The sequence below is a fragment of the Aethalodelphis obliquidens genome, unplaced genomic scaffold, assembly GCF_003676395.1.
Source record: "Aethalodelphis obliquidens isolate GAN/ISIS:26980383/991018 unplaced genomic scaffold, ASM367639v1 scaffold2, whole genome shotgun sequence".
Lineage (NCBI taxonomy): Eukaryota > Metazoa > Chordata > Mammalia > Artiodactyla > Delphinidae > Aethalodelphis > Aethalodelphis obliquidens.
The window spans coordinates 31,962,723-32,034,811 of record NW_020837946.1 but is presented as its reverse complement, the minus strand read 5'-3'; the positions used below and the strand labels follow the sequence as shown (position 1 = coordinate 32,034,811).

At 40.5% G+C, this 72,089-nt stretch overlaps 1 protein-coding gene, 1 non-coding gene and 1 pseudogene across 8 annotated transcripts in view; all 3 read right to left on the bottom strand.

The window, feature by feature from the left end:
• RAPH1 (Ras association (RalGDS/AF-6) and pleckstrin homology domains 1) overlaps nucleotides 1–10,503 on the bottom strand; it is a 119,722-nt gene extending 109,219 nt beyond the window's left edge. For 2 of the 7 annotated variants that reach the window (XM_027123519.1, XM_027123525.1), the window contains exon 1: nucleotides 10,152–10,502. The gene's annotated coding sequence lies outside the window, so the exon portion shown is untranslated. Of the gene's footprint in view, nucleotides 1–10,151 lie in introns of all 7 variants that reach the window. The other 5 variants (XM_027123561.1, XM_027123554.1, XM_027123516.1 and 2 more) reach the window with 4 other exon arrangements.
• A 36,676-nt stretch (nucleotides 10,504–47,179) lies between these two features.
• On the bottom strand, nucleotides 47,180–47,944 carry LOC113629204 (60S ribosomal protein L17 pseudogene; annotated as a pseudogene).
• Nucleotides 47,841–47,906, bottom strand: LOC113605248 (small nucleolar RNA SNORD58). Its single transcript, XR_003427124.1, has one exon. It is a non-coding gene; the product is annotated as a small nucleolar RNA SNORD58 (small nucleolar RNA).
• Nucleotides 47,945–72,089: the final 24,145 nt, after the last annotated feature.

The following is a 72,089-nucleotide window of genomic DNA, read 5'->3' as shown; positions in this document are numbered from 1 at the left end:
CATACATCAAATTCTAGAAAATTCAAACTAATCTACAGTGACAGGTTGCATGGAGACAGAGGTGGAGGGGAGCATGACTGGCAAAGGGATGTGAAGAAACTGGGGGATGATGAATATGTTCCCTACCTTGTTTGCAGTGATAGCTTAACAGGTGTATGAAAACTTATCAAACAGTATCCTTTAATGCGTGCAGTTTATTATGTGGAAATTATACCTCAATAAATTAGAAAAAAAATTTAAAGAAACAAGCAAACCAAAAGACTTTACAGCAAAATTAGAGTAAGGAGTCAAGGCAGTGGCTACCCATGACAGGGCAGTCGTATAGAAAAGCAAATATGAGGAGGGTTTCTGGCACACTGGTAATTTTCTTTTTCATCTATGTTCTGGTTACACAGGAGTATTCAGGTTGTAGAAGTGTACGTTTATGATACATGTGTATATTGTTCTTCAAATACAAGTCTTTAAAAAGAGGAACATCTACGTATGACCTAGCAATTCCACTCCTTTATCCAAGAGAAATGAAACATTTGTCCACAAAAACACTTGTACAAAAATATTCATGGCAGTTTTCTTCACAGTAGTCCCAAATTGGAAACAGTCCAGGTGCCCACCAAAAGGAAACTGGATAAACAAATCTATGGTACATTCAATATTCGTACAATTGCATATATTACTCCACAATAAAAAGAAACAAACTACTGATACAAGCAATAACATGGATGGATCTAAAAACATCATGCTGAGGGCAAGAAGTCAGAGACAAAGGAACACATACATATGATTCAACTAATACAAAATTCTAGAACAGGCAAAATGTATCTGTGATGAAGCAACTGTGGCTGCAGTTGCAGAAGTAGAGAAGAAAGGGAAAGATAAAGGGTAGAGTCATGGAAACGTTTTCTATCTTGCTAGAGATTCAAGGAAAAAAATGCTCACTATGGGCATGGAAAAATTATGTCTATCAACACTACTGAATTACTAAATTAAATTTTAAATGGGTACTTTTAATTCACCCTAATTCCTGAAAGCATAATGTAAAATCCAAACTGAAGATTCTAAAATAAGCTAATAACTTCAATTGTGGTAAAGAATAAATTTTATTGGGCTTCCCGATGGCGCAGTGGTTAAGAATCCGCCTGCCAATGCAGGGGACACGAGTTAGAGCCCTGGTCCGGGAAGATCCCACATGAGGCGGAGCAACTAAGCCCCTGCGCCACAACTACTGAGCCTGCATTCTAGAGCCCACGTGCCACAACTACTGAAGCCTGCGTGCCTGCTCGCCTAGAGCCCGTGCTCCACAACATGAGAAGCCACCGCAATGAGAAGCCCGCGCACGGCAACGAAGAGTAGCCCCCGCTCGCCGCAACTAGAGAAAGCCCGTGCACAGCAGTGAAGACCCAACACAGCCATAAATAAATAAATAAATAAATAAATAAAATTTTTTTTAAAGAATAAATTTTATTAAGGTCTCACTTTGTTGAAATTTATCTATTTTTCTTCCACAAACATTTCTTTCTAATTAGTAAGAAAATCAGAATGTCCTGTCCCAAGTGCTTTATTTTTAAGATGGCTTCATACAAGTATATTATACACTATGAAATGGAACTTGATATAAAAGGTTCATTATTATCAACATACTTCAATAAGCTTGTATAGCGATTTCCAAAATGGAGGTGATTATAACCCAGGAAGTATGAGTGATGATCCATTAGGGTATAAGAACAACATATTAGGAGTTCTATTTAATCTTTATCTTAATACACATATGTATTTTAAGTACCATATAATGTAATACAATATAATACATGTGTATCCTTATCATAGAAAACGACACTGGCCTCTTCATTATGGCCACCTGTCAGACAGTCACACATCATATATATAAAGTAGTCTAAGTATTCTGGTACTAAATGATTCTAAATATTTGGAGGGAAGAGTGATAGTATTTGCTGGAATCTTTTTCAAAAATGAAATAAAGGGGCTTCCCTGGTGGCACAGTGGTTGAGAGTCCGCCTGCCGATGCAGGGGACACAGGTTCGTGTCCCGGTCCGGGAAGATCCCACATGCCGCGGAGCGGCTGGGCCCGTGAGCCATGGCCGCTGAGCCTGTGCGTCCGGAGCCTGCGCTGCGCAACGGGAGAGGCCACAACAGTGAGAGGCCCGCGTACCGCAAAAAAAAAAAAAAAAAAAAAAAAAAAAATGAAATAAAGAACGCACCTTTTTGCAAATTGCTACAAGAGACTGGTGTTCCAGGGAAGACATATTCTTACAGTAAATGATTTCCTTTATAGAAACAATATTTTGTGGAAAAACTGTATTATCTAATCCTTCATGAAGCAGCTGCTTTGACCTCAACAAAAGAAAGTTGGGGCAGGGGAAGTAAGGTTTAACCTCAAATGCAACTACTGCCGCAAAAGACAAGCTGAAGCAGAAACAGCACCAAGTGTTACAGAATGTTGCTGATGTAGTTGAGGAGTGACCAGTTAAATATTTTATACCAAACAGGTTTACTGGTTGTCTCATGGCAAAGTATTTTAAAAGAGTTGTCAAATTTAAAGATGAGTTAAGCATTTATTTTTCACACATACACACACAAAGTCTAAATTTGCTGACTTTCTGTGATCAGTGACAGCAGTACGCTACCTAGCAGTTGTTTTTAAAAACAAAAACATAGTTAATCTACGTGTACCTTAAAGGTAAATGAAGCATTTTTTTAGTAAGAAAATAACTGTATTTCAAAAGAAGTCAATGTGTGTCATCTTGAATACTCATACCTGCACACTCTAAACACAGAGAAACCATTTTCTAATTCTTTAAATGCCTTCCATACGTAGTTTCTCTGGATTTTGAATACATTTATTAAAAACATATAAATGGAAATCCTCACATTGGTTTGTATAGAAAGGGCAAACTCTGCTAGCCAATTCTGCATAATTGATGGACAGAAATTCAACAATGAGTATCTCCATTTAGAAAGTATAGCCAAAGAGGCAGTTATTCTTTTGGGGTACGTGTCCCTGCATGAGCTGCCTTTTAGCTAAGACAAGCATTAAAACCAAGTACCAAAATAAACAAATTTAAGATCCAGACTTTGGAATTTCTGTATTACTAAGCAGTACAACCAAGATTTTTCAAACATAATGCACTGTATTCATTACGCTTGCTTTAAAAAACAAATATTTATTTAAAAAACTTAGGGTAAACAAAAAGGTTTTTGAGCCATTACTAACATTTATAAAGAACTCTATTCACAGATAAAGAGGATCACTGATTCCCTTCACAAGTCTCTAAAGTCATTTGTTACATTATAAAATAAACCAAATAAGGCGAGAAAGAATTGTTCTTTATAAATAAAATAAACATTATTAGATTTTTATGGATTCTTTCAGGAGATGTAACACCAACCATAAAGAATTCTTCAAATGATGGCTTTCATTAAAACCTTTATTTATTTATTTATTTAGGGCTGTGTTGGGGCTTCGTTGCTGCATGCGGGCTTTCTCTAGTTGCAGCGAGCGAGGGCTACTCTTTGTTGCGGTGTGCAGGCTTCTCATTGTGGTGGCTTCTCTTGTTGCGGAGCGTGGGCTCTAGGCACACGGGCTTTTCAGTAGTTGTGGCACGCGGGCTCAGTAGTTGTGGCTCCTGGGCTCCAGAGCGCAGGCTCAGTAGTTGTGGCACACGGGCTTAGTTGCTCCGCGGCACGTGGGATCTTCCCGGACCAGGGCTTGAACCTGTGTCCCGTGCATTGGCAGGCGGATTCTTAACCACTGCGCCACCACGGAAGTCCTCGTTAAAACCGTTTTTATTGCACTTCTATTATATTTAAGGGACTGAGAGACTTCAGATGAGTAAAACTAGATCCAATACTCCAGAATCGGGGATTTAAGACAGTATACAATTATTTACAATATAGGGAAAATCAAGTAAGGTCTAGAGGAATGAAGAGGAAGGCAATGAATTCTACTTAGTATCAAACAGCTTCACAAAGGTGTGTGGCAATGGAACTGGGACTCAAAGGATGAGTAGAATTTTGACTAGAAAAATTAGGGAAAATAAACTATGCTTGGAACCATGGATAGAGGCACGTACAGTCTGGGATACATAAAGAATATATTGTATTTTCAAGTCACACTGCTAGTTATTTTGCTGTACTGACTTAGCTAACACTCTTCTTCAAACATATCAAACTTAGTAAGATCATTCTAAAAGTGATTTCCAAAAAAGCATTCAATTTTCAAGTACAATTTAAAAACTGTACTTACTATTGTAATTCTACAATATTTGGGCCTATTCAATATGTTCACAGTTCTAATTTTCTCCAGATTTCACCATTCTTCACCAGGGGGCTTACATTTTTAGAGCTACACAAATGACAAGACATCAATTATGGGCCACGCAATCTTGCTTTTCTTCTCATGTAAAGGGATGACTTGTCCCTTCTTTTCCAAGTCTAACAAACACCAGTCTCTTCTGTTTCTTTTTACACTCTGCTCCCTTAAATTACATTCTCTACTGATTCCTTGTATCCTGCACTTAAACTAGTATCCTCTCTATTTTGGAGGGGAGATATACCTATTTCTTTGATTTCTCCATTATGCGTAGCTCTGCCTAAAGCAGAGTAACAATATATATTTTATGAATAGCAGAACATATGCTTTTTAAAAGGTCAATTTATAAGTTATGAGTGATGTTTTTGTTTTGATTTGTTTTTTTGCGGTACGCGGGCCTCTCACTGTTGCGGAGCGCAGGCTCCGGACGCGCAGGCTCCGGACGCGCAGGCTCCGGACGCGCAGGCTCAGCGGCCATGGCTCACGGGCCCAGCCACTCTGCGGCATGTGGGATCTTCCCAGACAGGGGCACAAACCCGTGTCCCCTGCATCGGCAGGCGGACTCTCAACCACTGCGCCACCAGGGAAGCCCTGAGTGATGTATTTTAAGACATCTGCCCCAAAGTGTGGTAAATACTATATCTTAAAATGACAGTGATTAAGAGCACAGGATGAAGTGTAGACATCATATAATCTGAGGGGTTTCTAATATTTCACAACAAAACTTTTCCAGAAGAAATCTTACGCAGCATGGCAAATATATATAACTGCAAAAGCACTGCTAATACCATTTTATGTTCAAATATAATTTATTAAAAACTCAAAGAGACAAATGAGGGTTAGAGATGTTAGTCTTGACACCTAAACAACCCATTTATTTCTGTAAAGTTTTGTTTTTATTTCACTTAGATAAGTAGTTGCAAGTAGGTAGCAGCACTTGCTTTGTTTTCTTAGTAGCTTTTAATGGTTTCTTTTGCAGTCTCAGGATATGTTTCAATTAAATTGATTTGAGAAATTTTTTAAATAAGAATTTTCTTTTCAAAATGAGTTAGTAACAATATCTAAAAACTGCTTACAAGGCAAACAAGAAAAACCTAAAACTTGCAATGAGCTATAAAACATCTATACTGTAACATGATATCAGGACTTAGTGTTACATGTTCATTTGTTACTAAACAAATTGACTTACACAGGATGAGTATACCCCCAAAGGAATGGGCTTGAGTCTTGCCTGTCATTTAACCAAATGCAGTTTATATGCCATAGTAAGGTACTGTTTAGACAATTCTATATGAATAGACATGCACAGGACTGAATTTTTAAAAAACTTACTGCAAACTACAACTTTCCTTACCCATTTAAAATTCACAAATAATCAGAGATAGTAAAAGAAGCTTCATTCTAAGGAATGCTTCCCCCCCCCAATTAAGCAAGTGTAACCAATGCAGCACTACTGTTTTCAATGTGAGAAAATTTTATATATATGTACAAGAGGGTGCCAAGACCATTCAATGTGGAAAGGACAGTTCTTTCAAAAATGGTGCTGGAAAAACTGGATATCCACAACCAAAAGGATGAAGTTGTACCCTTACCTAAAACCATATGCAAGTATTAACTCAAAATGGATCAAAGAGCTAAATATAATAGCGAAAACTATAAAGCTCTTCGAAGAAAATACAGGGGAAAAGCTTCATGACGTTGGATTTGGCAATGATTTCCTGGACACCAAAAGCACAGGCAACAAAAGAAAAAATAGATCAAGTGGACATCATTAAAATGAAAAACTTTTATACATCAAAGGACACTATCAACAGAGTAAAAAGGCAACCCACAGAATAAGAGAAAATATTTGTAAATCATGGATCTGAGATTAATATCTAGAGTATATAAAGAATTGCCACAACTCAACAACAGCAAAACAACCCGATCTTTTAAATTGGCAAAGGACTTGGATAGACATTTCTACAAAGAAGATACACAAATGGCCAACAAGTACATGAAAAGATGCTCCACATCCCTAATCATTAGAAAAATACAAATCAAAACCACAATGAGATACCACTTCACACTCATTAGGATGGCTATTATCAAAAACACAGAAAATGACAAGTGTTGAGGTGAGGATGTGGAGAAACTGAAACCCTTGTGCTGGCTGCAGCTGCAAATGTGTAAAATGCTGCAGCTGCTGTAGAAAACGGTGTGGCAGTTCCTCAAAAATCCAACACAGAATTACCATATGATCCAGCAATTCCACTTCTGGGTATATACCCAAATGAAGTGAAAGCAGGGACCTGAGTAGATATGTGTACATCAATGTTCAGAGCAGTATTACAACAGCTAAGAGGTGGAAACAACCAAATGTCCATCTACAGATGAATAAACAAAATGTGGTATATACACATACAATGAAATATTACTCAGCCTTAAAAAGTAATGAAACTCTGATTCATGCTGCAACATGGATGAATCTTAAAGATACTGTGCTACAGGGAGATCAGCTCAGTGCTTTGTGACCACCTAGAGGGGTGGGATAGGGAGAGTGGGAGGGAGATGCAAGAGGGAGGGGATATGGGGATATATGTATATGTATAACTGATTCACTTTGTTATAAAGCAGAAACTAACACACCATTGTAAAGCAATTATACGCCAATAAAGATGTTAAGAAAAATAATAAAATAAAAGGTTTAATTATGCCCCCCCAAAATAAAAATAAATTTGATATTCAAAAGAAAGATACTGTGCTAAGTGAAATAAGCCAGATAAAAAGCAAAAACAAATATTGCATGATCCCATTTATATGAAGTATCTAGAGTAGTCAAAATCACAGAGACAAAGTAGAAAAGTGGTTACCAGGGGCCAGAGGGAAAGGGGGTGGGAAGTTAATGTTTAATGGGTAGTTTCAGTTTGAGAGGATGAAAAAGTTCTAGAGATGGATAGTGATGATGGCTGCACAACTATGTGAATGTACTTAATACCACTGAACTGTACAATTAAAAATGGTTAAAATGGTAAATTTTATGTTGTATATTTTACCACAATAAAAAAAAATTGCGTGTTATTTATTATGGTGGCCAATATAGGAATGTAGTTAAGAACACAAGCTTAAGAGTTATGCTGCCTGCTTTCAAACCCAGCTCTGCCACTTTATAGCTCTGTAGTCTGTGCCTGTTTTTTCACATATTAACAGAACCTACATCACAGGATTATAGCAAGGATGAAATAAGTCAATACATGTAAAGCACTTAAAATAGTGCATCTCAAAAAGTAGTTGCTTTTTATTATTCTGGGTTTAAAACACAATTTTAATGCAATTAAACTCAAAACACCTGGAGAACCTCTGAAAGTCCTCTTCAGAGTTCTAGAGTTCAGTAAAACACAGATTGAAAACCAGTGATTTAACCCAAATTTCTCACTTTATAGGTAAAGGAATTGAGAGTCCAAGAAAAGTGATTTGCTTGAGGTCATATATCTTGTTTTGCTAATATTAATTTTCCTAAAATAAGTGTTTGAGATCAACAATACTAATGTTGACATTCAACTACTTCAGAACCAAGGCAAAGTCATGAGATTTTATAATGTGTGTCCAAGTATCTGTGAATGATATTGTGATAGCCATCCACCATGCTCATCTAATAAATAATTATGCATGGGATGGGAACCAAAAGGTAGCAAAACCAAAAGAAAAGCCATTTTAATTCTTTTCAAAGACAAGACAATGGTTAAAAACACCTCTTCTGAAAATTAAGTGTTAAAATATTTGTGAAAACAAACAATACTGATCAAGAGTTTGAGACACACCCAATATGTGCCCACTACTCCATATCTTTCAGCCAGTTACTCACTATATAATCTTAGTAAGACCTCTGACTGACAATATCAGCGGCTTTTTCTGCCAAATAGAACTATTATTCATCACAAGGAACTAGCTACAAATAATTCTTTATTAAATTCAAACAGGAGAGAGAAGCAGTCCAAATACCACAAAATGTCTTATCCAAAAAATCATGTATTGAGCTTTGTAGACATTTCTGTACTTACTTGAATATACTAAATCTGGTTTCTGGTAAATTCACAACACAGAAAGCAAAATAACAGAGACAATCTTTGAAGGTCAGACTCAACAAGAGCTAAAAAGCCTTTGAGTGTCTCTAATTTTGCCCTTCCCCCATTGCTGTTCCTCAATTCCTCCACCTCTACTAGGAATGTCCTCATCCTGCCCATCTACATCAGCTGAAATCCTACCCATCCTTAAAGGTTCCACTTAAATGCCACAGCTTCCATGAATTTTCCCCCAGTGCTCCCAATTTAGAATTATTCCCTCGCCTCTTCACTTCCCCATTTTGCACCTCTCCTTCAACATTTTATTATATAATGCATTGCATTACAATTACCTACATTCACTTCTCCCACCTTCCCCCAAGAAAATCTCATGAGCAGTAGGCTAGAGAGAAAAGGAATTAACATTTGTTAAAAACGCCGTGGTGCCCTGCAAGGTGCTAGGCATTTTGCATACATTATCTCATTTAATCCTTTGACAGCCATCTCGGGAGGTAAGCAGGTGGTCTTAGTTATTCCCATTTTACTGACAGAGAACCGTACTGTTGAGAGTTCAACAGCTTATCCAACGTCACACTACCAGCCAATTCCAGTGCTTACAGCGCCCCTGGTTTCCCTGGCTTCAAAGAGCTCTTTCCACCGCTATACGCTGCATTCTTGTTCACTTTATATCCCCCACCCTGCCTAACAGATAGTAGGTATTCCATAAATACTTGCTGAATTTAATATTCCTACGGACTCACTACTACCATTTTAATAACCCCATCACGCCCCATCCCTAGCCGGTTGGTTACCTTTACTGTTCCTTTACCGCGGACTTCACACACAGAGGCAGTTCTCCACATCACCAAGACAAATGCTGCCGACAACACCAACCCTTATCTGGAGGCTAAGTGAACCGTTCAGTTCGCTCAGATTTCCCCAATTGCCCTTCCCACAGAATATATGAGATACACACAAACAAGTCACATTTGATGTAACGCTTACACCCTTCCCCAAAGCTCTTATTTCATACTAAGCCACGTCTTCATGCTTACAAGCAATGACTTACGCGGTTTCCAGCTCACACCGCGGGGGCACCCTAAGACTCCGCCTGAATTATTAACCACATCTTTCAAACCGTCTTAAAACGAAGGCATCCTAATGCTATTACACTGCCTTCCTTCTCCCCCCCTCCCCCCCCGCATGAACTGCAGTTTGGATTTCCGGCGGGAATGCAAACAGACGCAGAAGAGATGGGCTCAAAAGCAATGGAGCAATTACTCAGCCTGCTTAATTAGAAAGAAGACACAGAAGGTGCCCCGCCTTCCTAAATCTCTGCACTGAACTCATTTACGAAAGATGGGGAGCACTGAAACCCGAGGAACCCCAGACACCGAATCACTGGTTTCTGTGGCTAGTCGGGGGAACAGTCCTTTCCTTCCCGCGGTCCCGGGCCACCAGTCCCCGGTGCCGGGTCGGAGAAGCCCAACCGCACCCTCCCCAGGCGGCCCTGCATCTCATTGTCTCCCTCTGTCGCGGCCCCCAGGGGCGCAGGGTACAGCCCAGGCCCCGCAGACCCCCAAACACCGGCCGGCCGCCTGACGGGCAAGGTCCGACCAGCCCCGGCCCCGGCCTCGGCCGCGGCCGCGACCCCGCCCCAGGCTCGGCCGTCCGCAACGCGCCCGGATGGCGGGGCCGGGCGCCGGGAAAATGGAGGCGGGAGCGACGGCAGCGCTTCCCAACCCTGCGCCCGGCCGGGCCCGAGAGCGAGGCTGAGCACTCACCGTGGCAACGGCTCGGTCCTCCGGCGGGCCCGGCTCCGGGGCGGCCCCGGGCTGGGCAGCCGCCGCTCGCGCTCGTCCAGCCGCCGCCGCCGCCTCCTCCCCAGGCGCGGCGCTCCTTCTCCGGAGACGCCGCGAAGGTCCGCAGCTCCCGCGCCGCGCGCTCCGTGACTGACTGACTGACCGACCGCCCTGGCAGCGGCGGCGGGGGCTGGGCGGAGCGCGCGGCGGGCGGGGCGGCCGCAGCGCCCAGCGGCTGCGGATCCGATTGAAGCCGCGTCCGGCCGAGACGCAGAAGGCGGGGCTGAAGGCAGGGCGGCCGCCGGGCTGACCGACTGGAGTCCGACCGCTCGCTCCCCCCACTCCCGCCCGCCACCCGCCACCCGCCACCCGCCACTCACTTCCGGCGCAGGCAGCCGAGCCCGCCCCTCCCGGGCGCCCGCGGTCCGCGCCCCCTGGCCCGCCAGGCTCACCCCCAGCCCCAGGCGCCCGACCGCACCCAGCGGGGGCCGCCCGCGCTCCGCCTTTCCTCAGCGCGTCCCTGGGAACCGCCTCCAGGAACCAGTGAATCGGAGAATGAATGAGTGAGGGAGGAAAATTACGGTGCTGTTCCACCCCTGCTCGCTTTTCCTTGGAAGCAGGTCCAGCGGCCTCTCTCCGAGGGCCCTGGGACACAGTGAAGCCTTGAGCACGTCTGTCAAGGACTTGTATGCGTGCACCTTCCTGCTGGAGTATTCCAGGACTCCAGCAACCCTCAGATGGGGCCTTAGGCCCTTAAACTGACCGTTGTTGCAGTGTGAGGCCTTTTTTAGGAAATCACATTCTGGCCAATGACTCTCTCTGCAGTTTCATGCACTATTTTAGGAAGCTTTTAGAAATTGGACATTTCAATTATCTTCGATTATTTTTTAGCTTTGCAATTTGCTTATCTTGCGTTCTTAATTTCTGTCACACACACACACCCCTTATTGAAATGGTTTAGGAGTAAGGTGATAGCACCTTTATTCTTTATCACCAAGCTCTAAGTTACTCAGATGCTGCTTAATTTGATGTAGGCTTGACTTGGACTTAAATTTTAATTTATATCTTTATTTTGACCTTCTAAAGTTGATCAAAGGAAGAAAAAGCTAGAATTAAATCATTTTTGCCTGGCTACATGCAAAGCAAATTTGTTGACAGCATTGAAACAATTAACAAATCCGGAGTGTGACCTGAAATTTGTTGCAGTGAATATTCCTTTTCCATGTCTTCCCATCTGCTTGCTAAGTAAGAGTATCTGTATCTGGAATTTTCACAAAAAATTTACTGTACATTTTTGAGATCCTGGCTCCCTTTCTAAGAACCAGAGTGTTCATTTCTCTGTCCTGGGGCCAAATCCTGGATTGGTTAATTACATTCCTTCTTTCAGATATTCTTGAGGACTTTGAAGTGGTTTGGTCTCTCTTGCACAATCTGTTCCAAACTGGTACATAATCTGTTTCAAACTGGTATTTAGAACGATACAATACAGTTACTAGTTGCATTTCACACTTGAGATATCTGTACTTTAGAAACATAACTGCAGTTTTGTATTTTAAGTCTAGAAAGCGCTTCAATATTGTTGTGTAGAATAATGTTATCTCATATAAATGAAGATGCTGCTGCTGACCAATTCCTATAGCCTTCTGTTCCTTTCTTGTGGAATTCATCATTCATTACCTCTAATTATAATTATTTCAATAAATTATAATCTTTTCTAATGAATGTAATACAATAGTTTATTCATCCTTATATCTGCCATAATGTCTAGCATAGTACCTTGCACAATAAATTAACAAAAGCTTTAAACATTTTAAGTGATAATTCATACAAATGTTTCTATAGCTTCTCACCCTGTATCCCTCATGACCAGGTTTGTTGGAATTATACATACCTGAGTGCAAAACATAGTAACTCTGTATTCTCATCAAATTCTATATAACAAGGCTGTGTGATAACTGCACAGGGAAGATATTCACTTCATCGAAACCTTTAAAAAATAGACCATTGAGTGTTTTTATTTATTTATTTATTTTAATTTATTTTATTTATTTATTTTTTGGCTGTGTTGGGTCTTCATTGCTACCCATGTGCTGTCTCTAGTTGCGGTGATAGGGGGCTACTCTTCCTTGCGGTGCGCGGACTTCTCATTGCGTTGCCTTCCCTTGCTGTGGAGCACGGGCTCTAGGCACGCAGGCTTCAGTAGTTGTGGCACACGGGCTCACTAGTTGTGGCTTGTGGGCTCTAGAACACAGGCCCAGTAATTGTGGTGCACGGCCTTAGTTGCTCCATGGCATGTGGGATCTTCTTGGACCAGGGCTCAAACCCGTGTCCCCTGCATTGGCAGGCGGATTCTTAACCACTGCACCACCAGGGAAGCTAACTCTCTCTCCTCTCAGTGCTCAGGTTGGTCAAGGCTAATTAGAAAACAGTCACTTTCAGCCACTGAGAAAAGTGAGCGGGTTCTCATCAGTTCCTTTAAACCATAAAATCATTCATTTATTTAACAAGGGTTTATTGAGCTTCAACTAAGGCCTAGGAATGCAAAGACAAGAAACACAAGACAAGATGGCTCCTGCCCTCAAAAAGTGCACCGTCTAGTGAGTAAAGGTGGCAAAGAAATCACAATTGGAATATGGAGTCCATTTCCCAGGTCGGAAAGCCTCCCTCGGGGGAGGGGATTCTTGAACTGAATGTTCAGGGACAGAGAGGAGCTAGCCAGGTGAAGAAGGAGAAAACAGGCATTCCAGACAAGGGCAGGTACACAGGCACCAAAGAGCACCATGCCTTGGAGGCTCTGCATGTAGTTCCATTTTGTAAGGATGCGTACAGAGAAGGGTCAAAGTGGTGGGCGGAAAAGGTAGAAGGATCTCATCAACAAAGGGGCTCATGTGCTAAACTAAGGAGTTTGAACTTGATACTTTGGGAAATAATAAATAATACAAAAAATCTTTGGAGTATTTTAATTAATAATTAATAAATAAAAATAAAATCTTTGCAGTATTTTAAGCCCCACCTGGGTTTGTGTTTTGGAGACCAGGGAAACCAGACTGGGGGCAAGAGTAAACTAGGAGGTGATGGCAACAGCCCAGAAGAGATATGTCGCCAGTCTCCATAAAAGCAGAGGCAGTGAAATGGGGAGGAGGGACTAGATGGGAGAAATAATAAGGAGGTGGAATCTACAGGATTTGATATATGATTGGATACGAGGGAGTGAATAAGAAGGAGACACTTGGGATGACCCTCAGGATTCTGGTTTGGGAGACAGACTGGATGGCAGTGGTGGCTTTCGCTGAAATGAAGACCCCAGAAGGAAGAGCAGGTTTCAGGGGACTGGCTGAATACCTGTATGAGAAAGAGTAGTAATACACATCCAGGCATCTCAAAGGATCTTAATCCATCATTTACCAAAGCGTGTTCTTTGGAACTGTAGTTTCACAGGATTTTAGTAGGTGTGATTCCAAAAAAGTAACAATTCCCTTTAATCAAATAAATGAGAAATGTTAAAGTTCGACAGGTTTCTAAACGAGAAGGGTTTTCAGTAGTTTTACTATGTTAATATGAACTGTGAATTTCTAAGAGGTAACTGTCAGCTTAGAAATTCGCAGCGTTTCCCAAATGCATTCGACCATGAAACGCTCTTTTCAATGGAATATCTCATAGGACATGTGTTCCATAGAACACACCATGGGGAATGCTGACCTAAGCCAGATTTTTGGTTTATAGTAGAGAAGACTATGGACCCTCGAGCTGAAGTGACTTGCCTAAAGTTAAATAGGCATTGCTGGAAGATATTGGGTTAGAATCCATATCTTCTGACCCCACTCACATGTTCTTTGCACTGCATAATGCTTTATAAGCTACAAACACATTCCAGTACCTTCAACCAAGCCTGGAGAGAAAGATACTGTAAAAGAATTATAAGATATATCCATTTAAATGAAGTTTCAAATCAGTAATTTTTAAAGCTATGCTAATTTGAATGATTACTACTCTACGTAAGATGAAAAGATTTGTACATTGGAAAAAGTGGAGCCAATTATTACCTTAGTATGATCTTTCTGATAATTCAGCAGGAGCCTTGTAGAATGAAATCACCTAACAATAAATAGGACATCCATCTATCTGCACTAGCCCTGAGGTAGCTTTAAATAAAACGAACTTTCACAAATGGATAGAAATATTAAAACTCTCCCCAGAAATTTTAGTGTTGATTTCCCCCGCTTCATACTGAAGGAAAGGACAGGTTCTAAAATATGCTGAGACTATGAAAATCTACACGAGGTTTTGACTTCCTCTCTGGCACAATTTCCCTGATTCTTAAAACTCTAATAGCTGATGGATGGGAAGGTTTTTATATCCTAATTTCACAGTCCTATTTCCCAGAGAAGAAGTTTTAGTACTTCCTATTCTTAGAAAAATGAGATGAATTGTTTGTTCCCAAGAGACTTCTTAGAACGATAGGACAGCTTTCATTTTAAGAGTAGTTTCTATAGACATTACCTTTGAAACTAGTTATCACTAATTTATGATTCAGTAATTCATAAAGTATTTGTTTCATTTCTAAATGCTGTATTAATTTATAGTAGGCAGACCAAGGACCATCAAAATCATAATGAATAATTTTTTACTTAAATCAGTAGTTATAAGTAGTGGGAAGAACACTATTTATTAATTAATGTATCAGAACTCTTTCCTTAGTGTCCACTGTGTCCCCAGCTCTGTTGAATCACTTTAAGGAGTACTAGAGAAATATAAGAAATAGTCTCTGATTTTCTAAAATGACCCCACCCATTGTTGGCGAGGATGCAAAGAAACATACTCTCATATCCTGCAGGTGGGAATATAAACTGTTACAACCTTTTTCTGGAGGGTAGTCTAACACTAGATAAAATACTTTAAAATGTGCATCTCTTTGATCAAACAGTTTCTCTTCTATGAGTTTATTCCAAGGAGTAAGAACAAAACATCAGTTAGGATATTATGGGATGATAGCAAATAATTTGAAATCCCCTAAATATCCAGCAATGAGTTTATGAAAATGATGATTTCTAAAAGAATCATTTTTGATATGAAAATGTGTTCACAATATGTTAAACAATAAAAAATTACAAACACTATATACAATATGAACTCATGAAAAAATATATAGGAAAAATCTAGAAGGAAATACAACAGGAAGACAAAAATGTTTATTGCAGAGTGGTATGATTATGGTACTTTCTTTTATTTATCTTTTAATGATGAATGTGTTTTCTTTAATTGGCAATTAAAATGAATGAACTAAATCAATATTTATGAAGATAAATCTCTAAAACAAAATGTTGAAGATAACACACAAAGTGTTTTTTTTTTTTTTTTTTTTTTTTTTTGGTTTGGGGGCCTCTTTCTTTTTTTTGCCCTCTCCCGTTGCGGAGCACAGGCTCCGGATGCACAGGCTCAGTGGCCATGGCTCACAGGCCCAGCCGCTCCGTGGCATGTGGGATCTTCCTGGACCGGGGCTCGAACCCATGTGTGGGGTTTCCCTGGTGGCGCAGTGGTTGAGAGTCCGCCTGCCGATGCAGGGGACATGGGTTCGAGCCCCAGTCCGGGAAGATCCCACATGCCGCAGAGCAACTAAGCCCGTGCACCACAACTACTGAGCCTGTGCTCTAGAACCATGAGCCACAACTGCTGAGCCCACGTGCCGCAACTACTGAAGCCCGTACGCCTAGAGCCCGTGCTCCACAAGAGAAGCCACCACGATGAGAAGCCCACGCACCGCAATGAAGAGTGGCCCCCACTCGCTGCAACTAGAGAAAGCCCGCGCACAGCAACGAAGACCCAGCGCAGCCAAAAATAAATAAATGAAATTGATTTTAAAAAAGTTAATTTTAATTTTAAAAAGGATTTCTGCATTCAAGAAACTGTTGATGAGACAAGGCAAGAACACATGAAATAACCAGCAAACAACGAAAAACTCAGCTCAGATACAGATACAGTACAATAGGAGTTATGAGAAGAGAGAAATGACTGGGGTTGGAGCAGGTTAAGATGACTTCACGGAAGAAGTGAGACTTAGCTGATACTCGGAATCTGAAAGCCAAGGGGAGATTATAGGGTGAGGCAAGAGCCTCGCATGGCCCATCCTAGGTACATCTCACCCGTACCAGTCAAACATTAACAACTGCAGAACACTTGATCTTTGCCTATAAAGGTGTTTCTGCTTCTTTCATACATGTAGGATTTACATGCCCTATATAATATAAATATATAGTAAATAGAGTATTACATATACTTTGTAATATATATTTTTGAAGTTACAGTAGATATTTTTAAAGAGTAGTTCATTTGGGGGACATTTTATCTATAAAATCTGTAGAACTGGACATGCCCAGATATTTGCCTAGAACAAACACCAACTATTATGCAAGAACAGTTATCATAACCTGCTCCCTTGTGAGTGTTCTGACGTCCACAATCAGACCACAAATAAATTCAACCAACTGGAGCTCAGAAATTCTCTGATTACACACATGTTACAGAGTGCTAAGCCAGCTTTCGAGCTCAATAACTAAACTACCACTACAGTGTTAGCTACACATACTAATTGAAAGCAAATGACTTGTCTTTAGTGCCTAATAATAAACTAAAGTTATGCCCATCTCAAAAATGTCTGCAATGGGAAAGGACAGGGCAGACCGTGAACTTCCATCAAGTATTCCTTTAGTGTGGGGTATTGCCAGGTCTAGAGTTGCACTGTAAAGAGGCAAAAGCATTCCAGGTGTGTGGGTGGTGTAACAAATACATCAAGCAGAAAGAAGCAGGTTATTTTTAGTAAACAATGGGGAAAATGGTTTTATTAGAGCTGAAGAGGTCTATCTAGGAAGAATGAGATGAAAGAAAGATGGATTATGAAGGCCCTTGGTGACCAAGCAGTAGATTTGGGAAACCGTCCAGTAGAGGAAGTAATCAAGTCTGTTCTTGAATATGCCAGCCATGTCCCCAACTCTGAGCCTTTGTCATTATGAATTTTCTCTGTCTGGAATGTCCTGTCCCCTTTCTCTGTCTGTCCTGCTCCTGTTCATTACGGTTCTAATGTCTCCTCCTTTATCCCCAGTTCCTCTGGAAAAATGTTATTTGCTGCAACTATGTGCTTCCCCAAACTTTGCACATTGGTACTGGAAGTTTTGCACATGTGTCTGACTCCTCCAAAAGACCATGAGTTCATCAAAGGGCAGAGACTATGTCTTATTCACATGTGTGTTTTCTCCAGCGCCTTGCATAGCATCTTGTTTGTAGAAAAGTTCAGCAATGTTTGTCAAATTAAAGGATGAGAGGGATGAATGAGAAACATCTGGCAACATTTTGAAAAATAGGTTGGAGTAAGAGAAACAATTGGAGAGCTGGTTGTGTTAATCCACATGTGAAGTGACGAGGAATGAGAAAGGAGGGAAACTAAAATACACTTGGAGAAACTGACAAGCCTAGGTAACAGAGTGGACAAAGGTGTGAAGGAGAGGAAGAGTGCAAGATGTCTCCAGGATTTCTAGGCTGGAAGAATGCTGAAAGTAGAGGACTGATATCATTGCTACAGCAACAGATAGATACTGAGTGCCTCTCAGGTTCGAGGCACTGTGCTGAGGGAGGCCACAGGGAAGAGCTAGAACCCTTCTGTACTCTAGAAAGTAAAGCCTGTTCCCTACAAGGGAAGCCACAGTTTTGGACAAGTGGCATCTGAAGTACATAATGGTGAGACATTCAAGTGGATCTGGTGTTTAGGTTGCTGGAGATCAAGAACTAGATTGTCCTCCAGGCTAACAACTGTGTCTTTTCTATTGGTGCATATCTAGTCTCTGTCTTTTGTCACAGTGTCTAACTCATAGTAGATTGCTGTATTAGTTCCTAGGGCTACCATTATAAAGTGCCACAGACTGGGTGGCTTAAGCAGCAGATATTTATTTTCTCACAGGTCTGGAGGCTAGAGGTCCAGGAGGCTGAGATCAAGGTGTCGGCAGGCTTGGTTTCTTCTGAGGCCTCTCCTCGTTTGGCAGACAGCTCCTTTCTTGCTGTGCTTTCAAATGGTCATCTCTCTCTGTCTATGTCCTAGTTTCCTCTTTTTACAAGGACACCAGGAATATTGGATTAAGGTACATTCTAAAGATCCTATTTTAACTTCATTACCTCTATAAAGACCCTGTCTCCAAAAATGATTGCAATGACAAAGAACAGGACAGACTGTGAACTTCCATCAAGTATGTCTTTAGTGTGGGGTATTGCCAGGTCTAGAGTCGCCACCATAAAGAGGGGAAAGCATTCCAGATGAGGGGATGATTAGGGCTTCAACATATGAATTTGGGCAGGAGGGTGACACAATTCAGTACATAGCAGCTACCCAATAAATATTGGTTGAATTGAAGGGACTGCATCGAAGATGAGAAATCAAGGCTGAAGAGGTAAATACATATACACCTAGTGGCCATAAAGACTGGAAACAGCAAATAAAGACTGGAAACACACACACATACATATATATTGATATTATACATATAATAAATGGTTTATTGATATTATAATACATGATGTGTTCAGTGGCATTCCATGATATGTTTAATGTGTTGTTCCTCGTTAGCTATGTATAATTCAGTGCACTATGAAAAATTGCAATGATCGTGGTATATTAATGTGGTCTTTCCATTAACCCCTGCACATCCATCTGTGGTTCTTTGCTTCAGATGATTTGCATCTCAGAAGTAATCAGGGGTGTTCAATCCGTAAAAAAATAAAACATTATCTAGGTTTTTAGACTTTGTGGTCAAAATGTATATATGCACTGCATAGGCAAAATGTGCTTTTTGGGGAACAATTAGAAGTATCAGAGTCCTGTTATTTTACCAAAAACAACTTAGATTCTCCTACTATTATATATTTATCATTTAACACTTTTTTTCTTTGATAATTCATCTAGGGAATTGATGAGTGAGTTAAGAAATGACTCTCTCCCTTTGCTGCCTCAATGTCATATTTGTATGATTCTTTGAACCACTTGGGAAAAGTCATTTGAAAAATATGTCATGGAAAAACAAACAAAGCAAACAGATGAATAGCTGATCACTAGAACATTTGTTCAGTTATGTGCCTTGAGGCAAGTCTATGCCAAAGAACATGACATCACCGAAGTGCTGTCACTGATTTTCATCAGTCATGCTTTTCAAATGTCTCTAATTGTCCCTTCACTGTTCTTTTTGCTACCATCCCTCTCAAGATTTTCATCGTCTCAAACTAGGGTTTTGCAAAAGTCTGCAGGTTATCTCCCACTGGCTTCTCTCTTCTCCCTTTGAAACACCCTGCATAATATTCTGACCCAATCTCTAGTACTACCAGGACCCTTTTCACTGTAACATTTTTCTGTTAAAAACAGCCCCCCCAATTACAATATTTTTATTTTGAAAAACACAAATCACAAAACATCAAGTACTGTATGATCCTGATTTGGTTGAAAACAGAAAACCCCAACCGACAGACATACATGTATACATTTACATCCACTGTATTACATACATATCCATTGTATTGGTTTCCTATTGCTGCTGTAACAAATTACCATAAACTCAGTTACTTTAAACAACACAAAGTTATTAACTTAAAGTGTTGGAGATCAGAAGTCCAAAATCAGTCTCAGCCGGCTAAAATCAAGGTGCGGACAGAGCTGCATCCCTTCTGGATGCTCTGGGGAGAATCTATTTTTATTTAGCCTTTTCTAGCTTCTATAGGCTGCCTGCATTCCTTAGCTCATGGACCCATCCTCCATCTTCAAAGCCAGCAGAATAGCATCTTTCTAATCTCTCTCTCTTTCTGATACTAACCCTCCTGCCTCCCTTTTATAAGCACCATTATGATTACATTGAGCCCATCTAGATAATTCAGAAACATTTTTCCATCTCAATATCCTTAATTTCATGACATCTGCACATCTTTTTTGCCATGTAAAGTAACATATTCACAAGTTCTGGGAATTAGGACGTGGATATCTTTTTTGAGGGGTGGCATTATTCTGTCTAACCCAGATGTTAACAGGTTGATTATCTCTACATTAAGAACTTCAAGTGATTTTAATTTGTACTTCATTGTGCTTGATCAATATATTCCCAGTTTTCAAAAGAATCTTGCATTACTTTTTTATTCATAGAGAGTGATGACAGAAACAGTAAATGTCACTATACAGGACACTTGCTATTTCCTGCCCTGTCCTCTTTTCTTCTTCTGGAGATACGATCTTTCTTTGGGAACTACTCCTCCCAACACAGCCTCCAGCTCAACTGTGCAGCTCTAAAGATTGCTGCCAACCATGGTACCTCTTTACCTGGGTTACAGGTGAGAGCGTGTGATCCTACTGGGATAACCAGAGGCAGTTCCAGCATTTTTTTTTTTTGTTCTTCTTTTCTTTTACCTAGAATTAGGAGAAAAAGTCAGTTCTCTGATGGGAAAGGCAAACAAGAAAATTTTGTTGACTATGATTCTAATATCATAGAAACATGAGAGCAAAGCAGAGATGAGGAAAACAGAGAGGGTAAATCCTAATTTACCATCCTAAATGGTATTTGCATCCTTGGTTGGAGGTGTCTGAGGACCAGAGAGCTGTATTCGTCTCCTTACCTAGGTTTGGATCTATAAATCACTAGATTTCTCCTTCTGCCAAAACTGGCTGTTTCTACCATTTGTAACAAGAGTTGGGTTAAAATAGTTAGGAATGTTTTTAAGCCTGCAACAATTCCCTGTTGCCTGTTACTGTCTCAAATTAGCTCCTCTGACTGACTTCAAAGCTGTTCACCAGCCCCCACTGTCTCTGCCCCACTTCTCAACATTGCTTCGCTCTGGCTGGCCTTCTCATTTTTCCTTACTCACTTTATGATGTTCGCTTTTGTGGCTTTGCACTTGTTGTTCTCCTTGTCTGCACTGTTTTCACCTCCCGTCCCTTTCCATCCAAATTCTGTCCAACCTTCCCAGCTACTTCTAGGAAACTCCATGAAATACCCCCCAATTAGCCAGGGAAGCCTTCCTTCTCTGAATGTTTATAACATGCAAGGTCTGCATTCAACACCTATGTCCACTTTTTATGGTTCAGGATGACTCCAGATAAATGATAAACCCCATGAGGACTAGAGCCATCTATGTTTTACAAGTAGAGCTAGCTGTTCATGTTGGTTGATTAAATTACACGTTAAGCAAAAGCTCAGCAATATTAAGGTGCAGTCCTTTTTGGAAGAAATCACAGTGGACACAGAGAATATTTATGTTAGAAATGGTCTGGTACATTGGAGGACAGTTTCAGGACACTAAGTTGTCATCTTTATGTTGCGTGTTTTCTCATCATTTCCATGAAGATAATTTAAGAATGGGAAGTAAGACCTGATGGGAAAAGGTGAAGAAGCCAGAATCATTTAGCCATGAGAAAAAAAAAATGCAAGGAAACCTAACAACAATCGTGACATTTGTGAAAATTTGCTATACAGAAGGTAGGGTTCTCCCTCTCTGGGAGTTAAGACTGAGGCAGGGAATAAGCATCTAATCACAAAATGAAATTTAGGTGTGCCTGGATAGGTTTTTCACCATAAGGATGTCAAACAATGAAATGAATTCTGAACTTTGTAGAATGTATTTCTAAAGGCAAGGAGTTGAGTAAGATGACCACAAAAAATTCTTAATAACTGTAAGGGTCTATTTTATGAGACTAATCTTAGAGGAGAAAAAAAATTTTATGACATTTAAATATTATAGCTATGTATGCAGATGCTTTTACTGTTTTCTCCATGGAAGGAGAATGTCTTGCTCCAAATACATACAGGGATAAGTTAAAAACTTTGCCTGATTTATTCATCTGCCTTCTTCCAAGGGAAAACTTAACTATGTTCAGATGTAACTCTTTTTCTGCCTTTTTTTTTTTTTGCCTCAAGTGGAAGTGTAAATTTAAAGTCCAAATCAGGTATTAAAACCTCTAGACAATATTCTCTACCTGGGCAATGACACCCTTCTCCCAATAATTCTAACATGAACACAAAACAGAGCCCAGTTCTGTATAGAACTGTCCATCAGGAACAGAAAAGCACCAACGATATACCCATCGCCAGGCTAAAAAGTGATTCCAGGGGGAGGGAGGAGTGAGTAGGAACACAGGGCATTTTTAGGGAGGTATAACTATTCTGTATGATACTATAATGGTGGATACATGTCACTATACATTTGTCAAAACCCATACGATGTATAATACAAAGAGTAAACCCTAACGTAAACTATGGACCTTAGTTAACTATAATGTGTCAAGGGACTTCCCTAGTGGTCCAGTGGTGAAGACTCTGTTCTCAATGCAGGGAGCCCGGGTTCACTAGATCCCGCATACCTCAACCAAAGATCCCAAACGCTGCAACTAAGATCCGGCGCAGCCAAATTATAAATATTTTAAAAAACCCAATAATGCATCAATATGGATTGTAACAAAAGTACCACACTAACACAAGATGTTAATAATAAGGCAATGGGCAGTGGGGAGTTGGTAAAGGGGAATGTATGGGAATTCTGTACCTTACAATTAAACTTTTTGTAAACCTAAAACTGCTCTTAAAAATAGCCTCATTAAAAACAAAAGATTCCAAACAGAAAAATCCTCTAAGGATCATAGTCTCATTGAAAATAAATTAAATTTGAAGCCATGAACATTGTTTTGTGGCTTTATTTACTCACTATAAACCAATATTAGGGAGAATACCTAACTGTCCTCCATAAGTAACTGAAAGTACTTGGAACAAATTTCCCCTTTCCTTTTCTATATCAGCAATCCATTTCGGCCTTAATTTTGAAGAAACAAACAAACAAAAAAGCCATACTGGCATCAATGCTTCCCTTCATGGATGAAAGTAGTTAGTATTTTTATTCACTCTTCTCATCATTACACTGTATTTTAGAAGTTGAACAAACAATGGGGATGCCAGTCTTCCAGAAAGTATAATTCCTTTCCAAACCCTTTCTCTTATGGCCTTTCCAGCCTAGTGCAGAAGTTGGGTACTGAGTATTATTAAAGGCAAGTAAAAGGGTACGTGGGAACACATAACAGGGAATGTGCTCAGGGAACAAATGCTGTCTGAGCTCAGGGAACAAATGAGTAAGAGGAAGGAAATACTTATTTGAATGAATGGGGAAGATTTGAGCAATGATATAGGATTGTACATTTAAATGCACATTGGTACACCACATGCTTCATATGTATTTTTCAAGGTCACATTCTCAAATGAACACAGCTAGTTCTTATGTATGGTTCACCACAGTAAGCACAACTGGGTTTTTTCTAAAGAATATCAGCTGTTGGTGGAAGGGATCACTACCCTTTTTCAGTAGGAGGAGGCGGTATATCTTCCTTTCTGTGCTTTTTAGCAGCCATATTCAATTGTTCTGGCTATAAATCTTAGTCCTCAAACTAATGTGCAAAAATATCACATTTCTTGGCTTTCTTGAATTAATTTTGACTTGGAGTCTCCCTTTCCACAATGTAAGAAATTCAACCTCATTCATTCCTGGGGCTCCCCTCCCCCGTGATTCCCTACCCCCTGCCAAGGAAGTACAGAGGACTCACATAGCCTCCAAGCCCTGGGGAGGTCCCTTCCGTGATCCGCCCCTGCTGGGTTCTGTGGACTCGCCCACTGCCTTAGTTCGGAGTCCTTCAGATTCAGGACTTTGTTGCTTTCATTCAACCCTTGGGTACTTGAGTCTTTGATGAGCTGGAAATGTGTGGTCACATCCTCAGGCTACTCAAAGGGAAAAGAGGGCAGAGTGCACAGACATTTCTCATTTTCCTCAAGGAAAATGCCTTTTCCCCTCAGAGGCAAACCCACTTCTCTTTTTCCTTCAGGAGATCCAGCAGAGACTTCTGGAGGGGTTAGGCACTTGCAAATACCAACAAGGGAAGTATCTTGCAGGCAACTTCTGCTTTCCTCCTTTGGACATGTGAATACTCCCTCGAGGCAAAGAAGCACGGGGCCTTACTACCTTTCTGAATTTAGGATAGGTTGTGAAAAGAGGAAAATACTCGAGGAGGCCATAAACAAATATCTTGAAAGCCTCATCTTCCCACAGCGTCAGATTGCCCAGGCTTGCTTAGCTGACTGAGAATTTTTTGCCTGAAGCCTTAGTGTAAAAGCACTTGGTATCAGTCAGACATTCTGACTGAGAAGGAAAAGTCCAAGATCAGAGACATGAGGAAAAGAAATGCATGGAATACATTCCATTGTTCACATTTACTAATACATTTTTCCTACTGGTTTACTAATACCAGTAGGAAAAATGTTAGAAGTATGAGCACCAGTAATATAGGCCGGTTGATAAACTTAGGAAATTTCAGTAGTAATTTTGTCCTTGGAGAGCTTGATTCTCCCTTAAAAAATGTTGATGACAATGTAATTTAGATAGTTACAATTGCATTGTAAGAAGAATCACTGTGTGATTTGTAGGAAGTCTCCTCTCATTTACGTTTAACTCATTCATTGATTTTTTTTTCTCTAAAATAATTTGGTAAAGAGCAAAAGGCAAGTCACTACCCGTAGTTTCTTCACTGATGTATTTGCAACCTCTGTGATAACTTTTACTGTATAATTACTGTTTGTTTGTTTGTTTTTTTCCCCAGAAACGCACGAGTTGACAAAGGGAAACATAGGTTTCCATTTTGTCTGGAGATTTCATATTCTCTGTTCCTCTGCTCCAGTTTTGGGTACATTTATGCCTGTGATGACAATGCTAAGTAAAAGTTCTAATTAGAATATCATGGTAATGTAGAATGAGTAGTATGTGTGTGTGTGTATATATATGTATATATGTATACACTCCAGAGATTCTTTGCTGTTACCACAACAAATAATGGGAAACCACAAGGGCCTCTCATGCATTTTTGTATTTGAAGGGCTATCCATGTAGAATATTTGTCAAAACTCTAAGTGAAAGATCTTTTTCCTCAATATTTTTTACCGTCTTTCCTATTTATATTTTATGCTTTTATTTGTGTAACAAAAACGTTCTTTCCTTTAAGTATCGTCCAAACGGATCTTTAATTAAATATCAGTCCTGGTTTAGAATGTTCCTTAGCTAGATCATATTTCTTTACACTTATTCTAGAGGAAGAAACGTGCACCTGCCACTGATAATCTCTATATCATGGTTCATAGAATCAGGGACATTAAAACTGCATGCATGGAAGGCCAACCAAAAAGTTATTAGCTCTCAGGGTAATGTGAGGATGTGTGCCTGTTTCTTTCCTTGAGGCTCCAGGAAGGGGGAGAAAAACCTTTTTCCTCCAGCATTCTCTAAGCCGTAGAGCAACTGAAGAACAAATCATCTGCACGCCGATTTTTATCACATAGAAATGTCTACTCCTAGAGTGTCATACAGAACAAAGAATTATCATAGATGATTCCCTTTGGATTTTTGGCTTTACCTGAACTTCTCTCACTCTAATCCAGGTCTACCTAGACCTGGATATTCATTCAGAAAAAAAAAAGCTTTTATTGAGGGCTTACCGTGTGTTGGGTATATTCCTAGAAACATAAAAGCAAAGGCAGTCTAGGACAGAAATGCTGAATTGTCCCTGTGGCTGGGTCAGGATGGGAGCTCAGCTCTACCACCTAGCTGGGCTTGAGGGGTGAACATGGGGGGCTCAGAGTTTCAGGCCAAGCATCTGGCATGAGTGGGTGCTTGGAGAATGAGGCCAGCTAAGGAGATGATGGGAAGCTATTCAGCCAGATAGTCTCCTGAGAGTGACAGCCATGAGTCATGTCAGAGTGATGAGCAGAACCCCAGGGACGTAGTCAGCAGAAGGGAGGCCTGGAAATAGATTTCACTGACACGGTTATGGGTCTAGGTTTTGAGGCGCTATTCTAGTTCTAAGGAAGACAAGAGCAAGATGGATCCCAGGCCTAGAATAACCAGAGTAGGAACTACAAAATATACGGCTGCTTGCCACCACAAAGCATCCCCAGCTTCCCTCCCTGGCAGTCAGGGGTGGCCATGTGATCCAATTCCAAAGCAAGACATATTATGGGATGTCTGCTGGGACTAAGGGGCAGGCTTTTGGGAAATATTTTGCTTTTCTGATAATTAGGGCTAAGCACTACTGACAAGAACCTTTTCTTTCTTTTGTTTTCCAGCCTAGAATAGAAGCATGCGGCACGCTGCATCAGTATATAATGATCAAAGGCAACATGCTAAGGACGGTAGAACAAGAAGGGAGAAACAGGCTGGGTCTTTGATACTGTGCAGCTACTGTCCCAGCCCTAAATGTCCTGCATCCAGATTGCTTGTAATTGAAACAAATAAACAAAAACAGATAAACAAAACACACTTGTTTGATTAAACCACCGTTGGGATTTCTGTTGCTTACATATTTTGAACTATATGAAATACACATAGTCAAACACATGCTGAACTGAAATAGAAACCAAGGTGGACACTTCATGGAAAATAAGTGGTGGAGGTGAGGATTTAGCTATTGAAGTGACGGTAAGAGATGGGAGATGGCGTACAGGGAATGAGGTCAAAACTCAGTGATTAGAACAAGGGAATGTGTTCAGACAGCATCACTGGCTGAAGGCTGGTTTTTAGGCTTCTTGAATTCCCCACAGCCAGAAGCAGGATTGGACTCAGAACCTAGGACAGGGACAAGGGGGTTAGATTAGGGCATGGAAAGTTTTGGGGAGCAAGGAGACAGAAAGTATCAAAGTCTATGTCCTTCATTGTCAAATTCTTCTTAAAATGTCATCCCTTTATTTAAGAGCTCCAAGACAATGTCTCATATCATATAAACCAAAAAAGTAAACACTATTTTGCCAGAGTTATTCTTAGAAAATCACAAAGTTTATTCCCTCATTGATAAGTTGGTTAAAATGTCTATTAACGTGATTGATCTAAATTACAAAAATGAGAGTCCAGAGATCTTATAGGACTATTACCTATGAAGTCTATCTTACAAGGCGAACACCTATGAAGACTTTATTTCAGTATAAAAAGTATAACAATAATATAAATGTAGTATTTTTTGGAATTTTTGCATTAAATGTAGTATTATATTAGCAAGTGAAATGACTCACATTTAAAGATGGTTAAAACACGTATTATTAAAAAGTAGAAATAGAGAAGGTGTAAGTTGTAGGGAAACTAGACTTGTTGCCTGAATATATAATTAATTTCTAACTGGAATTAGAGAAAACATTCTGGGAATCCAAGATCTACAGCTGGGAGTCTTGGGGAAAAAGAAGGGAAGGGGTAAGTGTAGGATTGAAAGGTGAGAACATAGCTGTTCTAGAGGGAGCAGGGAGTTATGCTCTAGGAGACAGAGGGACCCTGAGGACAGACTGGGCTCCCTCCTGGACATTAGTGGTGAAAATGAGACTCTTGCTCCTTTGACCCTGTTATCTTCTGGGAATAGAATTCCGGGAGCTAGACTCTAACATCATTCCCCAAGAGAGCAAAAAGACATTCCGGGGGGAGAAAGTAATCATAGCTGACATCTCCCTATTCTCTGACTGGCAGGAAGGTGGCTAGGAAATAGTGCCAGGCACAGTTTTACAGGTAGGAGCAGAGCAGTAGCATCTTAGGTGAGTTCAGGTGTGGGGTAAGGCAGCAGGAGGCATAAAGATTACCTGAAGTCAGGTCAGGTATATGTTGAATATAGCGGTGGTTTTAGAGTTTAACTGTGGGTTGGGGCAGATGTCTGCTCGCCTGACTTTGGATATTCCTGATGTCAGATTTCCAGGCTTACCGAACAAAAGCACTGGTCCACTGGATTACATAGCACAACATCTGGAAAGAGTTTGATCCACTGGATAGAGCCTGGGGTGTGAATTGCCTTTAACAAAGTGTAAGGTCCAACTGAGATCCCATTCTTAGGAAGCCTGAACTCATTGTCAACTTTGCACTGATGCAGAGTCATTTTGCTGTTCAAAAGACCCTACTCTATGATTTCAGACTTGGTTCCTAAGGCTGTTTCCCTAAGAAATTTCAGCCAATGGACCAAATGGCTGATTCCTTCTAAGAAATCTGATCAGGGGACTTCCCTTGTTGCTCAGTGGTTAAGAATCCGCCTGCCAACGCAGGGGACACGGGTTCGAGCCCTGGTCTGGGAAGATCTCACATGCTGCAGAGCAACTAAGCCCGTGTGCCACAACTACTTAGCCTGCGCTCTAGAGCCTGCGCACCACAACTACTGAAGCCCACGTGCCACAACTATGGAGCCCATGTGCCACAACTACTGAAGCCTGCGCGCCTAGGGCCCATGCTCCACAACAAGAGAAGCCACAGCAATAAGAAGCTCACGCACTGCAGCAAACCCCCGCTCAACGCAATTAGAGAAAGCCTGTGCGTAGCAACAAAGACCAAATGCAGTCATAAATAAATAACTAAATAAATTTATAAAAAATAAGAAAGAAAGAAATCTGATCAGGAGCAAGAATAATGAGGGAGGCCTCAGTTTCTGGCCTGGCTTGGGGCTACATCGAAGTGATCCCCTTTCTCAGGGAAACAGAGTAATTTTGTTGAGGAGGTCTGTCCTCCACTTACTAGGGGAAATCCCAACAGGGGCTCTGCCACACTGAACATACATATGGGAAAATAACTAATCCTTCACTTAGGGTGGGCATAAGTGATTCTAGAGTCTCCCTGACCCCACAGAGATCTCTTTACCTGCTTGATTATGCCTGAAATTTCTTTTCTTGACAAGTCCTTTCCTGGACAATTAGAGATAAGAGACAAATGCCTAGTTGAAGAGATACACTGACTGAAACTCGTTCATACCAGGGTAATAGGCAATTAATCGACAAGACTAAGTGACTGATTTGAGGGAAGCTACTGGGTCCTTGGAGTGGGTGATGAGGTGGAGAGGGGCCTGCACGGAGCAGGACGACTTAGATGAGTCTTTTTTAAGAGGGGAAGGTGGGGAATTTTAAAGGCAAATGTCAATTATTCCACTGAAGAATACTGCTTTTCAATTGAACAATGCACACTTCTCATTATGGAGAAAGATGAGTGTGAATGTTTGTGTGTTTCCAACTTCACTATAAAGCAGTTTCATTCTAGACAGAATAGTTTCCACAGGAAGCTATTATTTAACATCTTAGTTACTATTTCTATGAATTAGAATACAATGATGACAACACAAATGTACATATGAGCAGAGGTTACTTGTGATAGAAACACACAAAATGCTCGAATCCAGGTGATTCACCCAAACTGTTGGTGGATTCTCTTTCTCAAATAGGAAGAGGATGAAATTCTATCGTCCCTCCTCATATTTGTGATACCTTGTCTCCATTTACTTTTACTTCTTAGGAGTTCCCTCACCTCTAAAGCCAACTCAGGAGTTTTTATTTTCCATTTTAATCTCTGAGTAAATGATTTTTAAAATATTGCCTTAAGTATTTATTTTACCAGAAAATTATTGCATTATGAATCTGCATTATGAATTTAATGTGCAAAAGTTTGAGTGTTCTGTATGAATTGAGTTGGAATTTGGCTGATATTATTTTCCCTACTGTACATTCAACATATGCTGTGGGTATGTTAAAAACATAAAAATACGTTTTTATAGCTAGAAAAAACTGTTAGAGGCCATTTTTTGTCAACATCGAATGTTTGTTTTTAGAGTCTAGAAAAGAAATCTGTGATCCTTGAATCATTTAAAGTCACATTTAACCACTTTCACCAATGGACAGGTCATCCAAAATGAAAATAAATAAGGAAACACAAACTTTAAATGACACATTAAACAAGATGGACTTAATTGATACTTATAGGACATTCCATCCAAAAACAACAGAATACACTTTCTTCTCAAGTGCTCATGGAACATTCTCCAGGATAGATCATACCTTGGGTCACAAATCAAGCCTTGGTAAATTTAAGAAAATTGAGATCGTATCAAGTATCTTTTCTAACCACAATGCTGTGAGACTACATAACAATCACAGGAAAAAAACCTGTAAAAAATACAAACACATGGAGGCTAAACAATATGCTACTAAATAACCAAGAAATCATTGAAGAAATCAAAGAGGAGATCAAAAAATACCTAAAACAAATGACAAGGAAAACACAATGACCCAAGACCTATGGGATTCAGCAAAAGCAGTTCTAAGAGGGAAGTTTATAGCAATACAATCCTACCTCAAGAAACAAGAAACATCTCAAATAAACAACCTAACCTTACACCTAAAGCAATTAGAGAAAGAAGAACAAGAAAACTCCAAAACTAGCAGAGAGAAAGAAATCATAAAGATCAGATCAGATCAGAAATAAATGAAAATGAAATGAAGGAAACAATAGCAAAGATCAATAAAACTAAAAGCTGATTCTTTGAGAAGGTAAACAAAATTGATAAACTATTAGCCAGACTCATCAAAAAAAAAAGGGAGAAGACTCAAATCAATAGAATTAGAAATGAAAAAGGAGAAGTAACAACTGACACTGCAGAAATCCAAAGATCATGAGAGATTACTACAAGCAACTCTATGCCAATAAAATGGACAACCTGGAAGAAATGGACAAATTCTTAGAAAAGCACAACCTTTCGAAACTGAACCAGGAAGAAATAGAAAATATAAACAGACCAATCACAAGCACTGAAATTGAAACTGTGATTAAAAATCTTCCAGCAAACAAAAGCCCAGGACCAGATGGCTTCAAAGGCGAATTCTATCAAACATTTAGAGAAGAGCTAAAACCTATCCTTCTCAAACTCTTCCAAAATATAGCAGAGGGAGAAACACTCCCAAACTCATTCTATGAGGCCACCATCACCCTGATACCAAAGCTAGACAAAGATTTCACAAAGAAAGAAAACTACAGGCCAATATCACTGATGAACATAGATGCAAAAATCCTCAACAAAACACTACCAAACAGAATCCAACAGCACATTAAAAAGGTCATACACCACGATCAAGTAGGGTTTATCCCAGGAATGCAAGGATTCTTCAATATATGGAAATCAATCAATGTGATAAACCATATTAACAAATAGAAGGAGAAAAACCAAATGATAATCTCAATAGATGCAGAAAAAACTTTGGACAAAATTCAACACCTATTTATGATAAAAACTTTCCAGAAAGTAGGCAAAAATGAAACCTATCTCAACATAATAAAGGCCGTATATGACAAACCCACAGCCAACATCATTCTCAATGGTCAAAAACTGAAACTTTTTCCTCTATGATCAGGAACAAGACAAGGTTTCCCACTCTCACCACTATTACTCAACATAGTTTTGGAAGTTTTAGCCACAGCAGTCAGAGAAGAAAAAGAAATAAAAGGAATCCAAATTGGAAAAGAAGAAGTAAAGCTGTCACTGTTTGCAGATGACATGATACTATACATAGAGAATCCTAAAGATGCTACCAGAAAACTACTAGAGCTAAACAATGAACTTGGTAGAGTAGAAGCATACAAAATTAATGCACAGAAATCTCTTGCATTCTTATACACTAATGATGAAAAATCTGAAAGAGAAATTAAGGAAACACTCCCATTTACCACTGCAACAAAAAGAATAAAATATCTAGGAATAAACCTACCTAAGGAGACAAAAGAGCTGTATGCAGAAAACTATAAGACACTGATGAAAGAAATTAAAGATGATACAAACAGATGGAGAGATATACCATGTTCTTGGACTGGAAGAATCAACATTGTGAAAATGACTATACTACCCAAAGTAACCTACAGATTCAATGCAAACTACCTATCAAACTACCACTGGCATTTTTCACAGAACTAGAACAAAAAATTTCACAATTTGTATGGAAACACAAAAGACCTCAAATAGCCAAAGCAATCTGAGAAAGAAAAGCAGAGCTGGAGGAATCAGGTTCCCTGACTTCAGGCTATATTACAAAGCTACTGTAATCAAGACTGTATGGTATTAGCACAAAGACAGAAATAGAGATCAATGGAATAGGAGAGAAAGCCGAGAGATAAACCCACACACATATGGTCACCTTATCTTTGATAAGGAGGCAAGAATATACAATGGAGAAAAGACAGCCTCTTCAATAAGTGGTGCTGCGAAAACTGGACAGCTACCTGTAAAAGAATGAAATTGAAATTTCCTAACAAAATACCCAAAAATAAACTCAAAATGGATTAAATACTTAAATGCAAGGCTGGACACTATAAAACTCTTAGAGGAAAACATAGGCAGAACACTCTGATATAAATCACAGCGAGATCCTTTTTGACCAACCTCCTAGAGAAATGGAAATAAAAACAAACAAATGAGACCTAATGAAACTTAAAAATTTTTGCATGCCAAAGGAAATAATAAACATGACGAAAAGACAACTGTCAGAATGGGAGAAAATATTTGCAAACGAAGCAACTGACAAAGCACTAATCTCAAAATATATAAGCAAGCAGCTCATGCAGCTCAATATCAAAAAAAGAAACAACCCAATCCAATAAGGGGCAGAAGACCTAAATAGACATTTCTCCAAAGAAGATATACAGATTGCCAAGAAACACGTGAAAGAATGCTCAACTTCATTAATCATTAGAGAAATACAAATCAAAACTACAATGAGGTATCACCTCACACCAGTAAGAATGGCCATCATCAAAAAATCTAGAAACAATAAATGCTGGTGAAGGTGTGGAGAAAAGGGAACCCTCTTGCAGTATTGGTGGGAATGTAAATTGATACAGCCTCTATGGAGAACAGTATGGAAGTTCCTTCAAAAACTAAAATTAGAACTACTATATGACCCAGCAATCCCACTACTGGGCATATACCCTGAGAAAACCACAATTCAAAAAGACACATGCATCCCAATGTTCACTGCAGCACTATTTACAATAGCCAGGACGTGGAAGCAACCTAAATGTCCATTGACAGATGAATGGGTAAAGAAGATGTGGCACATATATACAATGGAATTTTACTCAGCCAGAAAAAGAAACGAAATTGAGTTATTTGTGGTGAGGTGGATGGACCTAGAATCTGTCATACAGAGTGAAGTAAGTCAGAAAGGGAAAAATAAATACTGTATACTAACCCGTATAAATGGAATCTTAAAAAAAAAAAAAAAAAAAGTGGTTCTGATGAACCTAGGGGCAGGACAGGTATAAAGATGCAGACCTAGAGAATGGACTTGAGGACCTGGGGAGAGGGAAGGGTAAGCTGGGACGAAGTGAGAGAGTGGCATGGACTTATATATGCTACCAAATGTAAAATAGCTAGCTAGTGGGAAGCAGCTGCATAGCACAGGGAGATCAGCTCGGTGCTTTGTGTCCCCCTAGATGGGTGGGATAGGGAGGGTGGGAGGGAGATGCAAGAGGGAGAGGATATGGGGATATATGTGTGCATATAGCTGATTCACTTTGTTATACAGCAGAAAGTAACACAACATTGTAAAGCAATTATACTCCAGTAAAGGTGTTAAATAAAAAAAAAATAAAGTCACATTTAAAAGTATGCTATGTGGAAGTTAAGGACATGACAAAAGTAAAAGGAAAGAAATTATGAGAAAAGAGAATCGTAAAATAATTTTGTAGTATTTTTGCAATTAAAGTACATTTAGAGTACTGAAGAGAATGATAATTTGATTTTGTGAGAGGTCTGAAATTAAGATTAAACATGTTTTTTTTTTTTCCTTTTTTTTTGCGGTACGCGGGCCTCTCACTGTTGTGGCCTCTCCCATTGCGGAGCACAGGCTCCGGACGCGCAGACTCAGCGGCCATGGCTCACGGGCCCAGCTGCTCCGCAGCATATGGGATCTTCCCGGGCCGGGGCACGAACCCGTGTCCCCTGCATCGGCAGGCGGACTCTCAACCACTGCACCACCAGGGACGCCCTAAACATGTTTTTAAAAGCTATTTTCAAGTGCTGTGGCAGAGACGGCCAGCTGTCCATCAAAATCCCTTGTCCCTTTCGTGGTTAGAGCTGTGGTGAGAGCATAGCTGCTGAGCTAGGGTCTGGATTTCCCAGCCTCCTTTGCATCTAGGGGCGGGCCATGAGACATTTCTGGCCAATGGAATGTGAGGAGTGACTTTTGTCACTTCAGGGCCAAGCCTTTAAAGAAGCAAGTATGCCTTTCTATCTGCAATTTCCTCTTCCCTTTCTTCTTTGTCCTCCTCCATCTGGCTGGAGGCACATGACAATGGGGGCCTAATGGAGGTGAAGCCGCAGATGAATTGAACCTGGGTCCCCAAGTCACCATCTAGAAGAAAGCTGTCTGCCAACCAGAAGCACTACATGAACAAGAAATAGATCTCAAAATGTGTAATAACTGCAGGATAGTGGGAATTTACTTGTTAACAGCAGCTCCTGATATCCCAGCAATACAGGTACCCTTATTACTGTCATTTACTGGAAATTTCCAAAAAGAGATTCTTCTGGACTTACTTAAATGAACAGATGAGACTCACTTGCAATTAGCAGAACTTTTGGACACAGATATTTTATTGTGGTGAAAAACACATAACATGAATTTACCCTTTTAATTTTTTTTTTTTAGAAGATGTTGGGGGTAGGAGTTTATTAATTAATTAATTTATTTTTGCTGTGTTGGGTGTTCATTTCTGTGTGAGGGCTTTCTCTAGTTGTGCTGAGCGGAGGCCACCCCTCATCACGGTGCGCGGGCCTCTCACTGTTGCGGAGCACAGGCTCCAGACGCGCAGGCTCAGTAGTTGTGGCTCACGGGGCCCAGTTGCTCTGCAGCATGTGGGATCCTCCCAGACCAGGGCTCGAACCCATGTCCCCTGCATTAGCAGGCAGACTCTCAACCACTGCGCCACCAGGGAAGCCCACCCTTTTAATTTTTAACTGTACATTAAAGAGTTGTTAACTGTATGCAGAATTTTGCACATCAGTTCACTAAAACTTTTTCATCTTGCATGACTGAAACGGTGTACCCATTGAGCAAAAAATGGAGACATTTTTAAAAAGTCTTTAATAATAACTGTTTATGTTCTTGAGGTAAACTATTTTCTTGAAGTCTTAATTTCATAACAAGCACAGCATAACATTTAACACGGTACAGCCCTTGTTATGTGCCAGGCACTGTTGTAAGTGCTTTTTTTTTTTTTTTTTTACAGTTATTGCAAAATATTGGCTATAATCTCCGTGTTGTACAATACATCCTTGTAGCCTATTTTACACCCAGTAGTCTGTACTCTCCCTCCCCCTCTAAGTGCTTTTTATATAATATCGCAATCTGACAAAAAAGTGCAAGACTTCTATTGAGGGAAAAGTAAAACTGTATTGAGAGGCAAAACTCCCTTTTATATTTCAAACTTAGGACTGATTATCACATATTTTAAATGAATGAATCTGTGCTAATGAATTTAATATAAAGAAGGATATTTAACAGAATTATAAGAAGATTTATTGTAAATATGAATGTTCATTAAAATAGGTACAAAAACATGACATGTTTCTCATATTTCTGCTATTTTAATGCTTGTGGTGATAACTGCCCTGATTTTTCTCACCGAGATGCTTTTCGTAGCCTGGGCTGCCACAGTACTGTTAATGTTTCTGCCCTAGACCCAGGCACCGTATTAAAAGAGTTGGTGAATGGAATGATTATAACCTAAGATCAATCTTCATCCAGAAAGCATACCAAAGGGTTGCTAATGGACCTTCAACTAGAATAGGAGTTTTATCCTTCGCTGTGTTGACTCCAGCACTACTCTCCAGAGCTACAAATAAACACAGAAAAATACCAGGCTTGCCCCTACCTATGCGCAAAGAACCATTATCGTCATTTGGAGGACCCTTCAGATCATATAAAAACACTTACTGTGAATACACTACGACTGCTGTCGAATTGGTTACATTTTCCAAATCAGTCATGTGGGGTGGGAAACCTTCAACTCCACAGCTTAAATTTAGATAAAGCTCCCATATCAAATTCCCACAGTCCCTCTTTATTTTAACCTCCCAGAATAATGTTCTCTTTAATCCTTTGCTGTCCTTCCTGCTTATCTGCTTTCATTTTTCTTATATCCTAATCCGTTTTATAAGATCCGTTCAGGCTCCTATCAAGGCTAATGCTTTAGTTTCCTCCTGGCTCTCATCAATCTCCTCTTCTTTGGTCTTAACAGCTGGAATCCCCAAGCCCTCACTCTTAGGCTCAGTCCTACACTTATGTTTGGGAACAGCTCTCGGTCAGGTCTGGAGCAATTTAAAGAGCCCTAGGCCAGTATCTGGACAACTCAGGCTCATTCATTCTGTCTGATGATGTCATTAGAACATTTGCCAAGTACTTATTCAACACCTACCTCTGCTACCATTCATCCCCTACTATGTGCCAGGCACTGTGTAAAGCTATGGAGACACAACAAATACCAAGACATAGTCCTTGTCTTGAGAGTCTTTCAATTTTGAAGTGAAGATGTACAAGTTAACCAGCAATCACAGTAGAGTGCTAAGTGCCATGACAGGCTCAAGGGCAGGATGCTGTGGGAGCCCCTAGGGGAGGCACCAACAGTGGGAACATAGTGTGCGTACAGAAGGGGGGGTCAGAAAAAAAGCTTCCCAGAAGAGTTGATTTCTGTACTAAGATCTGAAGGATGACGAGTTACCTAAGTATGTAGGGAGAAGTGTGTGTGTGTGTGTGTGTGTGTGTGTGTGTTATCTACTTATCATCTATCTATCATCTATCTGCTTATCTATCTATCATCTATCTATCATCTATCTATCATCAATCTATCTATCTATCTATCATCTATCTATCTATCATCTATCTGTCTATCTATCTAACTATCTATCTATATCTATCCATCCATCTATATATATATATGGAGAGAGAGACAGGCCGGAGGTTAAGCAGAGAATAGCATGTTCCAGGAACTCTAAGTAGCTCTGTTTGGCAATATAACATAGTAGTTAAGATCATGATCTCAAAGCCAGACCGCATAGGTTTGAATTCAGACTGCTGCTATGTCACCTTGGGCAAGACGCTTAGTCTCTTTCTGCCTCAGCTTCCTCATCCATAAAATAGAAATAATAATAGAACCTGCCTTATAGGATTGTTGTGAGGAATAATAAACTTAATATGTTCAAGTACTTAGAATGATGCTGGGCATATTGCATAAGAATAAGGGTTTGCTATCATTTAGCTATAGTATGAAATGAAAGATGGGGAGTGGCCAAAGAAAACTCTTGTGTGCCATGGTAAGGAGTTTGGACTTTAAAAACATTTACTGAATTCCTGTTGCCCTCAGGATAAACAGGGCAATTATGCATCAAGTTGCCACTTTAAACAGATCACTCTGCTGCAGTGCAGACATCTACTTGGAGGGGTCCAGCGGGAAGAAGTCTGCTCTGCCTGCAGCCCCTGCTGGGAAGATGCTGAGCTTCTTGCTCCATCCTCTGCTCCACTGAGTGGCCACTGGGAAAGACCACTAGGGGAACAGGATGGGCTGGGGAAACAACGAGTTCACATGTGGTCTTTGAAGTGCTTGTGCAAATGTCTTTTGAGTAGCTGGCTATTCAATTCTGAAGACAAGATTTAGAAGTAGTCAGCATTACAAGGATACTTAAAGGTCTAGAAGTAGAGTTAAGATTATCCAGGGATGCTGAGTAGATGGAGAAAAAGAGAGGTTCCAAGAACACCGAGAAAGACCATCACTGAAGAGACGTGAGTGAAAGAAGAGCCCTTGAAGGATATCGAGAAGGAGTAACTGGAGAGGCAGGAGAAAATCCAGAAGTGCCCAGTGTTATCTAAGCAAAAGGGGGGCGTCACTTCAGAAAGCAGGAGCGATCAACAAATGCTGCTAAGAAAGTGCGTGAGACAAGAAGGGAAAAAACTCCATTTGTGACAGGGAGCACTTTGGCGAGAAGAGTTTTAGTGGAATGTTTGGCAGAAGCCAGGTTGCAGAGGACTGAGAGGTGAATGGGAGGTGAGGAATGGAGGAGAGTGAGTAGAATTCAGGTGGGAAGATTCAAGAGGATAGGAGTTTGGGAAGCTAGTGGATTCAAGAAATTGAGAGGTAAAAAGGGATAGATGGAGATGATAGGTAGAGACACCTGTGGAGTTGAAGGGTAAGCTGTTTAAATGCTGGTGGTAGAGAGCCAGCAGAGAAAGAAGATGATAGGGGTGGTAATTGGAGAGAGAGAGAGAGAGAGAAAAGAGTCTCTAAGGTGGGTTAGGGAGCAGCTGTGGGGAGGTGTTGGCTGTGGATAGGAGAGACCCTTCTTGCCTTGGGGCAGGAGGGAAAGAGACAGATGGGTATGAATGCAGGAAGATGGAGGGACTGAAGCTGAGGGAATTCTCTTCTGTCACCATTGTCTTGGGAAGTAGGAGGCTTAGTCTTTGGTTCAGAGGGAGTGGGTCGGGGATGGAGTAGGAGGTTGGAGGAGAGTGAGGAAACTGAAAGAGTGAGAGGGCTCCCTGGGAGAACCTGTAGGCATGACTGATGTCTCTCTCTTTTTTTTTTTTTTTTGAAATCATGTTTTTTCCAGTGGTTTAACACAATAGAAGTTTTATTTTACGCTTATATAGCATTTCTGCTGGTGGAGTCCATATATTTTAACCACATCCAGTATGCACAGCAGTGTCTTTTCCCCCAGGAGTCCCCTGTAGCTTGAATATAGGAGTAGAGAAGACAGGATTGGGATTTTATTAGACAGGTGAAATGAAAGGCAATGGCAAAAGAGAATTGCAGGGCTTGGGTGAAGTGATGAACCATGGATGAAAATACAGAAGGCAGATTGTAGGAGGGATTTGCACCTGGCAGGGAGGGGGATGTGTGACCAAATAATGAGGATGCTAGTGCCTTGTGATGTGTCCCCCCAAGTAGTGCACAGCCTGCATAGCCTTTTGTGGCAGCTCTGCGTGACAGGCATGGTGAGGTTAGCTGTCCACGAGCTCTCCAAAACAAGGGCAGGAGGAAGGAGGAGAAAGAGGGGCCTAGATTTTCAGGATGGGGCTAATCATGGCCTAGACCGATTATCTCATATGGGGACCCAATATAGATTCGTTTGTTCCCAAGCCCCTTATTGTGTATCGGAAACAATAATTGTCCTGGGTGCCCTAGGCCATGGGGTAGAGTAGGGTGAATGGAAGACCTCCAAATTTTGGCCCTAGTGTCGGAGCTTCCCCCTAGTTAATTACACTATATTTAAAGGATAATATGATACACATAAATAAATAGATATAATGTAATAAATATAATACTTAATGTATGTAATGCATATCATATAATACAATAGCTATAATGTAATGTAAATAAGTGAATGTTACTTATAGTCGTTAGGCCCCTGACTTGTTCCCTTTTGCCCATGTCCTTGACTTGAGATACAACCCTCTTTGGGGTTAGCATTCTACCTTACTCTCTAGGACTCTTGGACCTGAACTTCCTGCTCTCGGTCCCAGCTCCCTAGCAGAGATTGGTACCTGCCAAGACCTTTCTGTTTCTGATGGCCATCTACCTCCAGCTCTGCTTCTAGTCTGCTCCTGGATTCTTTGGAGGAACACACAAACGGATATAACTGTTTGGTCATGTCCTCTGGAGCTCATACTTATTAATTCCCCTTAGTGATAACTGATCTTAAACATGTTTTACCACTCACAGACCTCATGCAAAATTTGATATTTCTAACAATCTGAAGCAGTTTGCTTAGTGCAAAGAACACTGGATTTAGAGTTAGAAAGTCTGCTTTAAGTAGCACTTAACCTCTTGGGCTTAGTTTTCTCATCTGTAAAGTGGGGATGACAATTACCTATTTGATGGGTTTGTTGTTAGGATTAAATGAGATAATACATATAAAAGTTATTTGCAAAGGACTATAAAAATGTAATTTACTTTTCAGAATGGATAATTTACTGAGTGGAAGAAAACCATGATGGCAGCAATAAATAGGTACTTGAAGCATTATGGTCAGAGGTTCAAGTTTATTCTTCATTTTTTAGACAACACTCCTTCTTAGGCAGGGAACAGTAATGTTGATCCAAATTCAAGTAACAAAACAACCTCACATTTTTCAAAGTTAAGTTCTTAGGAAGCTATAGTTCTCAGGAAGCAGAAACTATTGAGTTTCTCCCTCCGCCCCTCCTCATTATAATTATATTTGCCATCTAAATTTTGGGGACAGTGGTGGTAAATTTCCCTACAACTAGGATATGCATTTAATTGTGAGGGAGGTATATTAAACAAACAAAAAATCTTAAGTGCTTATTTCAAGGAAAGGCTACGTGTAAGAATCAGATTGTTTTGGGCACTAAAATGTTTACTAGGAACAATTTAATTGCCCTACGCAAATCCTAATTCGAAAGTTAAGTGTGATTAGAAGAAAAAGAAAATATTCAGAAGAATGTAACCCTCTGAATTGGTGAATCTGTTTTTCATTGAAAGGAAATTAACACATTGCTATGGGAAGGCAGTATTCTTACCAAATATGCTATTCTGTGTTTCTCAAACCCAGGGGATCTCCTATGGGATCTATCCTGTGACAGTACTCTATTTGAACAATTAGTCAACAGATTTCAACACAATGGAAACTGAAAAAACAGTATAAAAAGATCTGGAAAGCTTCTCACTATTCTGCCTTCTGAGATAAATGGTTTGTTATAAGGAAAAATAGCTCGTTCCTATTTCTGAAGCTACAAATGAAACCATGTGGGTTTTCATTTAAATCCAGGGACTTTCTTAGCACGGAAAGACATGAAAGGATCGCCCAGGGTAAAAGTCATATTGTCACTGATTCACTGCAATTAGCTAACTTGACTAATTCCTTTCCTGCTGAAGGAAGAAAAGCTCCCTGTGAGCTGGAGAGGACCTGAGAGGTCATCTTTTTGCAAATGAAGAATCTTAGGTAATTTTTGCAATTCAGAATAAAGGGGCTTGAATATTTCTAATACCTCACTCTGAGGCATCATTCCTTGCTGTTCACATGCAGAGAGAATTGCTTTAGGTGTGCTTTTGTCTGACTTATTGAGTCAACCATTTCTTGTATATATAATTCTAATTATAGTAAAGAACAATGTCAATATTTAGTCATCTTTCTCCATTTGCAAGTAGAACTCTTAATCCTTACTTGAAAGAAAAAAAGCTTTTCCCTGCTCTGTTTGAAAATGCTAATATCCAATGTCTGTTTCTTTTCTGCAGTTATTTACTGCAACGTATTTCTAAACATCTGAATTTAAAATTATATCTTTGGGAAATGAAGATATTTCTTTTATTTATTTTCCAAACAATGAAACTGACTCAGAAAAATAGCCCTGGCACTAGGTGGAGAGCCCACTAGTTACAAAATCAGACATAATGTGTACAACCTTGAAGTTTGGAGCTGCCTGTGGAAGCTCATGCCATCAACCCCTCCAACTTAATCAAGTTCAAGTTTGTTGGCATCCCTGCTGGCTGTGCGACTTCAGTGAAGAAAGGCAAAGAAATGAGAGGAAGTGCTGGTAGCAGACAGCACTGTTCCCTATAATTCCCATCATTTGAGATTCATGCCTTTGAAGTCAACTATTTCATTCCAGGAAATGTTTAAAATTCAGAAGCTGCTGGTTGAAAGGCAACATTGGACCACTGTTTGCTATTAGCACCTCAGGGATAAGCAATTCATTCACTTTGGGTAACATTAGGAGACTTAAGAACAGGAGGCCACTGCTATAGTAGAACACCCACTGTGGGACTAAGGACAAAACTCTAATTACCACTCTGCTAATAACTAGCTGTGTGAGCAAATCACTCCCCGCCCCTAGCCTCTCTCTCCACATTGGAGGAATGAGAGGATTGTTCAGCTCTAAATTTCTACAACTCTACTAAGGCAGAGAAGGCAGAGTGAGGTAGAACCGGGTAAGGGAACAATGAGTCTTGTTGTCCCTGACGTTTCTGTCCCTGCAAAGCCAGAGGACTTGAAGGCCAAGTGCTGAAGGAGCTTTCCAATTCTTGTTCAGCTCTGTGATCCTAGCTTGAGTTGTTGTCTCAGGTGGACGGTGGCTCTTAATCAGGGAACAATGGCCCAGTGGTTGGATTTGCCCCACTTTGAGCCCCACCTAGCTGGGCTTGTTACTCACCTTTAAATTTTTTTTTTTTTAGCATAGCTGTGAACCCACTGCTTAGTGACACTGCTCTTCACTTGGAGCATGAAATAGCCCCAAACGACTCAGTTTCTTCTGTCCTATTGAACCCTAAGTCTCCGATTTACTCCCTCCTTTCTTTTCAGAATTGGTCAAAATTGCCTTTTAAAGAGAATGCATCGAAATGTACCAAGGCTGATTCTGATTCACTCAGGACCACTTTCAATCGTAGTGCCAGTTTATCTGACCTTCCCTCCCCCTTAAAAAATCACCTAGCCTCTTACAAAATCCAGTTATTGCATTCTTTCTGACTTTTGGAAATCATTAGGTAAATGTGAGTAGACATGTTTTCTCACATTTCGTGTCATGGTCAGAGAGAGGCCAGGTCTGTCATTCTTGTTTCCTTCTGTCCCTTCACTGATGTGCTCCATGGGAGAAAAGAGACACATCGGAATCTGTATTGGAATGGAGTTGCTCCTGATCAAAGCAGCAATAAGATAAAACAGATTTGCAGAGCTTGGAGAACTTTAGATCCAAGCTACGCCTGCTTTCACTTAAAAAGTAATAAGCAAACAAGGTAAATAATATGAATAAATGAAGAGGATCTATAAGAACACTTCCAGAAATTTTCAATTAATATAAACATATATATGCTTATTTTCTTTCTTCCTACCTCCCTCCTTCCCTCCTTCCCTCCCTTTCTCTCTCTTTCCTTTTCCTTTCTCTTTCCTTCTTTGTTTCTTTCTTCTTTTCTTTGTTTCTTTCTTTTTCTTTCTTTCTCTCTCTCTCTTTCTTTCTCTTTCCTTTTTCTCTTGATGGAAACCAAGAGATAGAAGCTCTCTGAGTCTCTCACCAGAGCCTCTTTTTATTTATTTATTTTTATTTTTTCCAGGTTTATTGAGATATAATTGATGTACAACATTGAGTAAGTTTAAGGTATACAATGTATATGGTTTGATATATACATACATATTGTGAAATGATTACCACAATAAGGTTAACACAACCACCACTTCCCATAGTTACATATTTTGTATGTGTGTGGTGATAATTTTTTAAATCTACTCTCTTAACTTTCATCTTTCTTTCTTTCTTTCTTTCTTTCTTTCTTTCTTTCTTTCTTTCTTTCTTTCTTTCTTTCATCTTTTCCTTCTTTTTACATAAACGAAGTCACAGTATTCATCCACTCCTCCTTTCTTTTCTATGATTGTACAATATATTTCATTGTTTGGGTATGCTGTAGTTTATTGAACCAGTCCCCAGTTGAACATTTTAACTCTACTTTTTGATTTGTTTGTTGGATAAGTCAGAGAGCATAGATAAAGAGACCACACTTTTTAGAGAAATCTGCTTTATAAGATTAATTTGGGGTAGAAAGTGTCTTCTTCAGAGCAGAGACCACTTTTTGTGTTTCTTCATTAGTAGTAGGCATGGTCTCTGCAGGCAAATCTCTTCTAATGCTGCCGAATCGACATGATACCTGGTACAGTCACTTGTATTACCTGTGTGTGGCGTTTGTTAATTAATGATAATTACTGTGTTTCATTTTAGAGGAAAGAAGTGAGTTACTGAGAGATTGAGCTGCAGGATGGTGGGAGTGGGCCAAGAGCCAACGCTTGGCTGTTGAACTTGATCTTTATTCATTAAGTGTTTCTCATTATTTCAAGGACAGTTATTACCATTACCATTAAAATTGTTGGTTTCGAGCTAGCATGTATAAATCCAGATTAGAAGGCTGATCTCCAGACACAAAAAAGTTTAAAACACAAGAGATGAAACGAGGTCCATGTTAAAAAGTCAGAAATGAACTATTATTATTATTATCAGTATTGTGATGTGAACTGAAGTGAAATGCTAAAAATTACATTGTCATTAATTTATATAACAAAAATAATTGAAAACAGTACCTCACAGCATTGTTCTTCAGCATGAGCACAACTACAATTTTTAAAATTTTTTTTTGCGGTACGGGATCCTCTTACTGTTGTGGCCTCTCCCGTTGCAGAGCACAGGCTCCGGACGCGCAGGCTCAGCAGCCATGGCTCACGGGCCCAGCCGCTCCGCAGCACGAGGGATCTTCCTGCACCGGGGCACAAACCCGCGCCCCCTGCATCGGCAGGCGGACTCTCAACCACTGCACCACCAGGGAAGCCCCCCACAACTACAATTTTATGCAGGATAATTCTCTATTCTTAAGTGCCTCTTCTGTAATTCCAGGAAGACGTGATTTGCAGTGCAGTGAGCAATGCCAATTACCTCGTTTCTCTTGTGGGCTGCAGCTAATGCTTGTCCTCACCATCCTTCTCACTAAGACGTGCAGCAGACATCAATCACCATTACTGCACAGGCTGTCTGCATCCTTAATTAGCAAATAACACACAGCAGAGCTTAGTGGCAGAGTAGACAATATTTTGCATTTAAAAAAATTCTGGTAAGAAGCAATCCCAAATAATTTGCACAATAGCTTGTGTACTGTGAGCCCAGGACACCACAAGGTCTTAGGGAGCCAAAACCATTTGTCTGATAAAATTTCAAGAATCTAATTGAACATACCCTGCTTGCCTAAGCAATTTGCAATTATGTTTTTGAGTACAAATAGGAATATTTTCAGGGTTATTCCTCATATTTTTATGGTAGCTTTCCAGGTTAATTTACCTTGCCATGGTTGCTTCATGCTGTTTCCTTGGCTGTTGTTTTGGCACTTGATGTAATTAGCTGTTGATGGTTCCAGCACAATGAGAGATTACTACTGGATGGGAAAATACCACAACTTAGGTCTTATCATTGATTTTCTGCTTTGTTGTTTCATCATATCCTCAGGATTCATCTTGGCTATTACTGGGCAAGACAGTGGTGGAAGTGATTCTGATTTAACGAAAATAAAGGCATTTAAAACTGCAGCAGGGAAGGAAAAGGGAGCTAACATTTATTGAGTACCTACTGTGTTCCAGGTAGTACTCCAGGAGAACTGTCTTGTTTTATCCTTACAACACACCTTTGAGGTCTTTATTATTACCTCTATTTTACAAACTAAAAAATTGAAATTCAGATTATATAATTGCATAATGTCACACCACTCAAAAACAGTGGAGCCAGGATTGGAATCCAAGTTTGTTTAACTCCTATAATTCTGCTTCTTCAAATGATGATAGTACTTTATATTTGTATAGAGTTCTATAGTTTTTAACGTACTTTCCCATATGTTATTGCCTTAATTTTCCCACCAGCTCCATTTGGTACACGCTATTATAAAATTTTACAGATGGGGAAAATGAAGCTCAGGGAGGCTGTGACCTGCCCAAGGTCAAACACATAATAAATAGCAGGGCTAGGACTTGGAGACTTGTGAACGTAAGAGCATCACTTTTTCCATGACACTGCTAAAGACTCAGAGCAAACCAATTCCTATTGAGAAGAATGTAGGTTATTTTGCACTATGTTGTGTGTTTATTTATAACTCTATATTACTATATTCCATGCACTTGGGAAAATAATTTGTGAGAATCACAGCTTAAGACATAGATGTTGTTATACAGTTAAAGCCAAATGGTGAATTAGTGAATTAGTAAAACTAGGCTAGGGACTTCCCTGGTGGTTCAGTGGCTAAGACTCCACGTTCCCAATGCAGGGGGCCTGGGCTGGATCCCTGGTCAGGGAACTAGATCCCACATGCCGCAACTAAGACCTGAAGCAGCCAAATAAATTAAAACAAAACAAAACAAAAACACTTAGGCTAAGAATACACATTTGTAGTTATGCATAAAAGTAGCAGAAGTTAGATCTCAGGTCAGGCACAAATTGAGGCATCTTCTTATTCAGACACTGATATGCCAGTTAGATACATTTCAGTCTTGTTTAATAAAGGACTCTCTTGCCCAAGAAGACAACTTATTAAGAAGTTGGAGTGAAGAGGGGAGGAAGTTGGGGGAGCAATAGGAATCTTTTTCTTAGTTAAATTTTTAAACTCCCCAATCCCTTCTCTTTGACTCCCCCTGTCCCTCCAAAAGATGTTTACCTAATAAAAACATTGGCACTGAGATGTGAATGCCTTCTATCTTACCTTTTCAAAGAGAAACCTATTAACACAATTGGAATTCCAAGTGGTGGTAGGTCCCTGAGAGGTTCTTTTGAGTAGGGGTGGTTTCTGTTGCTCTATGATTGTCCCAGGCAGCCTCATCCCTAAACTTGCCCATAACCCCCCTCAAAATACTCTTTCAACATGCTTTCAACAACAAATATTTATTGGGCACAGTTTTTTAAAAGTTTCTTATTATTCTTTTTATTGAGGTATAGTTGATGTATAATATGTTTCAGGTGTGCAACATAGTGATTCACAATTTTTAAAGGTTATATTCTGTTTATAGTTATTATAAAATATTGGCTATATTCCCTGAGTTGTACAATATATCCTTATAGCTTATTTTATACTTAGTAGTTTGTACCTCTTAATCATCTACCCCTGGGACTTCCCTGGCAGTCCAGTGATTAAGACGTTGTGCTCCTAATGCAGGTGGCGCAGGTTCAATCCCTGGTCGGGGAACTAAGATCCCACATTCTGTGTGGTGCAGCCAAAAAAGAAAAAAGTTAAAAAAAAAAAATCCTCTACCCCTATCTTGCCCCTCCCCACTTCCCTCTCTCCACTGGTAACCACTAGTTTGTTCTCTATAACTGTGAGTCTGGTTTTTTTAATTTAATTTTATTAAAAAATTTTAAAATAAAATTTTAAAAGGTTACTTTCCATTTACAGTTACAATAAAATATTGGATATATTCCCTGTGTTGTACAATACATCCTTGAGCCTATCTTCTATGCAGTAGTGTATACCTCCTACTCCCCCACCCCTATATTGCTCCCCCTGCCATTGGTAACCTCTAGTTTGTTCTCTATATCTGTGAGTCTGTTTCTTTTTTGTTATATTCACTAGACTGTTGTATATTTCAGATTCCACATATAAGTGATATCATACAGTATTTTTTTTTAACTTTTATTTGCATTTATTTTTTGCAGCATTTATTCCTGGGCCATAAGTTTTTGTTTCTTCAATTTCTTCTGGGATATCCTTTTCTCCTGGGCAACCTCCTCTTCTGGTTTAGGAACAATCTGTTCTTTTTCAGTAAGGATCATCTCAATGTGGCACGGAGAGCTCATGTATGGGTTGATCCGACCATGAGCTCTATAAGTCCTGTGCCGCATCCTGGGGGCTTTGTTCACCTGGATATGCTCAATGACCAGAGAATCTACATCTAAGCCCTTAAGTTCAGCATTACTCTCTGCATTTTTGAGCATATGCAGTAAAAATTCAGCACTCTTTTTGGGCCACAGACCCTGCGTCCAGCCCCACTGTTTGGCCTGGGCACACCTACCAACTCCACCATTGTAATGATGGAATGGCACACACTGCTTCTTTAAAGTGACATCCTTCAGATACTTGGTGGCATACCCTTAATGGCCTGGGCTGTTTCATGAGTGTTCTTAAAGTGAACACGAAGACTTGAACCTCTCGACTTGCATGATTTTGTGGGATTTTCTGGGTCAAGTGAATAGCGAATCATTTCTAGAGGTCACCTGGAAACGAGCAAGTATAATTCTGTCAACATATTTACAGTAACTTACACGGTTTATGTACTAAACGCTGCCCGCAGCTGCTCAGAGAGTAGCTGTTTTCATGATTAATCCAAAGGTGTCCTAAGAAATGCCATCATCACAGCCATCCTTCTATCCACTGTTTCTTCCCATGTGGAACTACCAGTGACTACAGCAGTTCTGACACTAGACTAGTGACACAGACATCATTCCTTTTACCCTCTCAGGCTACTGACCAGAAAAGCTATCATACAGTATTTAGTAATATCATACAGTATTTGTCTTTCTCTGTCTGACTTATTTCACTTAGCATGATACTCTCCAAGTCCCTCCATGTTGTTATAAATAGCAAAATTTCATTCTTTTTTATGGCTGAGTAGTATTTTACCATACACACACACACACACACACACACGCACACACACACACATATATATACCACATCTTCTTTATATTTATCTGTTGATGGACACTTGCTTCCATACCTTGGCAATCGTAAATAATGCTGTTATGAACATTAGGGTGCATGTATCTTTTCAGATTCGTGTTTTTGGATATATACCCAGGAATGGAATTGCTGGGTCATATGGTAGTTCTATTTTTAGTCTTTTGAGAAACCTCCATACTGTTTGCCATAGTGGCTGCACCAATTTACATTCTCAATAACAGTGCATAAGGGTCCACTTTTCTCCACATCCTCGCCAACATTTGTTACTTGTGTTCTTTTTCTTTTCTTTTTTTTTTTTTTTGCGGTACGCAGGCCTCTCACTGTTGTGGCTTCTCCCGTTGCGGAGCACAGGCCCCGGATGTGCAGGCTCAGTGGCCATGGCTCACGGGCCCAGCCGCTCTGCGGCATGTGGGATCCTCACGGACCGGGGCACAAACCTGTGTCCCCTGCATTGGCAGGCAGACTCTCAACCACTGCGCCACCGGGGAAGCCCTATTGTGTTCTTTTTGATTATAGTCATTCTGACTGGTGTGAGGTGCTAGCTCATTGTGGTTTTAATTTGCATCTCTCTGATGATTAATGATGTTGAGCATCTTTTCTTGTGCCTGTTAACCAAATATGCATCTTTTTTGGAGAAATGTCTATTTAGTTCTGCCCATTTTTTGATTGGGTTTTTTGTTTTTTGATATTAAGCTGTATGAGCTATTTGTATATTTTGGAAATTAAACACTTGTCAAGCCCATCATTTGCAAATATTTTCTCCCAGACCGTAGTTTGTTTTTTGTTTTGTTTATGGTTTCCTTTGCTGTGCAAAAGCTTTTAAGTTTCATTAGGTCCCACTTGTTTATTTTTGTTTTTATTTCCATTACTGTAGGAGACGGGTCCAAAAAATATTGCTGTGATTTATGTCAAAAAGTGTTCTGCCTATGTTTTCCTCTAGGAGTTTTATAGTATCTGGTCTTACTTTTAGGGCTTTAATCCATTTTGAGTTTATTCTTGTATATGGTATTAGAGAGTGTTCTAATTTCATTCTTTTACATATAGCTGTCCAGTTTTCCCAGCACCACTTACTGAAGAGACTGTCTTTTCTTTATTGTATATTCTTGCCTCCTTTGTTGTAGATTAATTGACTGTAAATGTGTGGGTTTATTTCTGAGCTTTCTAACGTGTTCCATTGATCTATATGTCTGTTTTTGTGCCAGTACCATACTGTTTTGATTACTGCAGTTTTGTAGTATAATCTGAAGCCAGAGAGCATGATTCCTCTGGCTCTGTTCTTCTTTCTCAAATTGTTTTGGTTATTTGGGTTCTTTTGTGTTTCCATTCAAGTTGTAAAGTTATTTGTTCTAGTTCTGTGAAAAATATATTGGGCACAATTTTTGACAGGCACTGTGCCACTAACACACTGGGGATGTGTTAGTGAGAAAAAAAAGACAAACTCTCTTACAGAATATAAGCTCAGGAAGGTAGGGACTATAATATATGGAGTTAGCATTGTTTTATACCAGCAACAACTCCCTTCTCACTTTGGCAAATGACTGTGTACTCCTTTGGACTCACTAAAAAGAGAGAACTAATAGCATGTAAATAATTGTCAGTTTGCAGATGGAATCATTGAAACCACGAATAGAGTATCTGCAATGGATATTATGTTGCAGTACCTATTTCCTTCTTCTTCCTTCCCTCCCTCCTGCCCTCCCTCCCTCTTTTCCTCCCTTCCCTCCTTCCTTCCTTCCCTTCTTCCTTCTTTCCTTGCTTCTTTTCTTCCTTCCTTCCCTCTCTCCTTTCCTTCTTTCTCTTATTACCACTCAAATTATTCGTGAAAACTGAGATAAATTTACAGAAATTAGGCTCCAGGGAAGACCTTCACTTTGGGTCTAGCCACACAGCATAGACCTCACCCATTTACTAGCTCTGAGGTTCATTTGTTCTACCTGTCAAGTGAGGACAGTTAATAGTTACCTGAAAGAATGCACTACATGTACATAATAGGTGCTCAGTAAATGGAGCTATTATAATCCCTACTGTTTAACTATTGAAACTATTTTACTATTAGAACTCTTCATTAAATAATTCATAACCTTTGTAATATTGGAGGTATTTTCTTAAGGCATTATTTCTATAAAGATGATGTTTATAATAATAATTCTGCAATGTATTACTTGCAGGACTTTATTTAGCATATTCATAGCTTAGATTGTTTTGATTGTCCTAGGTAGGTTCTTTCTATACCATTAGCAGGTCAGCTAAGTGGTTGAAAAGTCAATATGTATTTGTAACACATATAATACTGGCAAAATGTACACTTACACGACATAGGAAACTGGGTCTACCTCACCACCTTTGGTCTTGATCATTTTTTCCCCTCATGACACAGTATAATGTGACCAAATGGTGTGGCTCAGCTGCACTCTCTCAAATATCCCATGTGGTCCACTGTGATATCTTAATGCCCCTAAGTTCAAGGGCAGCTAAAGTTCCAGTGCTTATGTACCAGGTTTGGAGAGTGTCTGCAGAGATGCAAAACATCTATGTTGGTGGCCCTAATTCATTAAACTTTTTGCATGATTTAGAAAAAGAGAGAGATCCTATAGTACCCAAATCAAATTAAACTGAATCATAAGAAACAACTAAAATTTGTGGGCCATTCCCCAATAACTACACAGCTGTCAGGTGTGTTTGTAGGTTTTGCTGAGTCCAGTTTGGCTCTCAGACCCAATGTTTTGGCTCCCACATAAGTTAATTCTCATCAGAGGATGTGTTCTTATAATTGAAAATGTTCTTTAAAAGGTGATATGCGTAAATGCAAGAAAAAAATCCCAAATGAGTTTTCTATATGCCTTTTATAGTTCTTTGGGGAAACATGCTAAGTGTGACCATACAGTAAATATTACTAAATACAAACATTCCAAGTCTTTTTTTCCTTCCCAGTAAGATTTTACGTTTACTTGAATAACGCTGCTGTTGTTCAAAATAGGTTTAGAATAAGCTCCGGGGCCTTTAGCATTTTCTTTGAAATGTCCTTGGTTGTGGAAAATCTTCATCTTTCAAAGATGGATGTGATTTCCAAAAACCACCAACGGTCATTTGGAGCCAGTTCTGGGTAATCAAGCTGGATAATTCCACTTGAGGTTAAAACAAAACAAAATGTGGTAATTATGTTAAATTCTGATAAAAGATTACAATAGATGTGGCATAGAAGGTGACTTTAAAAACAAATCAGTTCTAAAGCTCTAAAATAACTTTAGGCAACGCCAACATCATTGGAATTATGTTGCCTTCCAAGGTGACTGCTTTAAAAATCTAACTTCAGATTCTTTTGTGAAAATTGAGTTTTGTAACTCACTGGTGACACTTCATGCCAATGAGGTCTGACTCAGAAGAAAATTCCAAGAACTCAGGGACTGTGCTTTCGACAGTTAAGGTACATTTTTACTCAAGTGCTTAGTTTGATGACAAACATTATGTGGCAACTGAATAAACAGTAGACAATGGGGATGACTGGCTTTGACATCAATGGTCTTGATAATTTAAGAACACTTGGCAAGACATTAGTGACCATGGGCTGGCTGCTTCAGGATCGCTGGCATTGCCTTAGAATAGAAAGAGTAAAATTGCTACTTACTGGTAGGTTTTTTTTTCTCTTTTACATGGCAAGTTATAAAACACACGCCTCACACTTGCTTTCAACAGAGCTTATGGAAATTGTGTCATGAAGCTGAAAAAGAGCCACTGACAGTGGATGAGCTTGGCACCCAGCAAACATGAAGTGGCTCATTTTGAGGAAGGAAAGTCACAAGAGGCCATGCTAATCATACCAATGACTATTAACCTCAGGGGAGAACTCAGAGATTGTTGACCTGCAGAGTACAGTGAAGCCACAGACAGTTTTCCATTCTCATTTATACCTTGGGAAGCATTTGTGCTTTTATTCCAAGGTATATTAATGGACCTCTACATGCAAAAATCTAAATATATATATATATATATATATATATATATATATATATATATATATAAGAGAATTCTCTGTGGAATTTTTCCTTAGAGAGTTTACATGTTAACAGGAGAAATCAAGATAGGCAGAGATAATTTAAAAATGCAAAGTAGAAAGTGATGTGAATTATTTGAGAGGTACAGATAAGTGAGATTTTGGCTGGACGAAAGAGGGTCAAGGCTTGTGGAGGAAGTAGCATTGGAACTGAGATTTGAGAGTGAGATCAGAGCAGAAACATCAAATGTGCAGAGGCAAAAATCCAGAGATGGTGTAGGGGAGGAGTGAGTTGTTCAGTTGGCTGGAATGTGGGAGTGTGAAGAAAGACGGCTTGCAAACAGGTAGGAGAAGTAGGTTGTAGGGAGTGGGGAAGAGTAAACAGATGAGTGATACTGTCTGAACTTTACTTCCTTAAAAACAATCCGGCAGCACTGTTTCAGGGAGAGATCTCTTTTCAGCTAATGTTCAACAATCCGCTCATGTCCAAACATTAGCTTGAGATGTTGTCAACGATTATTAGATGTGAAACAAACTTGAGGTGTAAATACGTCTTCAATTCTGTGGTTGTAGCGTTCCTGATTGACTTAGTAAATTAAACTTTTCCAACATGAATGGTGTTGGTGTATGGATGTTAGCATTACACTGTCCACTAGCCAGGCATCAAAAGAAAAAAAAATTTACTGTTGAGCTGGATGAAATGCTCTTGAAAATGCAGATTTGAGCATGAACTGCTTATTTTTTTTCTATAAAATGATGAATCTGGAAAAATCCTTAGAGCAGAGGTAGGAATCTATCAGTTTACCTGTTTATAGCCCTTTAAGTAAGAAGAGACCAGTGGAATGATTTGTTCAAATTTTCTTAAACCTCAGTGTGTGTGAGAGTGCAGGTTGATGCAAGCTTCTTTTCAGTTCCCCAGGCTATAATAAACCCAACATCTGCTCTCCTCCTATTGGTGGATGTAAAGCCATGCATCTGCCATTGGAATGCTGGCCAGGATGTCAGACAGCTCGACCACGTTACTTTCCATTATCCTGCTTATTCCGTTATCAAACAAAACAAAAGCCAGCTCCTAAACCGAAAACTCGTGATCTGTTCTCAGTTAACACCAAATCCAGAGTCGGTGAAGTGATCAGCAAAGACAGGAGCGTGGGCGTCTTTACAACGCTGAGTCACCCTCAGAGGTGCATGCTTTCACTGAATTAACGTTGCAATGTTTTGAGTGTAGCTTTTAACAATACAGAGCTCTCATAACCGAGTGTGGGAGTAATAACAGAACAAGCAAATTATAGGGAACTAGAGAAGGGATTCCACTACTGAGGAAGCAGACCAAGGGAATAGCTTTTGCACGAGATGTGAATTTGGTTCCCCACACATTCCAGTGTCCCTTCCAAATATAAAAAACTTTTTTTTCATATGGAACCAATGGCTGAAACTGTGGACTGCACACACAATAAATTCAGTACAGCAAGAGCTCTGCTTGTTGTGGTATTATTTAGAATGTTTCTTTCACAGTTTTCCTCAGAGTACTGAGATTAAGTATGATCTTAGTTTAGCGTTGTTGACTGTAGATGGCAAAGGACAGTGGAAACATGTGAATACAATGTATCGATGAATGCTCAGGTTTACTTTCTCAACTAAACATACTTATGCGCCAGACTCTGTGCTAGACTCTGCAGGGTGTACAAAGTTGAGGAAAGCATGGTGTTTTTCTCAAGGAGCTTATATAGAGTAGGGAACATAGGTAAATGCACAATTGCCTAAATTACAAAGGAGGATGTGTTAGATGCCATAAGTGAGTTTACATGCAATATGCCATGGTGGCTTGAAGCAGAAGAATGTCCAGAAAAAGTTAAATGAACATCGTAAATGTGAATCTCCAAGAACCTGGGCTACTGGGAAGATGGTGGCCCCATTCATGGAAATATGGAAATCCGGAGAAAGAGTAGGCTTGCCTATGAATATGCTGAGTTTGAGAGGTGGTTGGAAGCCCAGCTAGAGAGAATTTGAGAGTAGGAATGTGGATGGACCTGCAGAGATAATAGTAGGTGTTGTGGAGGAGATAAGATCATCAAGAAAAACCACATCAGGAGAAACAAGAAGAGCACTGGGAACTTTCAGGGAAAATCTGGTTATAGGAGACAGTAGAAAGAAGAGGAAGTGGTATTAAGATACTGCAGGACTGATCTGGGCAATAGGAGGACCTGGAGAATGCAGTGTGATAAAATACGAGAGGATTCCAGGAAGAAGCTGAGCAACAGCAAGGATTGCAATCGAGGGCTCAAGGAGGATACAGACCAAGAAGAAATGGGGTTTAGCGATTAGATGGTGACTGATGCCTTTTAAGAGAGCAGTGTCAGTAGAATGGCAGGGACAGAAACCAGATTAATTATTAAAAATTTGCTGAAGCATACAAAACAAATTACACAAAGACCACAAATTTTCATGTTTAGGACGAATACTATGCTTTTTAATGTCATGGAAATAATGCAATAGCTAGAGGAAATTATTTCACGATGCATTAAGCATTAAAAAAATTACAATTTGGTGAGGTTATCTGCGTCTTTCTCACACATGCTAATGTAAACCCTTTGTTGAGATAATTGAGTGGCTTGTCTTCTGTATCATTCACACTTGTTAGCACTACCAATGGAACCTACATATAGTAAGGCACTGAAGTGGGGAATGTCTGGAATAGGTGATGGAAAATAGCAGAGAAGATGCCACGTCAAAGGGCTTAGCATGTGAAGCCACTTGAGTCATTGATTTTTCCTTATCTTGGAGTGCTGATTTCTCCTCTTTACTTCTGTGCTTCTCTTTGGGCCCCAAGCTTTTTCTTTAAAGGTGTTTTGAGTGGTTGTAGACTAAGCAATAGGACTATGGTTACATAATCATCTGGCAAACCTCCCTTTTGCTCCTTTCAGTTGAATTAACTAGCTGGCGATTATGGAAATAACAGTAAGATGGCAACAACAATATCTTTCATTTCTATATTGCTTTCTACCTCTCAAACCCTTTTTGCATACATGCTCCCATTTGACCTCTAATCAGTTCTACTAGGGATAAACAGAGACCTTTTGGATGGGAATAAAGGAACAGAGGAAATACATGATTTGTTTATTGACTCTTTTCAGCACCATTGTATTTCCTTTATTTTTTTTTTGCGGTACGCGGGCCTCTCTCTGTTGTGGCCTCTCCCATTGCGGAGCACAGGCTCCGGACGCGCAGGCCCAGCAGCCATGGCTCACGGGCCCAGCCGCTCCGCGGCGTGTGGGATCTTCCCGGACCGGGGCACGATCCCGTGTCCGCTGCATCGGCAGGCGGACTCTCAACCACTGCGCCACCAGGGAAGCCCTCCATTTTTTTTTAAGCGATTTATCTTCTCTAGTTAAATAGAAGATATGTAGATAGACAACATTTCTGTATCATGATTTTTAAAAAGCTTATGTGTTCTTAGAGATTGGGTAGTTAGATATAATTCCTGACATCTGTGAGAGTAAAATATCCAGTATTGATACTCTACGTAAAAGAATAATAAACGGAAACGTCATTGAAATAAAATTAGGTAATTATTTTTATTTATTGAAAGTAATGCTGAAAGTGGAAAAAACATACCCAACAATATAAAGGGTTAGGGTAAGGCAATCTGACTTAACTTATTCCTAAAGAATCTTTCCCCCCTTTCAATCTGACAATCCTTCTATAAAAACTCTTACAGTTAATGGATAATAGTTAGAGGTATTTAGAGTTAAAGAAGGGGTATTCAGGGGATTGAGGTTACAAGGGGGAAGTTACAGAGAAGGAAAACCATTCATTCATACATTCTTTCACTCATTTAACATTTATTGATATCCCTATGTGCCAGCTTTGGTACTGGGTCTTGGATATAGAGTCGCTTTGGTGAAGGACATAATATTCTTTTGAGAGGAAAAGTTCTCCTGAAAGCCTTGAAACAATCTGGTGTTGGAGAAGAGTTTGCTGATAGTCAGTGGCTGTAGGAGTGGAGGAGGAAAGGGAAGCCTGACAGTGAACTTCTTGAACAATATGAGGAGTAAGCTGCCACAGCCAGCTTTTCTTTCCATCAGGAATCTTGCTGAACCTTAGGAAGAAAGGCTGGTTGCAGAAGGAGGATTGGAGAACTCTCGGATAAAGTTTTTTTTTTTTTAAATAAATTTATTTATTTTATTTTTGGCCGTGTTGGGTCTTCGTTGCTGTATGCGGGCTTTTCTCTAGTTGTGGCAAGCGGGGGCTACTCTTCGTTGTGGTGTGCAGGCTTCTCATTGTGGTGGCTTCTGTTGTTGCAGAGCACGGGCTCTAGGCGCGAGGGCTTCAGTAGTTGTGGCACGTGGGCTCAGTAGTTGTGGCTCGCAGGCTCTAGAGCTCAGGCTCAGTGGTTGTGGCGCACGGGCTTAGTTGCTCCGCGGCATGTGGGATCCTCCCAGACCAGGGCTCGAACCCACGTCCCCTGCATTAGCAGGCGGATTCTTAACCACTGCACCACCAGGGAAGCCCTCGGATAAAGTTTTGACTTGAGGCTCTGCTGAGCTTCAGTAAGTGGTTGAGGAACTGTGCTCTGGTTATTCTGTACCAGTAAGACTTCACAATAGGTTTGAAGAGAGAAAGTCAAGAGCAGCTTCTAACTAGAAGCTAGGAAAATTTAAGAATGAATCAAGTTATCCTTTCTATCATATTCCTTTAATGAGTATCTTTGTATTTTCACAAAATCAAAATATGTCAGGACTGGAGGTCATGTTTCAACTAGTGTGTTGATTTAATTCCTACTTGGGAAAGAAAATTGCCACTTAGGTCATCAATCTCGGTTTCCGTGGAATCAGATTTTTTTTCCCTCTCTCTGGGAGCTCTTATATAAGAATTGTCCAGGGTTAAATGAGGGGAGGGGTGACAAGTTCATAGCCCAGAAGGAACATTGTGTCTATGGGCTATCAAAACATTGATCATCCGTTGGGTCACTTAGCAGGGATTCCCTGGAAAATCTTTGGTTCTAATGAACAGTAGAAATATGTGAATGGGAAGACTAGATTTGGAAAGCTGTCTGTATGAGAAGAAAGAACAGCGATGACAGAACACAGATGTGTACCCTATGAGCTGGCAGAAGTGTGATTATGTTGACTGTGTCAACAGTTGACAGGCTCTAGGACACAGTGTCTTTGAGCAACTGCTCTGAAGTTCGGTATTTTTTTTTTTTCTGGGAGAGGGAGGGGTATTTGTGTAGTGATTGCCTATTCCATACTGATAAGAAAGACATAGTCTCTATAGAGTTCACGACTTTGGCTGGCTCCACTTTTGGCTGATGAAGGAAGCCAGAATGGCCAGTTCTACTGGCAGTTATCTGAGCCAGTCTGCACAGGTCTCTGATTGCTGTGAGGTTCCACAGGCAGGAAGGAACGAGAAATACTGGTTTCTACCAACAGTTGGAGTCCTAAGGACTGATGTGACTAACTGATGGTAACAGCAGCTTCAAATCCTTTCTGGGAAGAGGCAGGATTTGTAAATAAATGGAAAACAAACACAAGTGTCTCAAAACAAATTTGTGGCTTTCGTTTGGTGTGGTGGGTGTGTTCAACCTGGCATACGAGAGAAAGCTGGAGTCTATATATATGCAATCACTGTTCAACATTGTCTCGAAGAATCATCTACAGTGCTGAAAACTTGTAATAATCATGTGATTAATAGAATGGTTATTATAGTGCTCTGCAAATGAGAATATGAAATGACAGTGAATGGGGAAGGGTATTAGGCATTTTAATAAAACAAAATAAGAGCATGCTAATAATAGTCATTAGAGTATTAAATACTTATTGCATATGTTTCCAAATTCTGATTTTAATTGTAAATAATCCAGCTTTAATTATAATATTATTTCTTCATCTTTTTGCCTCTGCTCAAAACTAAAAATTCTCTCTATACAAGAGCCAAAGCTCTTTACAATTAATCTCCCTTTCTTTAAAAACAAATAGAAGCAGCAACAGCTGAGTAAAATACATTTTTTACATTTCAAGCAGTCCTCATTTAAACTATGTATACAAAATGTACATGTTTGTGGGTTTTTTTTTTTTTCTTACTGTGTTTTGGAATTATAAACACGTTGATAGCCCTGGGGACTGAAGCTGGTGCTATTTATTTCCCGGACTGATAACAGCCGAGGTTGTAGTTCCCTGCATGGCACCCTGATTCTGGGATTAGAAATACAAAAGCTGATCTGTGGGGAGAAGGAGAGTTTTTTGGAGGCACGTGCAGCTGCTGCGGGCCAGCACACTGGCCAATCTGACAGCGGCACTGATGTCCCCTCTCAGCCTTTCACGTCGGACAAAGAGATGCAAATGCTGCCACAAAGGCCTTCTCATTCTTAACGGCACATATAGAAGCGAAAAGCCAGAGGTTCTGATGGTCATTTCCATCCCAGGAGGCTTTTTTCCTGGATCACTGGTTATCAGCATCTGGGGTAATCACGAATTAACCCCTGGAAGGCACCAGATACCTACTTTATATTATTTTATTTATTTATTTGTTTTGCGGTACGCGGGCCTCTCACTGTTGTGGCCTCTCCCGTTGAGGAGCACAGGCTCCGCATGCGCAGGCTCAGCGGCCGTGGCTCACGGGCCCAGCCGCTCCGCGGCATGTGGGATCTTCCCGGACCGCGGCACGAAGCCGTGCCCCCTGCATCGGCAGGCGGACTCTCAACCACTGCGCCACCAGGGAAGCCCCCCTACTTTATTTTAAACATAAGTAAGTAAGTCCCTCTTAAAGATTCCTGCTCCACCCCTCCCCTTATGGTATAGGAGCATGGAGATTTAAGTGAGTGATTTTTCTCTTTGCGTGCTGTCTAGAGAGTCTTTTCCGTTTTTAGAATTGACTCCCATATAAATAAAAATTAAACATATTTTTGCTATTCCCAATACTTTTAATACCATCTATTTTTTTTACATAAACTTTCAAATTTATTTATTTTTTTTACAATTCAATGGCTTTTATTTTATTAATTTATTTTTATACAGTTTTTTTTTGAATTTTATTTTATACAGCAGGTTCTTATTAGTTATCTATTTTATACATGTTAGTGTATACATGTCAATCCCAATCTCCCAATTCATCCCACAACCACCCCCACCCACCGCTTTCCCCTCTTGGTGTCCATATGTTTGTTCTCTACATCTGTGTCTCAATTCTGCCCTGCAAACCGGTTCATCTGTACCGTTTTTCTAGGTTCCACATACATGCATTAATACACGATATTTGTTTTTCTCTTTTTGACTTACTTCACCCTGCATGACAGTCTCTAGATCCACCCATGTCTCTACAAATGACCCAGTTTCATTCCTTTTTATGACTGAGTAATATTCCATTGTATATATGTATCACATCTTCTTTATCCATTCATCTGTTGATGGGCATTTAGGTTGCTTCCATGACCTGGCTATTGTAAATAGTGCTGCAATGAACATTGGGGTGCCTCTGTCTTTTTGAATTGTGGTTTTCTCTGAGTATATGCCCAGTAGTGGGATTGCTGGGTTATATGGTAGTTCTATTTTTTTAAGGAACCTCCATACTTTTCTCCACAGTGGCTGTATCAATTTACATTCCCACCAACAGTGCAAGAAGATTCCCTTTTCTCCACACCCTCTCCAGCATTTGTTGTTTGTAGATTTTCTGATGATGTCCATTCTAACTGGTGTGAGGTGATACCTCATGGTAGTTTTGATTTGCATTTCTCTAATAAATACCACCTATTATTTTAATTGGCCTAGTCATTTTAGCATTTAAAACAGTAAATGCTCAATTAAGCTTGTATAAGGGATGTCTGGCTCTTGGGAAACTAGAAAAAAGAGGCAAGTTCAAATCCATGTAGATTTATTCCAATCACTAAGAGACCAGCTTATGTCATATTCCTTATACTTACCTTATCTGGTGTTTCATAAAGCTGTCAACTAACCTTCATATCATCTAGATGTCTTATTTTGGCTTACCAAATTTCAGACTTGGGTCTGTGGATACTCGCAAATATTTTCCTTAAAAATTTACTGGTAGTCTTAAAGTACGTCAGTAATCACGTAATAGTCCTTATTTATAACTAGAGAGCTGGAATCATCCAGCAGTGGAAGCCAATGACTGGGAAGCACCTCAACCAAGGCTCTTTCCCTGGTGTTGCTAGTGCCGGGCCAGAGGAATACAGATTGCGAATTTCCTCTGGGTAGTGTCACAAAAAAGTAGGGAGGATTTGCAAGCTGTGCCAGGAGGTGCTAGTTAAGTGGAGATATTAAACATAGTAACTGTTTAAGTAATTATGATAAGAACAAGCTTTTAGAGAACAACTAAATCTTTATAGCCTCCAATAGGACATTTGATGTGTTTCCTAACTTGTGCATTCCCCATTTGAAGAGGGGGATGGATCTCTGCCTGGGATGGCCTCCTCCCTGAATTTCAGAAGTGCTAAAATAACAAGCAACGTCTGGCTGGGTGATTTTCCACATTTGCCCTGTTTAAAGGAAGAAGCTTGTTCTACCGTAAACAGTTATGGGAACTGTTTGCTTTGGATGGGCTTGGTCCTCAAGGGCTGAGGAGGTCCTTCTTACTTGGTTTCCTTGCCAAGGTGGAAATTTGATGCCAAGGTCTTCCTAGTCATGCAGAGGCATTCTCTAATTTGAATAAGACTGGTCTGAAGAAAGTGTGTTGGGGAGCCCAGGGTACACCGTAATAGTGGCTTGAAAAAAATAGTCTCTTGAAATGGTAGCTTGTGTTAACCTAGCTTGGAGCAGAATCCATTGTCATGTCTTGGACAGAATATTTCTTGGATCTGTTTGTGCTCCACCAACAATTAGGGAAGGCTCTATCCTGAGACTATACTGTCCATCTGTGGATGCCTTTGGGACGCTTATGCCCCCTTACCTCTATTAATCGTAGAGGATAAGCATTCTGGGTAACCTACAGTCCATGGCCTCCAAATGGTTATACAAAGGTGAGCTGGGTGTGGCTGCTAGAAGCCAGTTTTACATTCCAGTCATTCCATTACTTGCTGTACTCAGAGTGGATGATCCCTGTAGAATTGTGGTTCTAAGCACTGCCTTGAGTTGGAACATGACTCTACCAGTTTTTTGCCATGTGATCTTGGACTAATTGCCTAAGTTTGCCATGCCTCTTTCTTTGCCTCTGTAAAGTAGGGATTGTCATGAAGTCTCAATAAATTAATATATGTGAAACCTTTGGAATATACCCCAGCGCCGAGTAAGTGCTCAATAAACTTTAGCTACTTTTACTTCCTCCCTCTCTTAAAATTACAGGTGATACCTACTGACCTCTGACTCATGGTCTAGCTTGATGTTTATGGTTGGAAAGGGAATTCTAGGAGAGTGAGAAGCATATGAATCTGCCATCTGTCTACCTTAATGCCTATGTGTACCCACATCCGTGCCCCAGAACAAAATCGGGCCCACTGAGTGCTCATACATTTATGAAGATTTCTTTCAGAAGTGATCTTTCTGGCTTTTGTTGCTATCAGGAAGATCAATTCTCTTTTTAATATTGGTCTGTCCTTTCGATGGTTGAATTCAAACCATGCTTATTATAGCTTATTTTACCCAGCAGTTGTGGCATGCCAATCCTGTAAGACTGTTGACAGTGATCTATGGGGACAGTCATTTCTGCACACAAATCATGGTTGACCAAATCCATGTGTTCTCTCAGGTGTGGGGCAGAGCATCTGAAATACCACATAGCAAGCAGGAGGTGGGGCACTGACAAGTAGCACATTACTGTACAACCATTTCCTGTGCCCCAGCCTCCTCTGACCTCAGTTGCTTTTTTAAGCCACTGATCCACAGCTCCTGTTATGGGCCACATCCCCACACCTCCCCCACACAGCTCCACCAGCCACTCCCCAGCTTGCATCCTGGCTGCCGTCTCTTGCACAGCCTTACAGATCACGTTAACCGAATTCAGTGTCCCCTTTGTCAAGGGGAGTGTTACTTTGTCTCTTTGTTACTCCCTTTGTCAAGGCCCCTGCAGTCCCTGGTGTTTGTGTGTTTAATATGCCCAGCACGTATTCATTTGTTCATTCATTTCTTTACTCATCCGTCCATCCATCTGTCAGTCATTTATTAAGGCCCACTATGTACTAGGCATTGCACTAGGCACTGAAGATGCAGAGAGGACCCAAGTTCTTTATGGCAGGGACCATATCTTAGACTCTAGAGGGGAAGAGAGAGAAGCACAGACGGATCATGACAAAGGTAGCAAAGTGATGTGGGATAATGGTTAGAAACGTGAACTTTGAGCCTGAGTGCTTGGGTTCAAATTCTTCTTCTGCCACTTCCTATCTGTGTGCCCTTGGACAAGTTACTTAATTTCTCCACGTCTACTTGTAAAATGGGGAGCGTCATTGTACCTACCTCATAAGGTTGTTGTAGGAGTTAATACCTATAAAATTTGTAAAAGAGTGCCTGAAATATAGTAAGTGCTACCTAGTATTAAATAAATAAGTGCAAACATAGAGATATACCCGGGGTGTATAAGAGTGGCTAGTCGCACCGCAAGATCAAAATTTTGTTTCCACTCAGCTCTGTCCCAGGCTGAGGACCTCTTCCAACTCAGGAGAGTAGAAAAAAAAAGCCAGGTCAGAGTTTGGCTGTTGGACATCAGGGCCGCTTAGCTCAGGCCAGCCTGTCTTGATCTCGGACTTTATTTCCAGAAATAAGCCTTTCACCCCATTCTTTGGACCAAAGTGCTATCTTGTATCTTTGTCGTAGTGGCTGAGTCTTTGTCCTATTTTCCTGCATCCTTAGCCTCTGCCTGACTTTCTGGTCAAGGCTTCAGCTCTTCCGGAGCAGAGGTTCTGCCTTGATCTTGCCTGTCTGCCCTTGAACACTGTTCTCCAAGCAGGAGTCCAGACACCAGCAGCCAGACCTTTTTGCTGCCTGGGTCTCTGAACATGACTGGCTCCAGGATTCCCCACTGCTTCACTCACCCCTCTCGCTGTATTCTCCTGACTCCGTGCCCTGCCCATGCACCTGGTTTCTCCCAAGTGCCTGTTTCCCAAGCTTCTGCCTGGCCTTCAAAGGCAGGTATTTAGTCTCAGTTCTTATCATCTTACATAAGGGCTGTTCTGCCACCACTTCATCTTTTTACTGACAGAAAGAAGGCGGTGAGGAAAAAAGGCTGAGTCAGATATTCTCTGTGCTGCTCATGAAGTGACCTACACAGTTTAGTTGCTGGTTGAAAGGGATTTGGGGGGGGGGTGAATGTATTAGGGGATAGCTGTAATAAATAACTGTGCACAAGCAAAGGTCTGTTTATGAGGGGGTGGCTGTGTATAAAGCTTGCTACTTGGGGACGTTCTCTTCTTGAGGCCCAAATTAAGGAAATTTCTTCACTACTGTAATTTATCCCCCTGAATAACTAGTCTTTCTCAATGCTAGTCATACAACATTGTCCCACAACCCTTCAGTTAACGAAGTCATAATATTGTAGTTCTGGTTTTTGACTTCAGTTCTTTCCACCTATCTTTCAATCTTAGTGTTTGCATGCAGGTTAAACATTTCAGGAAGCCATGGGTTTCCCCTCTGTTTTCTCCCCCCATCATTCCTAGTTTTGCTTCCTCAGAGTTTTCTAAAACTTGAATATAGTTTAGATGTTAGCCCAATAAATTTCTCTTTCCATGGATTCACTTCTGTTGAACATGCCACTTTCTTTCTGAGTAAGAAAAGGCAATCATCTCCATTAAGATAATAACCTCAAAACTCCATTGCCGACGAGGGTGTCGCGAAAATGAGGCAACAGTGGAAGGGAAATAAAGGCCACAGCATAATCCCCGGCTTTTAGCGATGTAACCTCATTTTCATTAGGCCCCATGTAGCTGCCTGATTTCCATTAGGCACCTGCTGATTTCTTTTACCCCTACTCACACAAGACAATCTCATTTTCCCTTCAGTTCTATTGGGTATTTAGGTCTGATTGAAAACTTAATTGTAAGTGCTTGAAGTCATCTGCAGAGTATTTCTCATTTGTGAATTATTCTATGATCTATTCTTTATGGTATGCATTTATTTTCTTGATTGAAATAATTTTCATTTGAAATAGCATCTGACGTTTGCAAGGGTTTTAAAGCACATTCACATATGTTATCTCATTAATTCTCACAACAGCCCTGTGAAGTAGGCAGAACTGTTGTTATTCTTATTCTGTAGATGAGGAAATAACGGCGCAGAGAAAGATTGCAGTAGGATAATGTAAAAACTGCACTGGGGGAGAAAAGCCCATTGGAGCGGGAGCTGGAAAGCTCCAGCACCGCTTGCAGCTCTGGCACTGTTGATTACTAACTGTGCGCCTCTAGGCAAGCCATTTAATCTCCCCAGGCTTCAGTTTCTTCATCTGAAAAGTGAAGGACTTAGATCTGATGCTCTACGTGCTTTCTTCTAAGTCTGGATGACATTCGTGTAAACAGGTACAGTTGGCCTGGCCTCTGTATCCACGGGTTCTGCGTCTGCAGATTCAACCAACTGCAGATGGAAAATATTGGGAAAAAAATTCCAGAAAATTTCCAAAAGCAAAACTTGAATTTATTGTTGCTGGCAACTATTTGCATAGTATTTATACCTATTTACATAGAATTTACATTGTGTTAGGTATTAAAGGCAATCTAGAGACGATTCAAATTATATTGGAGGATGTGCATAAGTTAAATGCAAATACTACATCATTTTATATAAGGGTGTTAAGGGACTTGAGCGTCTTTGGATTTTGGTGTCCACGGAAGTCCTGGAACCAATCCCCTGCGCACATGGAGGGACGACTGTACTCGTATTTACCTCCCCTACTCAACCTCTGACAGGTGAGGAATATAAACACACACACATACACACACACACAGCCCAAGGACTACTTTGGACCCACAAGTTGAAGTCAAGCAGTCCCGAAGTAAGGGGTGTTGCTAGCTGTAAGAAAAAGGGAATTGGGGATATAGGAAGAGATGATTAGTTCTTGAAAAGGGGTAATATTCATCCCAGGTAGTGTGAGGTGGCAAGTCCTAGCTGGTTCGGTTCAGTGCAAATTTGGAGGAATTAGAGAATGGGAGAGGTTGGAAAGTATCTCCTTTTAGGGAGAAGCAAACCAGACATTAGTTACAAATTTTCATCTTATGATGGTTAATAGAAACATGGTAACCATTAAAAAATGTTAAAGACTTTATGGAGCAGTGTTAGGGTCACAGCAAAGTTGAGAGGAAGGTACAGGGATTTCTCATACACCTCCAACCCCCCACATTCATAGCCATCTCAGTTATCAACATAACCATTAGAATTTTGGAAAAAAGCCCTCGAAGTGTAACTACTTCTACAAATACAAAGCTGTGAAATGCCTTTAAGAAACAATGGATTACTTAATCTTTGCATAAGAATCTTACCGTAATATTTTGGGAAAGGGGAGCTGTTCTCTTCCTCTCATTGTGTTAGGTACAATGTTATGGCACCAATACTTAGTCAGAAAAGGGTGTGACCACAAGAGTACCTGTCTTGCAACACATAATCTTGAAGGATTTCAATTCTAGTGCTTTAATGATGCAGTGTGTGTGTGTGTGTGTGTGTGTGTGTGTGTTATTATATTTTTAATAGTTAAGGTGCTTTTTCCGATTATATAATGCAACTCATTGGTATCTGTAGAGCCATCATCTTATTTTGATCACCGGTAATCACTGACAGAAGCATGGCATCATCGCTGGAATACTTATTAGCTGATGCCAAAATGAGGTTAGTTCAGGGTGGGCAGGGAGCCTGCCTATGTTATTCACCCTCGTCACCTGAGTGCCCAGCAATAGTAGACCCTCAACAAAATTGTGGGGAGTAACGCATCTTCCTACTAAGACTATAATAACCATGATTGTAATCATCAACGGTGGAAACGGCTGCATGATGCTACAAGGTGAGCAAAATAGGAAACAGCCTCCTGTGTGAGGTTAAGCTTCCAGGGCTTCATATAGTACCTTCCATGACGATATTTAGTCAATATCACTTCTTTAGGTCTGAGATCACAAGGCAGTGGAGTGTCCCTGGTTTTTTTTTTTTTTTTTTTTTTTTTTTGTGGTACGCGGGCCTCTCACTGTCGTGGCCTCTCCCGTTGCGGAGCACAGGCTCCGGACGCGCAGGCTCAGCGGCCATGGCTCACGGGCCCAGCCGCTCCGCGGCGTGTCCCTGGTTTTTGAAGAGTGGCTTTTTTCTGCAGCTGCGTGGGTAAGAATTTCTACTTCTGCTGAAAAATCTGAAAAGCGAATAGCTCATGTGGAAGTTGTCAAGGACACCGTGTGCATCCTGATCACTCTTAGAGCCTGGAAATAGAAACTTGTGTAAAATTACTAAATGGGACGTTCCTGTGGGCTCATGTTGAGACACCAAAGCAGAGCGCAGTTGGAGACAAGTACCTCCACATTCCCTGAAGAGGCGCTAGATCAACACCAGGGCTTGCTAAGAGGGGCCCCAAACTGCTTCTATGACCTGTGGTCCCTCACCCAATTCCAACAAGAGAGTTCTTGGGAGAATTGTTTTTAATAAAAACTTTATTGAGATATAATTCATATATCATCAAATTCACCCTTTCAAAGTGTACAACTCAATGGTTTTTGGTATATTCACGGAGTTGTGTAACAATCACAACTATCTAACTTTTGAACATTTTTTATCACCCGCCCCAAAGAAACCTGTACTCATTAGCAGTCACACCGTCTGTTCTTCTCCTGGCCCCTGGCAATCACTCAACTGCTTTCTGTTGCTATGAATTTGCCTATTCTGGTCATTTCATTTGCATTTTGTGTCTGGCTTCTTTTACTCAGCGTAACATTTACAAGGTTCATCCCTGTTGTAGTATGAATCAGAGCTTCACTCCTTTTACGGCTGAATAACATTCCATCGTATGTCTATACCACATTTTGTGAATCCATTCATTGCTGATGGACGTATGGGTTATTTCCACTTTGGGGCTATTGTGCATAATGCTGCTATGAACAACAACATACATGTTTTTATGTGGTCTTGGGAGAATTTGACCTCTGTTTCTCTGAGCTTGTGAGCACAGAGTATGGCATCTGTTCCTTGCCTGGTCATGAGGCTTGGCTGGAGCTGCCCCCCTCACAAAAAGGAGAGCAGAGGTTGTAGTGGGAGTGAGCTACAATTCCATAATAAGCAGGGTAATGACTGGGTCTTACGAGGACTAGTGTGGACACTACAGGAGGTGTAACCATCTTAAAAAGACCCTGCCCAAGAACACAGTCTTTGTAGGATTACTGTCTGAGCAAGAGCTAAGGGAGACTTGTGAATGGTCAGCAGGAGAATATAGTGTCCACTGAGGGAACAGGGAAGTGTGGGAGATCCCCAGTGGGGATCGAGGGGGTTTCTGAAGAACACAGGAAAGTTCTGCATTTATGTGAGGGAGAGAGCTGGCTGGCTTTTCAGCATCTGTCTCACAGAGGACATCAGTGGCCAAATAAAATGGCATCAGCCAAATAACGAAAACCTTTTTGCTTCTTCTCCTTCCTCCTCCACACCTCAAATGGGAAGGAACGTCAAACAAGACTGGGGTGTGGTTGGAAGAAGGACTGTGCCCCCCGCCCCTTCCCTATTGCAGGTTACCGAGACCTATGGAGACCTGAACTAGCCTATAGGGGAGGAAGATTTGAAGAAGAGAAAAGAGTGAAGTTTGGATATTAGAGAAAATTGAACGTGTATAATGCCTTGAAACAAGACTGCTACAAAAGTAAAAAGCCACTGGAGAAGTTATATAGTTTGCTCAAGTTATTGTCTGGGGTCAGGAAAAGATCTGCCAGAGCAGGTCTGAAGCAAAGAATGGGAGAAAAATTAAATAATTTCCTGATTGCACTCTACAGAGTCCAGCCTGATTAATAAACATGTTTTTGTCAGAGTGCAGTTCTCTCTGAGTTTGGTCTGCTTAGGACTTCTTTGAACTCCAGGACTGTGCTGGAGGTGCTTTGCTGTCATGGGTGGTGGTCACCACTAGTGGGGCTGTTAATCAAAGGACCTTGCCTTCCCTCTCACAAAGGTAGGTGCATGAACAGGCTGACAATTAGAATTTTCAATTGACAATAATCATACCCCACGGTTCTTGGCATACATCACTATTGGTCTGTAAAAGATGCCTCTCATTTAAAAAATTATTGTTCTCCTTCATCCCCTATCCCTTCTGTCATTCTCCTTCCATTACAGACGCCTACTTAGATGTGTTTCTATATTTTTCAAACGTACACACGTAGCCAAGAACATATATTGGCATGGTTTTGTGTATTTGTGTTTTTAATATAAATAAACGGCATTGTATTATAGACTTCACTAAGTTTCTTCCTTTTTTGTTATTTTCAACTCAATACTGTGTTTTTAAGCTCTAATTGCCTTCCTGTCTGAAACTCACTGACCTGACTTACTTAGGGCTCCCAGGTTGACTCAATCTCCCTTTTTCCATGAACAATGTTGTCGTTGACATCTTCACACATGTCTGGGGATATACCCAGGAGTGGAATTGCTGAAACTAACTACTGGATGTTTCAGTTACTACATAAACCACATAAATTATCTTTTTTGCTTAAGCCATTTGACAATGGGTTGTGTCACTTGCAACCGAAGAACTCCTACTTAATCCTTGCCTGTTGGAGGTAAGGGACACCTTGTCTCATCTGCCTGGCCTCCTCTAATTCCCTTCAAAGAGGCTAAGGATAAAGTAGCATTTTTGATGTCTCTCCAAGACTGTCCTGCTTTCAGACTCAGTAACTGGCTTCTCCTTTGGAAAAAGTCTCATCACTTCTGTTTCACATGATGGATAATGTGAATCTGTAGGTGTTGTTTATTGGAAAAGTAGTTTAATTAAAAAAAATTCATGTTAAATGCTCAGAACATAGAAAAATGTTTTCAAACTTTGGAACTGTAATTATGTTTGCAGCTCTCTAGAAAAGGAAATGTCTCTTAATGCTAAAAATACTTTACTAGATCAATCATCTTAATAATAAAATCTTATTAAAACAATCTTTCCTCACCACAGGAATGCCAGTTATGAGACCTTGATTAGGGAGATTTCCTTCTGTGGTACATAGATCTTTCTCCAAGTGTTTTTGTTTACTGAACATTGTGGGACTTCTCAGAAGTCTTTTGGTTATACACTGCTGCAGAAACCCCCATTCAAGACACCAAGGTCAGTTGAAGTAGCTGGAGAATAATGGAACAGCATTCTATTCCTTGACCATGAGCTGATACCAATGAGATGAAAATCAACAGAAATAAATTCTATGGGCATAAATATAAAGCTATTCATTGATGTTAACCCTAACATTAAATGAATTCGGGAAAGGGTAGACCTGATTTGACAGCAGTTCGTGTGAAAAAGACATAGAGGTGTTAGGTGTCCTTAACTTAATGTTTAGCAACAGTCCAAAGAGGCTGTTAGAAGCACTGATACAATCTAGGCAGCAGTCACTGACGTGTTGTGCTGTGCTCAACTCGGGAGGAATGGGGAAGCACTCCCTTCTTCTTTGCTGGTTTTATGACCTTTGGGGTATGATTCTGAGCACCAAGCTTAAAGGACACAGTGACAAATGGGAAGCTCCTAGATGAGGACAATTGGCAAGGAAAGAAATCTAGAAACTATTACAGCAGCAAAGACTAAGGAAATAATACCAGCTGTCTTCAAATATTTGGAGGGCTTGCATGTGAATGACAGTAACCCCTTACATTACATATGGCACCTCACAATCTTCATAGCTCTTTCATTTTTATTATTTAACCTGATTCTTACATTGGCCTGTGAAGTAGACGAGGCTGCTATTGCTGTCATTTTGTAAATGAGGAAAACGAGGGTCAAAGAGGTAAACTTCACTTGCTCAAAACAGAATAGCAGTTGAACGGAGATTCTGGGACTAGAAGGCAGGTTTCTTGACTTGTGTTTAGTGCTCTTTCAATCACCTTAAGCAATAGAAAACTTAAGACTTCCACATTCTGTGCTCTTGTGGAAGGCAAACCTAGGACCAATGGGTCAGCTGAAACAGAAGGCAGTACGTGCAACATAAAGACGTTTTTAAGAAAAAACCAGGAAGTTCTTTCCAACAGTGGAAGATGTGGTCCCTCAAAGTCGTGGTGGACTCTGTCATGGATACTCTTCCAGTGGAGATTTGATAAAAGTCCTTCAGGGGTATTGTAGAAAGAATTCCTGAATGGACAAAGACATTGGACAGTCTTCTTCATTTCCATAGCTGTCATTTTATTTGTATTGGACTGAGAAGGAAATAAACAAAGAAACGTTCTGGCAACCTGCTATGTTTTCATCTGTCAGTTTGCTAACTAGAGCTGAGAGAGGTCTGAAAAGAAAATTCCATTTGAAAAAATATGATTCAGGCTGGTCCAGATAAATGACTCACTGATATGTTTATGTCAATCTTATTTCTGTTTATCCACCGACCATGGGCACATCGGTGCTGATGTCTCTTACTCCTCGGCCATTTCCCTTAAAACCAGTTACACCCGGAGACGAAAGAATAAGAGAATAATCATGAAAAATCAGGCTCTGGGAACCGAGTTGCTGGGCTGAGGGCCAACGCCACGTCACCTCAGAGGCTCACGAAATCTGATGTTTATGCAGCCTAAAGTATCTTTATTTTTACTGTGCGTCTGAAGCTTATGACATGATGGAGGTTAGTAACTATGGAGACGGGTGGTTTATTTACCACTGAGGTGGGTCAGCTCTGACAGAACCAGAACAGGCTTCCTCATGTAAGCAGAGTGTCTGCTCATCCTTTCCTAAGGGAATCTGCTGAAAAAAGATGGATTACCGTAACTGAGGAATCTGAGGAAATCTTTTAAATGAATGCAGTTAAGAGCAAAAGGGAAAAAGGAAGGACTTGAAGTACAGGACTGATGTTCTCTCTCAACTCCGTGTCTCTGCGTGTCCACTTTTCTCCTTCTGGAATGCCCTGCCCCGTCGGGAATAGTGACCTTCTCCCAGCTTACCCTACCAGCCTGAAGCCCACCTTCTACACAAAGACTTCCAAATAAAACTAACCAGTATTTACTACCCCCTTTTCTGGCTATGTCAGGTGGTTTCTGTGCTATGCCTATTTGCCATGGGTTACGTTGGACGGAACATTTTTATTATTGTTCCCAGGGTTGTCCCTCTTGTTTCACATGTATTTTGTGTTCTTCTCAAGGAGTTGTGTGTGGGAGACATCTAGCCCATGCTCTTTTCTCCATGCCAAAGGGGTGCCTTTTCAGATTCTCACATCAAATGTACCCGTGGTGGTCCTGATTGGCCCCTAAGTACCACCCTGGGGTTCTCCATATCTCTCCAATGAGTCGTATACCCCTTGAGGGCAGGGGTCTGTCAGATCTACTTCTGCACTCCCCGTAGGGCCTGGCCTTAGATAAGTGCTCTTTCACTTGATTTAAACAGAGAAACAGAAGGAGGTCTTAACTCAGGAAGTGAAGTACAGGAAAGATGGTCTGCAAAACAGACAGAAGGAAAGAAAGTGGAAGCAAGAGTTTGCAAATGCGGAGACCATTCCTTGATACTGCTGTTCTCCTTGTGCTTCGAGGGCAGAGAGATTTTCCAGGCATTTCTGGCTCCCGATCTCTGGTTCTGTCCAAGGGCTAACGAATGCACAAATGAGGGCTCCTGCAGGCTGAGGTGCTAGGCTTGCCCGGGTTCTGTTAGTCGCGTCTAGGTCCTGCCTGTTGTCAAGGCAGGGCTGGGGTCTGAGTAACGAGGCCAGGGTGCAGCCCTGATTTGGAGCTCAAAAGGGAAGCAACTTCTGTTGCTGCAGAGAGATGACCTGACATATTTCACTGGCTCCTGTGGGACAAACCCAGGAAAATCCTTCC